The sequence below is a fragment of the Dromiciops gliroides genome, chromosome 2 (genome assembly GCF_019393635.1).
Source record: "Dromiciops gliroides isolate mDroGli1 chromosome 2, mDroGli1.pri, whole genome shotgun sequence".
In the NCBI taxonomy this organism is placed as follows: domain Eukaryota; kingdom Metazoa; phylum Chordata; class Mammalia; order Microbiotheria; family Microbiotheriidae; genus Dromiciops; species Dromiciops gliroides.
The window spans coordinates 693,374,136-693,446,224 of NC_057862.1; the positions used below are offsets into that span (position 1 = coordinate 693,374,136).

Below are 72,089 nucleotides of genomic sequence, written 5' to 3' on the forward strand. Positions count from 1 at the left end.
CTATTTCACTGCTAGAAAATGTTACTGTGCCCACAGTCGGGACAAGGTACTGACTTGTAGCTACCTAATCCTAGGGTATAACATGAGACAGGATGAGGGAGGGACAGTTTTTATGAGAAGTTTTATTAGCCCGCATATTTGTCATGCTCGAAAATCCTGCTCTCCATGGCATATAAAGATTTGGTGATAAGTCAAACTGATTGCATTCCAGGGACCACAATGATGGTGCCTATGGAGAGGGAACAAATGCCTTCTTCCTAGCTAGCCTTTCTAGAGCATCTCCTATGGGGGGGGCATGATTGGCAATGAACTTGGCAATGGAGGAGATAGAGAGATGAACGAGTCATTGGTTCCTGCTCTCAGGTTGCTGATAGCCTCATAAAGCAGACAAAACAGGGGCTCAAAACCACAGAGAAAGTGCAAAGGCAAAGGTCACTTCTTTCCTAGGGCAGGACAGGGACCTATGTTTGTCTGACTCTGAGGCTTGTCTCCATCCCCAAAACCACAATAATGGCATTAATATGAACAGTAATGGCAATAATCTTAATGCTATGATTACTAATAACAACAGTATCAGTGCCATTATTACAAATAATGGTGGTAGCAATATTAGTAGTAATAAATAATAGCTCATATTTCTGTAAGGGTTTGGAACTTGAAAAACATTTCTTTCCTCTTGCCCCTGTGAGGCAGAAAAGGCAAGAGCTGATGTCCCCATTTAACAGAGGACAAAACCCAGATCTAGAGAAAAGAAGTTACTCGCCCAAGGTCAAGTAGTTCCCAAGAGGCAGGATCAGAATGGGGTTGCAGCTGCTTGATGCCAAGTTCAGTTCTTTGGTTTTTAACTTATCTCATTAACAATGAAACCAGTTGGAAAACTGGCTGAACAAAGGCAATGTTGCAAATTGTCCTCAGCAGGTGTCTCTTCCCAGGGACAAAAAGACTCAAACCATCAAGGCACAACTCTGAGCTCATTTTTCCAGTGTGGGCTGCAGCCAAAGGCTACATCTCTCAGGGAGCTAGTATAGGAGAGAAAGCCAGGGGCCCCAAGTACATCAACTATGGAATCTTCCATTAGGGCTAGGGTATACATTTGCTGTCACCTAGCCCAGCCCTCTCACTTTACATGAGGGGAATCTGAAGCCCAGGGAGGGCAAGGTCACACAGGAAGAAAGAACAGAAGCATGATTTGAGACCCTGGGCTTTCTGGCTCCAGATCTAAAACTCACTGCCCTTTACCACCCCAGCTCCCAATAAATCCATCCCCAATCAGTTCATCCCAGGGTTGATGCCGTTTCTCAAAATTCTTCTATCTTCTTTTTTCTTATCCCCTCAAAGCCTCAATTTTCTCATTGCTAAAAAAGGGATAATAATCCCTACAGAACTTAGGCTTGTTTAGAGAAGTAAATGAGAGAGCCTGTGGCAGGCACTTGGCAAATCTTCAAGTCAGGAATCCAATAACAAGGACACTGGCTCTGCCCTCCAAAGTCCTGGGTTCAACTCCCTGCAGGATCCTGGACATGTCTCTGTGCCTCTTGTTGCTCCTCATCTCAAAATGGGAGAGCTGGACAAGATCAGGGGTTCATAACCCCTTTGTATAGGATGACTAGTGAAGCCCTTCTCAAAATCATGTTTTAAACACATACAAAATCACACAGTATTATAAGGGAAGCCAGTTGTACTGAAATAGTTATCCTATTGTAAATTCTTAAAAGTTCACAGACTCCAGGTGAAGACCTCCCTGTGACCAGCCAGGGTCCCTGAGATCCTTCCAGCTCTGGATCAATGATTCCCAATGCTGGGAAAATGTTGAAGAAGAAGAAGAAGAAGAAGAAGAAGAAGAAGAAGAAGAAGAAGAAGAAGAAGAAGAAGAAGAAGAAGAAGGAGGAGGAGGAGGAGGAGGAGGAGGAGGAGGAGGAGGAGGAGGAGGAGGAGGAGGAGGAGGAGGAGGAGGAGGAGGAGGAGGAGGAGGAGGAGAAGGAGAAGGAGAAGGAGAAGGAGGAGGAGAAGGAGAAGGAGGAGGAGGAGGAGGAGAAGGAGGAGGAGGAGGAGAAGGAGAAGGAGAAGAAGGAGGAGAAGGAGGAGAAGAAGGAGAAGAAGAAAGAAGAAGAAGAAGAAGAAAGAAGAAAGAAGAAGAAGAAGAAGAAGAAAGAAGAAGAAGAAAGAAGAAGAAGAAGAAAATGTAGTCATCAATGATCCTCAGGAAGGAGAATGAATAACATTGGCCAGAGTTCTTCTAGGAGGCACAGTTCAAAGAACAATGCCAGACAGTGCCCAAAGGAGACTAGACTAACGGGATCTGTAGGCAATGCCATCCAAGACTGGGAAACAGGAGCTTTTGTCAGTTGATAATGACCATGCATGAACAGGGTACAAAGAACTTTTGATGAAGTTATCACATGGAGAGAATTTTTTTACAAGCCCCTCTTTGTAGGGACACCAGAAAAGGTTCTGCTTCCAGGTTCAGAAGACTTGAGTTCAGATACTTCCACCATTTACTTTCTGTGTCCTCTTAGGCAAGTCACTCTCTCCATTCTAGGTCCCAGTGACCTCACCCTATGAGCTGGGGGTGGGAGGAGGAGACAAGTAAGAACTTGATCCAGCAATCTAAAAAGAATCATCTCTTAGAGTATGAATTTCAATGTTGAAAAAAATCATAAATAGATATCTGCACATGAAAGTAGTTGTACTCTTGAGTAGTCATTAATTCATAATTTAAAAAGAGGGAGTGACAGATTAATTCAGTAATGCCTTTAAATGAATGTGTAATTTATTAATTGAATATATTATTAAGCATATGCATACATTTGAAAAACAGTCATACAGCTGTGAGAGATGGTATCTATTTAGCCTACAAGAGATACCTCTTGCGCAGAAGGCTTCTGGCTCTAACTCCATGAGCCACAGCCTGGGATCCAGTTGATGAAATTATCCCTGAAATTCCTTCAAGCTCCAAAATTCTATATTCTGTATTCCAAAATCCTTCTTAACTTGACATTCCATGTTTTATGTCTTAAACATCTTCCCCAATTGAATACTGCATTTTTTTCTATTTTAAGCCACTGACTGTCAGCTCTGACCTTCTCTTTTCTATGTTCTAAGGTCCCTCCCTGCTTTGACCTTCTCTGTTAAATGCTCAAGTTCCTCCCAACCTAAAGCAGTATAATGTGAACCAGCACCAACCATATGTTCCAGACCCTGGCCCACTTTAACCTTGGGATGCCTCAGTTTAGAAGGGTAACAACACTTGCTTACATTTAACAAGCACTTAAAAAATTTCAAAGAACTAGCATTGATTTTCTCTTCCTTCCAACCTACTTGACCTCCATAACCCAGAAAAGAGAAATTAAAAAACTTATAACAAATGTGCATAACCAAGGAAAACAAATTCCTACATTGATCATGTCCAAAAATGGTGGTTTTCCGCTGCATCAAGTCCACCATCTCTCTCTTAAGAAATGGGGAATATTTTTTGTCATAGGTTCTCTGGAATCATGATAATCATTACAGTCATCAGCATTCTTGAGTCATCCAAAGTCCTTCATTTTTACAATTGTTTTTATGATCAAAATTGTCTCCTATTTCAGCTCACTTCATTTTGCATCAGTTCATATAAGTTCTTCCCAGGTTTCTCTTCCACCCTACCCTTTTTCTTTCTTACAACACACTAGTATTATATCACATTGACCTACCATAACTTATTCAACTATTTTTGAAGGCTCACATTGTACTATTTCCTCCTTACAACAGCCTTCTGAAGTCATCAAGGACACAGGAAGCCTTTGGCAAAGGCTTCAAAAATATAATTGTTATAAGCTGAATTCACATTCAGTTATCCTGACTCTAACCCCAAGAGCTTTCCATTACACACATACACACACACACACACACACACACACACACACACACACACATACACATCTACCATCTGCTTCCCCAAGGTAAGCAATAGCAAAGAAATATGAACATCTCATCCCCTACCAAGCTAAGTCATTGAAGAATCACCTGGTCAGGACTCTAGAGAGAATGAAAACCAGTGTGCTCCATAGTAGAATTCCTATTCTTGGGACATCTTGACACCTGCTCTACCTTATGCTTTCATTGAACCTCTCAGTCAGGCAAAAACTGAGCCTGTTTCCACTGACTGTTATTGTCCAGCCTGGGCTTCTCTGGCCCAAACAGCTCAACTGACCCCTGACTCTTTATCTGGTCACTTTCTTCATCCCTCCCCTTTATGGATTCTCTAGCTTCCTGGATCCTGCCTGTGCTTCTCCAAAATAGAGGAAATCTAGCCAGAACAGAGCAACCTTCATAGGAAGCAGTGTCTATTGAGGTGTCAGCTTCAAAGACTCAGGACTGGAATTCTAAGGTTCCTTTCTGTTATAGGTCCTTGGACTTCTGGGAAACTGTCATTTCTGCATGGGGATTTGGATGTTATCCATTGGGAGATGGATGCTAATGATATAATTAATGGAGTTTGAAAAGAAAATAAGCAAGGACATGGGCTTCTAGTCCCAGCTCAGCTACTGACATAGGGTTTTACCTTAGAACCCACCAAGTTTAACCCTTATTTGAACAGGAATTCTCTCTTGACTTTTCCTGTCAAGTGATCGCCCAGCCTAGACTTGAAGGACTACCAACCACCTTGTTGAGGGTGAACTCACAACCCCTTGAGACTGTACATCCCACCTTGGCACAGTTCAAATTGTTAGAAAGTTCTTCCTGGTGTAATGGGACTGACCAATAAGGACCCAGTCCTGGGAAGATGAACAAAGAGCTGGGTCCGATTCTGGAAGTTTATGATAACATAGAATGGAGGCCCGGGCTTTCTACTCCAAAGCATGAGCACCTATTGTGTGACTGATGTCTACTTACCATGTGGTAAAGAAAAGACCTTCCATTTGCTACTGAACCAGAACCCAGTGCTGTTGAAAAGGCAACAATTCCCCAAAGAGATGTCTCTCTCCCCTGTGCAGAATTATCCAAGAGCTTCTGTGGCCATTCTGGTGAGGGATGTCTGCCCCACCCAAGGTGACCTTGACTGAAAGGGATGGTGACAATGTTGCTTACATTCCCATGGTTCTTTCCTGTTCTTGGAAGCAGGAAGAAGAGGAGGATTTGAAGCAGAATGACCTTGTGAGACACAAAAATTGCTAAGAGCCAGAAGACTTGTCCAGTAGTCATAGCCTCCACAGTCCTGAGGAACAACCTTATTGACCCAGTCCAGCAGTGATTGACCATGTCCTGAAAGGGAGGAAGCAACTCATTGATTCCCTGTGCTCTCCTAGAAGTGAATGGGGGCAGGGCTAAAGCTGTGTAGCAACTTCTCTAAGGTAGAAGCCACTCTCCCCAGGTGCTGAGGAGCAGGAGGGGGGCATGAGCCCCTGAGTTATATGGAGATGATTGTACTTCTAGTCTTGCCACAGCTTCTCTGTAAATCTCCCTTTATAAAAACTAATTGATGTTAATTGCTCAATATAAAGGAGATACCAATAGGTGAAATTGATAGCAGGGTGCTAATTACTGGTATCAATTACATTGAGGAGATGTTAACTGGGGTTGGCTCTATCAGGAAGCATGCCAGAACAGGAGTTTGAGTTGATAGCATTAGAACAACCTGAGAGCCCCTAAGGATAGCTTGAGAACCATAAGGGAAGATAAAGCATAATCCTTGCTCTGAACCCCAGTATCCTGCCAGTACAGATGTGAGCCAAGAGAAAAGGGTTAGAACAATTGAAACACTAACATCCAACGTAAGTCTGTCTCTTGGCAGCTTTCCCCCATTGTTCCTGGTTCTGTCCCCTGAAGTCAGACAGATGCTCCCAAAGGACACGCCTTTAAATGGTGAAATACAACACTCATGGCCCCTCCCACATTTTCTTTTTTTAATTTTATTTTTATATTCTGAATTTAAGAAATAAAGCAAGTATTTGCACACATCGTAGAAAAAGTGATCTGCCTTTGCATTTTCTCATCTGAGCTAAATGGCTCCAGTTCCTCCAACCAATCTTCATAAGGCATGGGCTTAAGGGCCTTAGCCATCCTGGCTTCCTCCCCTGGACCCTTGTGACCATCCCAGTGCCCTCCCCCAATGGAGCCCAGAAATGAATGTGGTCTGACATGAGAGAGGACAGCAGGATGATGACTTCTACATCCTGGGCATTGGGTCTCTCTTAATGCATCCCAATTTCACAGTAGCATCTTTGCCTGAAATACCATGTTATTCTTGTTCAGTCATTTTTCAGTCATGTCTGACTCTTCATGGGTTTTCTTGGAAGAGATACTAGAGTGGTTGGCCATTTCCTTCTCCAGTTTATTTTGCGATGAGGAAACTGACAGGGTTAAATGACTTGCCCACAGTCACACAGCTGGTAAATGGCTGAGGCTGGATTTGAACTCAGGAAGATGAGTCTTCCTGACTCCAGGCCCAGTGCTCTGTGTACTACAGCGCCCCCTAGCTGCCCTTAGAGCCACAAGGGACCTGAGAATAAAAGTCATGCAATGTCCAAGTAGAAAGGGATCATTGAGATTAGTGAATGGAGTCCAAGACCTGAGTGTAGGCCAGGAGTTCAAATATCATCTCAGATACTTATCTGTGTGACCCTGAGCTGGTCATTTCACTTTCCTGGGCCTCCTTTTCCTAATGTAAAAAGTGAGAGAGTTGTACTGGATGACTTCTACACCTCTAATACCATTCATCCCTCTTCCAAATTTTCCTTTTACTGTTGAAGGCACCACTCCCTCCAAACCCCCCAGGCTCCCCCCCAGGAATCATCCTAGACCCATCGCCATCTCTTACCTCCGCCCCCCCCCACCCTCTGTTGAAGGTCTGTGTCTGTGGATGTCAAGTCTACAGTCTCTCTTGGACATGCCCCCTCCCCTCCTCCATCACTGTCCCCGATCTGCTGCAGATCCTCAACACCTCACGCTGACACGAATGCAATAGCTGCTGGGAGTGGCTGGTCTGCCAGCCTCAAATCTCACCTTGCTCCAACCCATCCTCCAATCAGGCAACAAAATGAACAAGTCACCCCACCCTACCCACTTGCTAAACTCAGTGGCTCCCTATGGCCTCCAGGAGCAAATACAAAATCTCTGCTTGGCATTCAAATCCTTCTTGACCTCTCCCCTACTGTCTAGTCTTCTCACACCTTACCCCCTGCCACATACTCTTCAGTCCACTGACCCTGCTCTGGCCTGTCTCTGTCTTTCCTCCACATCTGGAATTCTCTTCCTCCTCATGGCCCCCTCCTAGCTTCCTTCAAGTCCCAGCCAAAGTCCTACCTCCTACAGGAAGCCTTCCCTAATCTCTCTTTATTCTAGCCTTCCATCTGCCTATGATCTGTCTTTGTATAGTGCCTCACACCTCCTGGGCACTTAGCAAAAGTCTGCTGAACTGAATTCCAGAGATTGTGAGAAAGAGGCTGGGACCCTGTGAAGTTGTGAGAGGAAAAGCAATAGTGTTGATAAATATGCCCCAGGCTCGCTGGTGACTTTAGGAGGCTCATTATATTATTCTTTACTTAGGCAGTTCATGGAAGAGTGGACCGGCTGTGCCAGGACAGTTCATTTTCCTTTGTGGGTTAAACCAATGTAACTAATTAAAACTCGGAGCTTGATTAACTTCAAATGTCCATACCAAGATTGGAATCACAGACCCACAGAAGGTTAGGACTCAGAGGCCAAAGGCCATCCCCAGCCTCAAGCATGAATCTTCTCTTCTTCTATGCAATGTCTCATTGTAGGCTGTCATTTACCCCCTCCCAGAAGACCTCCAGACAAAAGAAACACAAGTCCTGACAGGTCAGCACAGCCTGTAAGCACCCTTTGGACAGCTCCCATTGTCAGGAAGAATTCCCTTACACTAAGCCGAAATCGGACTCACTATAATTACAAGATGTTGGACCTAGTCTGGCTTCCAAAGTAACCTGAGATAAGCCAAATCCTGCTTCCAAATAATGGCCCTTCAGGGATCAGAAGCCAACAATCTTGGGACCCTCACACACATAAGAGTCTCCTTCCTCCTGTGTTGCTACATCCCTCTGATTTTAGAGATGAGGAAACTGAGGCTTAACTCAAATGATCGCCAAAATCCTCTAATCCAACTGCTTAGTTGACAAATGGAGATTCTAAATCCAGGGAGGAGAAACACAGATAGTTAGAAGCAGAACCAGGATCACCCCAGAGTCTCCTGGCTACAGATTCACTGCTCAGTGTTTTACACCCACTTATTCCAGAGGTGGCCAGACTAGATGACATCCTAGGAATGCTGTTTCTAGTTCTCACAACAGCTGATTCTCTGGTTCTGCCCTCCCAGTGCCCTTGTTTGTACCACACTGTCAAGTTAAATTTGAGTCTATGGCTGTATTATGATAACAACAGCATCAATAACAATAGCATTTATTCAATGTCTTAAGATTTACAAATGGTGTCTCTTTATCGTCATAACAACCCTAGGGTGTGGGCATGCACATACCCATTTTATCAATGAGGAAACTGACAACTAGAGAGATTAAGTGGCTGGTCCAACACCTCTAGGAACTTTCTGAGACTAGATTTGAACTCATTCTCCTAATTTCGGGTCCAGTGCCCTGTCCATTGCACCACCCAGTTGCTAAGTAGGTGGTTAGGGTTCAATGCAAACATGGGACAGTGTCAAGAAGAGAACCCTGGAGATCTGAGTGCTTGCTCTTCTCAATGACTAGACCAAAGTGGGGAAATAGAGTCAGAAAGCAATCTGCCTACAAAAGTCCTGTAGATTTTAGCAAATAAACTGTAAGCTCCACATGAGTCGTCAGAGTGATGGAGGTTGCTGTAAATATTAATGCAAACTCTGGTGACATTAAGGTAGGCATAGATTCAAATAATAAGCAGATAATGGCCTCAGTATGCTCTTCCCTGTTCAAACCATTTCTGGATTATCACGTTCAGTTCTGGGTGCTACAGTTTAGGATGGAAAATAATAAGCTGGAGAATAAGCAGAGAAATTCAACCAAGATAATGAAAGGCCTTGAGTTTATGTCATGTGAGGATCAAATCTACTGAAAAAAAGTGAAATGTTTAATCCGGAAAAGAGAAGACTGGCCAGGGGCAGGGGTGGGGTGGAATATCAGGAAAAGGAAAAAAACACTTCCTACCGATTGCCCCCATCCCAGAGTAGTCTGGGAGATGGGGTGCACCCCCTCCTCAGAGGGCTGCCAGCAAAGGCTGGATGACCATGTGTTGGGGATGTTGCAGTGGGGTGGGCGCCTTTCAAGTTTGGGCTGGACTCTCACATGCTGCAATTAGTCACCAATTAGCCCCTCCCTCCCTTTAAGCAAGGGGTCACAGTGGTATGACCTTCTGAATAGGGAGCCTTGGGTCTGGATCCAAGGTCTCCTACTTACTACCTCTGTGACCTTGGGGAGCAGTTGAACTTTCTGAGCCTCTATTTCCCCTTCTACAAAAATGAGAGAATTAGACTAGATGATCTTTAAGGTCTCTTCCAATTCTAAATCTATAATCTTGAAATCTTGCCATGGAAACAAGAGAGAGATTCAGAGAGATAGAGACAGAGAGAAAGGGAAGGGAAAGAGGGAGAGAGACACAGAGACACAAATAGAGACAGAAAGAGTAGGAGGAACAGAGAGAGGGAAAGGAAGAGAGAGAAGAGAGGGAAGGAGGGAAGGAAGGAAGGAAGGAAGGAAGGAAGGAAGGAAGGAAGGAAGGAAGGAAGGAAGGAAGGAAGGAAGGAAGGAAGGAAGGAAGGAAGGAAGGGAGGAAGGGAGGGAGGAGAAAAGGGAGGGAGGGAGGGAAGGAAAGAAGGGAGGGAGGGAGGGAAGGAAGAAGGGAGGGAGGGAGGAAGGAGAAAGGGAACATAGTTTCTAATTTTTTCATTGTGATTTCATTTCTCCATGCCCCTTCCTTCCTTCCTTCCTTCCTTCCTTCCTTCCCTCCTTCCTTCCTTCCTCCTCCTCCTCCTGCTCCAGCCTCAGAGGCAGACTATCAATGAGCAGCTGTGTAGAACAAGAGCATTCTCCAAAGGACGATGCGATGAGGCTGTGCTGCGGCATAGTATATAGGAACAACAGGCTGGATTCAGAAGAGAAACTTCCCTAGGAATTTTCCTGTTCAAGAATAAAGAGGAAGCTTGAGTCAATTAAGCAGACTCCGAGAAAAATAATGGCCAGGAGGAAATGCCAGGGGAGGAACCCCATTGCGCAGCTTTGGCCATGATGACTGTAGACGACTTTCTGGGATGCAGGCTTCTAATTTCAGAGAAGTCACAGTTGGGAAGCAGGGGGAGCTGGGAGGCAGCTGCCTCCGTCTGGGTCCCACAGGTGCCTTACCTAGAATAAGGACAACTCACATTTATGCAACACTTTGAGTGAGAGGCTGCTGCACAGCTTTTCTTCACAACTACCTTGAGAAGGAGGCAGAGACGGAGAAACTGAGGCACGAGAAATTCTACTGAGGTCAGACTTGGGGAACCAGACTCAAACTTGGGGCTCTGGCCTTTCAGATCAACATGCTCTTCAGTACTCCTTAAAATGAAGTTTCACCTCCCCAAAAGCATGTATTCATAAGAAAAATGATCGTTATAGTTAGCATTTCAAGGTCTTTGAATGTGTGTGTATATATAATGCTATATTGTACCAGAAGGAAATGTATATATTTTGTATACTATACATACAGTGTAGTACCAGCTCCTTCCTGAACCTGACACCCTATCCCCCCCACCCCCACCCTGGCCTCTGTGTGATCTTCACTCTCCTCCATGTCCCATCTTCCTCCCAGGCCTCCCACACTTGCAATTTTCTTCATCTCCAAATTTCTGATTCTTTATCTTCCTTCAAGGCTGTTCAAGTGTCACCTCCTCCTGGTGGCCTTCCCTGATTACCTGCACCCAAGTTATTAGTGTATTTTAAATCCTCATTTTTTGGTTTGCATTATACTTATCTATCTATGCACATATTTCATCTGCTGATAGAACGTTGGGTCCTTGAAATGAGGGCCTGTTTCATTTGTTGTCTTTGGCAAGCAGAATGCCTTTCTCATTTAAAAAATGATTAATTAATTGATTAATTATTTAAAGGATGAATTGGCATGAACCAAAGAACAACCAATGAGAAAACTTCATTTTCCCATACAAATGGGTAATAACTGTAACAGTCTCCAGAGTTACTTGGGGAACTAAGAGTTCAATGCCTCAACCCTGGGGTCACACAGCCAGTGTAGGACTGAAACCCAGCCTCCCAGCATTCCTTAACTTCACAACGATCATCTAGCCACTCTTCCACATTTATGCCCCCTGCCCACAGTAGTCACAGCAGAAATATTTGCCGGATTGTCCCTTCTCACTTCACCATGGGCAAAGACCCTACCAGACATTAGCCAAGAAAGTTCTCTGAGGAAGCTGGACAGTTCCTAAAAATGTTCTATGCCTCAGTTTCCTCCTCTGAAACATGGAGGGGAGAGGGTAAGACTAAATCACCCCTAAGGGCCATTCTAAGGTTCTAGAATTCCAAACCTGTCATTTCAGACCTGAGGCTCCCAGAAAGCATGATACGGATTTGCAAATGAACCCAGGAGACCGGCCTGTCTTGTTACCATCTGTTGTTCTCCTATCAGATGTCAAGAAATGTTCTGTCCCATTGTGTCCTGAACTAGAACTCCAAGTTCTTAGAAACATGAAAGGGAGTGACCAAGCGTTGCAGTGGGAGTGCCCAAAGTGAATCAAGAAGGAATCCAAGTTATAGCCATTGAGAATACCTAGGGCCAATCCCAGAGAGCAAGCTTTGGGGCATTTGGCCTGGCCTGGCCTGGGTCCCAAAGAGCAGCCACTTTGTCTAAAGGTCTATTTTAGCCCACTGGCCATAGTCTCCGGGCTGAGCCCGTTTGGTGACTGTGGGTGGATCAGCTCTCCATCCGATGTCCGTTTCCTCATCAGTTAAATGGGGATTGGGATGTTGTCCTTGTCTCCCTCACTGGAGAATATGGCGGATCACAAGTTATAAAGGCCTGTTTCAATGACGAGGGCCCTTGGTCCTACTAATCTACTGAGTGGTATATTAGGTCAAATTGTATGATGTTTTAATTAAATCCTCCCCTACCTAGATGGCAGGCCTCCCCACAAGAAAACCCCCATGATTCATGGCTCCCTCACACACACACAGGCATGCAGAGAAGTCAGCTTCTGGGCCAGCAATCCAAGAGTCACAGAAGGTCTGAGTAGGAAGGAACTTCAGGAATTATCTTGTCCAACCTGGTGGCCAAACATGAATTCTCTCTACAAAACCTCGCCTCCTGGGGCACTCCTTCTGCTTCTGCACATGGCTCATAGGTAGGAAGTCATTGATGACACCGAGCCTAGAATGGCCTTTCGGCCACACCCTCCTGTACTCCTGGTTCTGCTCTCAGGGGCCAAGCAGGACAGGGCTTATAACCACCCTTCCCTAAGAAAGCTCTTCAGATACTGAAAGGCAACCATCCACCCTCCCCTTCAACCACCAGGGTTTTTGTGGTTTTGATTTTCAGACCAAATATTCTTAGTTCCATCTGTGCTGCCATGATGTGGACTCAGGGCCATGCCCTAGCCTGGCTGTCCCCCTCTGGACACTCCTTGTTTCCCAATATCTTTCCTAAGCTATAGTGCCAGAAATAAAGATGATATCCCAGCTGTGCCCTGATCAGGGCACACAAAGATTGCTGTCTCCTTGTCCTTAGAAGCTTTCCAAGATCTCATTTGTTTTCTAAGATGCCAAATCCTTTGTAGGGCCCTGGAATGGGGGCCGGAAATATTGTAAGTTCAAATGCTGCTTGAGTCCCTTACTAGCTGTGTGGTCCTGGACAAGTCATTTCACCTACCTGTGCCTCAGTTTTCTTGTCTGATATGGAGGGCTTGGCTCAGTGGCTTCCATGTTCCCTTCTAGCTTTAAGTCTATGATGTGATCAGTGACTATATGACATGATAAAACACTTGGATCTTTTCTGACAAACTGCAGAAGCTCGTCTTGATTCCTCATTTCATTTCTGTTTCACCCTTACCTCCACACCTAGAAATAAAGCCTCCCCTGGCTACAACCCGGTCTATCCCCATACCTCTTTGGAGTCCTCTGGTGCCTTTGAATATTGATTCACAATGTCAAACACTGAGTCTTACACACCACAGATGCCCAAAGAATATCTCTTGAATGAGTGAGTGAATGGAAGATGAATCCCGTTTGCATTATGGATATCTATGGACATTTCCTATAAGACAACAAATACCAACCATGCAGGCAAGGGCTATTTTTTTTTCTCAAGACAATGAGGGTTAAGTGACTTACCCAGGGTCACACAGCTAGTAAGTGTCAAGTGTCTGAGGCCGGATTTGAACTCAGATCCTCCTGAATCCAGGGCTGGTGCTTTATCCACTGTGCCACCTAGCTGCCTCTAAGGCAGGGACTATCTTATGTATAATTTTATCTTCAACAGGTCCTCCCCTCACAGTGTATATTCTTTTAAATTTTTTTTTTATATTCAGATCCATATTCTCACCCTCCCTCTATTCCTCTCCCACCCATTGAGAAGGCAAAAAATAAAATATCCATTGTACTTCTAACATCATGCAAAACATTTCCATGTTAGCCATGCCCCCTCCCCAAAAGGAAGAAAAACAAAGGAAAAGAGCAGGATTTGATTGCACGCTGAGCCCACAGTTCTCTCTTTAAAGGTGGAAACATTTTTCATCATGAGACTTTTGGTGGGCTGGTGGATCATGGCATTTATCAGAGTTCCTAAGTCTTTCACAGTCGATTATCATTACAATATGACTGTTCCTGTCTGAGTAGCTCCTTTTCTGCTCACAACACTCTGTAGAGGATTATGTAAGTCTTCCAAGTTTTTATGAAACCATTCTTCTCATCATTTCCTTCACCACAACAGTATTCCATTACATTCATAGACCCTAACATGATCAGCCATTACCTAGTGGATGGGCATCCCCTCAGTTTCCAATTCTTTAGAGTTGCCCTTTGGGCATGGCTCCAAATTGTTCTCCAGAATTGTTGGACTTGTTCATAGCCACACAAACAGTGCATTAGGAGCCCTCTTTTCCTACCCCCCTCTCCAGCATTTGTCATTTACAGTGTACACTTAATAAATATAGAAGAAAGAAAGGGAAGGAGGGAAGAAGGAAGGAGGCAGGGAGGAGTCATGGACAAATTCAGTCACTTTGGTTTAAGATGAAGCAGAAGTCAATTTGAAAAGTCCTCCCTTACCCCACTTTAAGCCATAGAGATCATTCCATATAAGAGTCAGTTGAAGAATCTGTTGAATGTCTATCCTGGAGAAATCAAGATAGGTGCCTTTAAATTGTGGTACACAAGGAGCTACATTAGGAGTTAGAGGAATGGATTCAAATACTGTCATTTCTTGTTGTTCACTCCTTTCAGTCATGTCCAACTCTTCATGACCCCATTTAGGATTTTTTTGGTAGAGATACTCGAGTGGTTTGCCATTTCCTTCTCCAGCTCATTTTACAGATGAGGAAAGTGAGGCAAAAGAGTGGAGTAACTTGTTTAGGGTCGCTCAGAGCTAGTAAGTGTATGAGGCCATTCGAACTGAGGAAGATAAGTCTTCCTGACTCCAGGATTGGTGCTTTATTGACTGCAGTCCCACCTAGCTTTCCTTTCTCACCTCTTCACTCCCATTCTCTGGATTTCAGTTTCCTTATCTGTAAAATGAGAAGGATGGATTAGAGCACTCTGACAGACCATCTAACTCTTTATTTCATGATCTACCACAATTTCCTCCATAATGCCTAACCTAGACCAAATGTGAGGAATACTCAGATCATCAATCCAAAGCCCTCAATTTACTAAAAAGGAAAGATAAGCCCAAAGGGAAAATGATGTGCCTAAGGCCATCTAGTTACTAAGTGTTAGAACCAGCATTCAACCAGACTTCTGACTCAGCCCTTAGCAGAATACTTGGCATACAGTTGGTACTTAATAAATATTTCTTGACTTGAGTTGTCTTTCCATCATGCCAAACCCGATAGCTATGGCACCAACTTGCCTTTTTCAATATGAGGGAGCTCTGGGAAACTCCCAGATGCCTTGGGAGACTTACTCTTTCATTTCAGGATGGACTCTAGAATCCCCAGGCTATGCTGAAATACCCCAGAACACTTGGCCTAATGAGTTGTTGTTGGTAGGGTGTTTCTACATGGAATAATTGCTCCATGGAAGGAAAATCAATTGACTCCTTGGTCTTGATTTCCTCACTAGTCACCTTAGTTGAATTCATCATAAAATACTCAACTTTCTGGTGACGAGCTCCTCCAAACTTAGCTATACTCATCTTCAGAAAACACAAAGTCTCTTGCTGAAAAATGCTGGAAGGTTGTTTATCTTTGTCGAACCTGCAAGAGAGATTGTGCTCAGCTTCTCTGGCATCCTCAAAACATCGAGAGAGAGGAATCGTCCACCTCCATGAGTACACTTCTGTGCACACAGATGTGCATGCTCATACACTGACATGTGCACACACATGCATGCATGCACATGCACACACACACACAGGAACATTGGATGGATGTCCTGAAGAGTATTTTAGAACTTGTAACCAAGGACCAGTGTCCTAATCCCACCTCTATGCTTTACGATCTGTATGACCTTGAATGATGGTGATGTTGGTGGTGGTGCTGTCAATGGATGGTGGCAGTGGTGGTATTGGTGATGATGATGATGTTGACATAGGAGACATTCAAATAGAAATTAAATTTTTAATAGGTTTTACATATACTGTGCCCCAGCATTTCATCTTCACTCTTTGAATTAAGTACTATGGGCATCTTAATCCTAGTCTCACAGAGAAAGAAACTGAAGCTCAGAAACATTCACGAAGCTGATTGACTGGAGTACACAGGTAGTGAATTTTGGAGATAGAATTCCAACCCAGATCTTTCCTGACCCCGAATTCAGTATGTTTCCTACCACATGACATATTCCCTTCACTGGCCTCAATTAACTCCTCCTTAAAATGAGGGTATTATTAAAGATGATCTCCGAGGTTCCCTGTGATTCTCAGTCCTGTGTGATCTTAGGATATCTTTTAATATCTCCGGGTGCAACAAACCCATAGATAAGTAATCTGTGTATGGTTGTATTCTATGCTTCTATAGTACATTCAAAACAACAATGAGCACTAAAGGTTACAAACATTGGAAGCCAATATTTGCTGCTACTGCTAAAAAACAACTGAATTCCAAGTCTGTTTCTGTGATCTTAGCCAAGTCCATTTGTCAGTCTGTACATCACTTTCTCTTTCTGGGCAACATGAACTATAATGACCAATAACTAACTAAAGTGTTATACTGAAAACAACGGAGGAAGTCCCCAGAGATTCTTAGAAGAAAGGAATTTCCTAATCACAGACTATCATTTAGGACTCATTATTTTAATTTTGTATCCTTAACACCTAGAATATTGCCTTGAACCCAGTAGGTGCTTAATCAGTGCTTGTTGAATTAGATTACTGTATTTGAATCCTTTCAACAATCCATTCATTCATTCAAAATAAGATTTTAGGATTTTATACTTGGAAAGGAATTCAGAGGAGATCAAATTTCTTCCTTGTTACACACACACACAGACACATCCATACATATCCCTTCATTCCTACTAGAGTCTGATGCCTTGCCCCTGGAAATTGCTTAATAAATGTTCTTTAAGTTGAATTGACATTATGCCCAAACCTCTGTGAGATCAAAACAAGTCTCAGACCAGGAGCTTTGATCCCAAGTAGCCTGGTTTATACCCCAGGTTAATAAGGACATTACCACAGTAGAGAGTGGATGGATGAGGACAGCCAGGAGAGAGAATGCAAGGTATTGAGACCTTGACATCATGCCCAGATTAGTTATAGGAACTCGCAGTGTTTAGCCAGAATAAGAAGAGATTCAGAGGAGAGAGATATGATAGTTGTTTGCAAGTATTTGAAGGTACTTCATGGAGAGGAGGGATAACTTTGTCCTGCTTGAGCCCAAAGGGCTAAACCAGAAATAATGAAGGGGCAGTTTGCAAAGATGCAAATTTAGTTTTTATGTCAGAAAAAAATTTCCTCATCAGAGTTGTTAAATAATGCAATGGACCATCTCTGGAGTTAGTGAGTTCCCCATCTCCCCATTGGCAGCCTTCAAGCAGAGCCAACTACCAATTGCTATATCGGGGATGTGTATAGGTTGGACTAGCCAGTCTCCAAAGCCCCTTTGTACTTTCACATTGTGTGATTATGACTGTATAGTCCTGTGAAAGAGAGAAATAACAATCAAATGAAACCAGACTGAGAAGGCAGTGTTGTGGTCCTCTTGAAAGAACTCTGGCCTCAGAGTCAGGAAGCCCCATGCTGGTCCTGGCTTTGCCAGCCCATCCGCCTTCACTGTGGAACCTGGGGGAAGGTAACTCACCACTCTCATCCTCTGACATCCCATTCTTTTCTATTTTGCCTTGTTCTGGCCTTGAGAAGATAACATAGAAACATTCTATTCTCTTCCTTTACAAAAAGAAAAAAAAGATAATATGGAAACATTCCATTTTGTTCTAGGAAAAAGAAAGATAATGCAGCAACATACTATAGGAACAGTCCAGAGTCTTAGCAGCAGCACTCATATATTCAATTTCTAATCCAAAGTGAGCCTGGAAAATGAATTCCTTACTTCATTCATGCAAATATTATTTGCTGCGCACTTGGCTTAATGAGCTCATCCTCCTGTGGGGTGCAGAGCCAGTCAGCAGCTCTGGGGGTCCACTGGAGATGGAAAGACCAAGCTCTGTGGTGTCTCCAGTTTGGCCACTCTGGCATCTGGCCTACAGCCATGCCTGTGTGGCCATTCTGTCGGGGATAGCTGAACATGATCTTCTGATCATGTAGGGAAATCAGCTTCTAGATCCAGCTCTGGTATTGTGTCACTGTAGGCAAATGGATTCACTTCTCTGAGACTCAGTTTCTTCATCTGACAAATGGGAATAATAGCAATGAGAGAAAACACAACACAACATGTATTCAGTACTTACTATGTTCCAGGAATAAATATAAACAAGGGAGACAGGATTTGACATTTTAATGGGGGAAAATAGCACACAAAGGGGAAGTCAAAAGGGTATGTGAAGTGGCGTTGGGCTGAAGGGTCTTGGATGCCTGGTTCTGCACAAGAGAAGATGAAAGCATACCTATCAGATTTCCAGGGTCAGAGTCCAAAGAGGATAACGAAAGCAGCCTGCCATGGAGATGGCTGGGAATCATAAACAACTGGACCAAGATTCAAACACAGATCCTTGAGCTCCAGCTCTGGTGGTCTTTCCATAGTATTCCCTTGTTATCCAGTCAATGCTACAAAATTGCAAGTGATTCTCATAATTGTCTCCTTGAAGAAGACCAAGCCCTAAGAAGAGAGAGAAAGACCTGAACTTACAAAAATCAAATCCTAGAAACTCAATGACCTCCTCCTCTGAAAGGAAAGATTTGGACTAAATGAACATAAATGAGTATCTATGCCTTCTGACTATCTGTTTGACCTTGGTTGAGTCATTTTGATCATCTGAGCCTCAGTTTCCCCATCCATAAAATGATATGGTTGGATGGGATGATCTCCAAGGACACTCTCAGCCTTGACACATTAGGTTCTATATTAAACCATAACTTCCATATCAATATTTTTTGTTCCAAGGTCCCTTCTTACTCTCACCTGTTCTCCAAGATTTCCTTCCAGCTCTGGCATTCTATGTTCTAAGGTCCCTTCTAGTCCTTCAGCTTTGTGATTGTGGTTCTGAGAAAAAGGTGAAGGGGAAACTCAGTCTATGGATATGAGGCAGAGAGCCAGCTCTGGGCCTAGCATTGAATATCACCTTGACAGTGAATCATGGGACCCTGCAGTCTAGCCTCAATACCCTAGCAGAAGGCTGCTGGAGCATTTTATGAATAGCACTCCTCAGAGAGACTGAATTTTCCCTTTGCTATTCAATCACCAGTGTATTATTATTTATACTGTATCAGACATCACTATCAAGATAATAAAGTTGGAAAAACAAAACCAGTCTCCCAGATCTACAAGCTTTAAAAAAAAAAAAAAAAAGGAAGCAAACAGCCAGGCAAGAAGAAATGGCATTCCATTTTATTTAAAGCAACTCATTTTCCAGAGGGTCCTCGAGGGCAGGAGACAATTCATATGTGTTACAAATCGGTGGTGTTATAACATAGCATCACTGTGGGGAGGAATTATTAAAGGATTTTTTAGAAGAGTGAAAGGGAAGGACCCTCCTATTGGGCAACAGAGTAACGCCCACTTTAGACGGAACCCCTGTGGCCAAGCCTGCACAATAAATGCCTGGGCACGACAGGCCAGACTGCTTGGCCCTACAAAGCAACACCATCTAGTCCTGTGCCTAGAGAGAGTGCTGGTTTAGCTGCAGGAGGTGAGGTAGACGCCTTTGCCATCGTTATAGATAGTTAAAAACTGGGAGGGACTAAAGAATGTGGAACATTCAATGTCTGAACTGTAAGGTATTATCTGTTTGCTTGCCTCCTCGGGGAGGGGATAAAGGAGGGAGGGAAGGAGGGATAAAATTTGGGACTCAAAACTTTCAATAAAAATGTTTATTTTTTTAAAAGAACTGCGAGGTATCGGAGAGCATCAGACAGAAAACCCACAGTTCAGAGGCAACTTAGAACAGAGAACAGAGAATGACAGCACTAGGAACGAGCTTAGAACATTGGTTATTGCTGTTGTTTTTCAGTTGTGTCTGACTCTTCATGACCTCACTTGGGTTTTCTTCACTAAGATACTGGAAGGGTTTGTTATTTCCTTCTCCAGCTCATTTTACGGATGAGGAAACTAAAGCAAACAGGTTAAGTGACTTGTCCAGGGTCACCCAGCTGGTAAGTGTCTGAAAGGACAGAGGTGCCTTCCTGACTCTAGGCCTGACACTCTACCCATGTCACACCACCTAGCTGCCCTTGGCTTAGAACATAGAACACAGACTATGCTGAGAGGGAGCTCAAGGCATAGAATGTCAGAGCTGAGTGGAACCTAGGGGTTTAAAATACAAAATACCAGAGTAAGAAAGTGTCTTATCACATAGAATAAGAAATGTCAAAGATAAGAAGGACCTTAGAATAAGAACACAGAATAGTAAACCTGAGAAAGAGATAGTCAAAGATAGACACAGAAGGAGACAGAGGGAGATCTAGGAAGAACCTTAGAACATGGAATATAAGATGTCAAAGTTGGGAGAGACATTAGGGACCATCTAGTCCCATCCCCTAATTTTTTAAATGAGGAAAATGAAACCCAGAGAAGGGAACTGACTTGACTAAGGGCACACAGCAAATTAGTGAGTAGAGTTGAGAACTGGACTGGAGTTGAGAGTTGGGAGGACAATTTGGGTTTTTAAGTAGAATCTAGGCCCCTTTCCACTAACCAAGTCAGTTTGTTTTCAAAGCTTCTACATGGGAAATTCAAAGGATAATGCCTACATGATTAGGAAAGATTCAGATTAATTAATGTTGATCATTTTCTGACCTGCAGAAATAGATTCAGGAAGATTGAAGTTGTAAGAGATTATACAGTAACTAGAAAACTGTTGAAATAAAGAAATGATAGTTGAAAAAATCAGAGAGGATTTTCACACAGTCAGAACTTGGTCACTCACAGTCTTAGAAAGTAAAGTTCTCAGTCAATAAGTGATGATTGAGGACATTAGAGGATTTTTAATAATCATGTTGGTGGGGTTGCAGCTAGATGGCACAGTGGATAAAGCACTGGCCCTAGATTTAGGAGGACCTGAGTTCAAATTTGGCCTCAGACACTTGACACACTATCTGTGTGACCCTGGGCAAGTCACTTAACCCTCATTGCCCTGCCAAAAAAAAAAAAAAACAAAGCAAACAAACAAACCAAAAAAAGAATCATGTTGGGGAGGATTGTTTCAGATCACCTAGTTCCATAATCCACTGAATAGAGGAAGAAGGTCAGGACCAGAAGAAGGTAGGAGAGCTGGGATTCAAACACAGGTGTCTTGACTTCAAGTCCAGTGTTCTCCTCTACTGTACTATATATTTAGCATGGTGCTAGGCATGGTAGGGGATCTGAAAGGAGGTCATTGCCCTGCTCTCAGAAGAATAATTGGAATAATTATAGAATAATTAGTGAGACAAGACTTATACACATGAAACAATGAATGACTTTTACAAGGTGGAATTCTCGTTAAATCCTCAAATGGATTCTACAGATTGGAAGTGTGATAGGTCAGAGATCAGAGTGATCAGCATAGGCTTGTGTTTTATCTGGAAAAATGGAATGTCATCCAACCTCCTTGTCTTAAAGATGAGGAAACTGAGGGCCCTGGAGTTTGAATGATTTATTCAAAGGCACTCAAATAATTGTGATTTCACTTTATTTCAATTAAAATTCATTACAAGCAGTTCTTAAGCACCTACTATCTGCCAAACGTTAATCTAGGGGCTGGGAATACAGACACATAAGGAAATAGATGAGGTCATGTTATTGAAAGTGAGAACAACTACTTCTGGCATCAGAGGTCCTGGCCACAAATCCTACTTCTACCACTACCTATGGGAATGTGAGTCACTTCATGTCTTTGTGCCTCCATTTGTTTCATTTATAAAGGGAGGAAACTGGGGTTAGCTAGGTGGCGCAGTGGATAAAGCACTGGCCCTGGATTCAGGAGGACCCAAGTTCAAAGCTGGCCTCAGACACTTAACACTTACTAGCTGTGTGGCCCTGGGTAAGTCACTTAACCCCCCATTGCCTCTCAAAAATAAATAAATAAACAAATATAAAAGGAGGAAACTGGATTATGTTATCTCTGACATCCCTTCCAGTTCTCAAACTGTAAACCTATGATAATAAGACAGAAACAACTGATTTGCAAGTGAAAAATGCTGAAAGCCTCAATTTGAGAACTCCCACTGAAACTCACTCTGCCCTAGGCCATTGGAATGACCTTGGAGATTTCATTCACCCCAACCCCTAATAAGCTTCAGATTCTCATATGTAAAAAGGCAACAAAATCCCTTGCTGGGCTTTGAAGAAAGAGCTTTGGAAATGGTGAAACACTGGATAGATGTTAATTGTTCTTGACTTCACAAAAGCACAAGCCCTGGTCCCACATCTTTCCTCCTTGTCAAGGCCAAACTCTTTGGCAAAGCCATCTACACTCATTGTGTCCTTTTTTCTCACCTCACACTCTTAATCTCCCGCTACCTGGATATCAGCCCAACTGTTCAAATAAAATTGTGCTCTCAAGCATTACTGGTCTCCTCACTCTTAAGTTCAATGGCCTTCTCCCAGTCCTTACCTTTCCTGGTCTCTTAGAAGCATTTGATCCTGAGGACCAATCTCTCCTCCTCTATACTTTCTTGTCTATTGGTTTTCCTCATAGTCAACTCTCCTGCTCTTTTTGTCTGATAATTTCTCTTGGTATTGGTTCATAGATTTATCATTCATTTCCTGCCCCCAAAGTGGATGTTCCTCAGCACTTTTCCCCAGACCCTCTTTTCTTCTCTCTCCCATCTTTGTAAATAGATTGACCTATCTTCTTAATGGTGAGAACTCCCAGATTTATATATCATTTCTTTCTGGATCTCTAGACTTGCATCTCCAAGTGCCAATGCCTACTAGAGCCTCCCATGTGGATGTTCCATAAGCATCTCAAACCCAACATGTTTAAAACTTAAGTAATTTTTTTCCTCTTCAAACCCCATTTTTCTTCCAACTTCCCTATGTATCTTCAAGGCACCACTTCAGAGTGATCTGGATTTTCATCCTTGGAAGCATCCTTGTTCCCCCATACTTTCTCCCTCTTCCTCCTCCCAACCAATCAGGTGTCAGACATTACTGATTCTACCTCCTCAAAATTTCTTACACCTGTTCACTTCTTTTCATTCATGACAAAACCCATCTAGTTTAGTAAAATGCCTGGCACAGAGTAAGGGCTCAACAAAAGTTTTCTTTTTTTTTAATCTGTCTCTCTATTATTGATCTATCATCTGTCACTTATCTAACTAGCTAGCTATCCTTCTATTGATCTATCAATCGATCCTTCTAATCTATGCAAAATTACTTTTCACTTAGATTACTACAAATGGATCCTTCTTGCTCTCAGTACTTTCAGTGTCTCCCCTGATGAATTCTATCTTCACAAAGATGTCAAATTAACATTCCTAATCCCAGGTACAATGGCACCACTATCCTGCTCAAGAAGATTTTTATGGCTCTCTATTGCCTTTAGGATAAAATACAAATCCCACCCTTTGTCCTTTAAAATTTTGCCCAGTTTGGTTCCAGGTTACCTTTCCAGGCAGATTATATGATTCTCCTCCTTAGTTACTCTGTGCTTGAACTGAACTAGTTTACTTGCTCCTCTCCATCCACAGCATTCCATCTCCCACCTCCACACCTTTGCATAGGCTGTTCCCCATCCCGGGTACACTCTCCTTCACCTCTATTTCTGGGAACCCCTCACCCCTTTCAAGGCTGAGCTCAACTGCAACTTCATTTCTGTTTGGGGCAGCTTTCAGTGTCACCCTATGCCCCAATTACTTTATATTTATTTGCATATATTTTGTATTTCTTTATCTGTGAATGTGTTTTATTCTACCCCCTCCCTCAAAAAAGCCTAAGTTCCATGAGGTCAGGGTGTCTCATTTGTGTTTATGAAGGGGAACCACAGTGCCTAGAGAGCTGGGCCTGGAGTCAGGAAGATCTGAGTTCAAATTTGGCCTTAGACACTAGTTCTGTAACCCTGGGCAAGTCATTTAACTGTTGCCTGCCTCAGTTTCTTCATCTGAAAATGGAGCTAATAGTAGCCCTTACCTCCTAAAGTTGTTGCAAGGATCAAATGAGACAACATTTGCACAGTGCCCGCCTGACACGTAGTAGGTGTGATATATATACTAAATATTAGCATCATGTAGATACTTAATAAATGTTTATTAGTTGATGCTTTCGATGCAACTACTCTAAGCCTCAGTTTCCCTCCTTGTAAAATAAAGATAAAAATATTTTCATTCTATGTGCACCATTCAATAAGCATTCCTCAAGAAATTGCTCTTTGTCAGATACTGTTATGAGTAGGCACACAGTTATATAACTCACAAGCAGTCAGAAAAGTGTTTTGGAAACTCCAAAGCTGTGTAGCACTGTGAGCTGTTATTCTATTAAGTGTTTGTAGAAATTGCTGTGAGCCTCAGTTTCCCCATCTATAAAACAGGGACAAAGATGTTTGCACTGCGTCAGAAGGGTATTTAGAGGTAAAGGGCCTAGTAATACTGAAGGGACCCAGAGAGCTGGTCAGAACTTTGGGTCAGAAACTCAGAGGAGAAGAGACAAGAGCTCCCCAGGAGTCTCCTCAAAGCCATGGAGTCAGGGAGGAGGAGGAGGAGGAGTCTCTAGAGGTCAGGGGGCCTGAGGACCACATCCTTGGAGGGGAATGTTATGGGCATAACTGTAATAAGGACCTATCCTGCCCTGAGCACATGCCAGGCTTCTGATCTGCTGACATCTTGAAAAGACATGTTTGTCTCATTAGAGAGAAGACATCTGGTGGGGGGAGACTTTCCTGAGACAACCCGGAGACATGGAGGAGCTGCTGCTCAGGATGCTGGGGAACATACAGGATGCTGAGCAGGGGCCAATAAACACCCTCCTGGCCTGGGAAGCAAGGCCCTATTTGCTCACTCTGGTTTTTCTAGTCTTCTAAATAACCCCTAGGCCCTGGACAAGGCTTTTCCCTCTCTGATCCTCAGGTTTTTATCTGTAAAATGTAATACATGGGGCGGCTAGGTGGCGCAGTGGATAGAGCACCAGCCCTGGAGTAAGGAGGACCTGAGTTCAAATCCAGCCTCAGACATTTAACACTTACTAGCTGTGTGACCCTGGGCAAATCACTTAACCCCAATTGCCTCACTAAAAAAAAATGTAATACAAAGCTTCTCCATGAGAGAACTCTGTGAGAGGGAGACGCAGGAGATACAGATGCTCTTACATACCCTCTATGCTATGCATGCTGGGAAACAGGTCCTTGTTGGGGAGGCCTTCCTGGTTTGCCCAGTTGTCTGCCTTCTCCCCTTAGGTTCTTCTCCTATTCTGTATTCGTGTTGTGTGCACCTAATTATGTACCTGTTGTCTCCCCCATCCCTAGGGACACTCTCTGAAGGAAGGGACTGTGTGTGTTTTTTCCCTCTTTGTATACCAGAACTTATCATGATGCCTGGCACATAGGCAGTGCTTAATAAATACTGGCTGATTGTTTTATTGATCATCTATCAGTGTAGGGCAGTTAGGTGGCCCAATGGATGGAGCCCTGGCTGTGGAGTTGGGCAGACCTGAGTTCAAATGTGACCTCAGACACTTACTAGCTGGGTGACCCTGGACAAGTCACTTAACCTCAATTGCCTCAAACATCCAGGGCCATCTCCAGTTGTCCAGATCTATATCTTGCCACTGGCCCCAGATGGCTCTGGAGGAGAGAGTGAGGCTGGGGACCTTGTACAGCCCTCCCTCATTTCAATCCAATTCACTGCAAGTCATGCCATCAACTGTTGTCAAGGTCCTCTTCATGAACGAAAGATTAACCACAACAATCCATCAGGCTAAGCATTCTATCCACTGAGCCACCGAGCTGCCGCTAGTCATTGTGTGCGTGGGGGCCGGCGGGGGGATTTGAAAATCTGAAATCTCTTCATACACAAGATGGTACTTGATCTGAGGCTAAAAGGACCCAAGAGATTCTGAGGAGCAGAGGTGAGAGGCACATGCGCGGCTCGCGCGACGGTCAGCGGTCAGCGCGGAGCGGGGGAGGTGAGAAAGAGTGAGAAGTCCGTTTGACTGGACTATAGAATCCTAATGGGGCCAAAAGGGGGCGATGGCGACAGGTGGGGAAAGGTCTGGAGCCCCCTCCCCCTCCTCCTCCCCCTCAGAAGAAAGCTCCCCTGGAGCCCCCAGACTCGAAAATTGCCCTGATGTGCTCCCGTTCTTGCCTTTCGCCTTCTATCATTTCTTAAACACCCCTCCGTACTTTGTTTGGGGGAGGGGAAGGATAATGGAATCTCTCCTCCTGACCTACCTCCCTGTGTGACCCTGCGGGCCTCCAAAGGTGTCTTCTCCCTCACCGCTGGAGCAGACGCCATCCTTGCCTACCGACTGCAGCAAGCTGATACCCCTCAGGGGGTTTGCGGTGCCCCCATTCGGGCAGCTAGCTGGTGCGGTGGATAAAGCCTTAGGCGTGGAGGCAGGAAGATCGGACTCCAATCCCATCTCAGACGACGGCTCTGCCTCAGTGTCCCCATCCCTAAAATGAGGATAATAATAACGCCTCCCATCTCCCAAGGTTGTTTGGAGGATTAGCCGAGCTAACACAGAGAAAGCGCTTTGTAAACTTTTAAGTAATACTTATATATTGTATATCGTATATTAGATATTGCATATTGTATATTATATATTGTATATGCATTTGTATGTACACACATATGGGAGCTATTTTTTACTATCGTTTGGGAGGCAGCAGTATAGTATACTAGGAGTTTGGAATTTGGAGACGGAAGTACTGGTTTCGAATCCTGGCTCTGCCACTTCCCGTTGCGATCCAACTCAAGCTCTCTGTGCCTCAGTTTCCTCATTAGTGAAACAAAGGGCTGGACGTGGTGGCCTTTGAGGTTCCTTCCAGCTCCGGTCCTCGAAACCAGCGTCCCAAGCTGCGCTTCTCTTTCGATCTTGGAGCTCGGTGACTTGGAGCTGTGGGTGATTACTGGCGAATATGAGCGCTATAAACCGGCCCGGCAGCACCTGAGCCTCATATTTCTATAGCACTTTACAGTTTCCCAATTGCTTGCACATCTATCACCCCATTTGATCACATAATCACGGAATGTCAGAGCTGGCCCGGGTCTAGGTGGCATCCAGACAGAGCCAACCCGACCAAGAAAGAAGCCTTGGACCCAGAGCTGATCAGCCCACGAGCAGCCTTTGCTTAAATATTCCAGGGAGCAGAAAGCCACCGCCTCTGGAACGCTGTCCTGGCTTACAGACAGGCTACCTATCTGGGATATTGTAGCCTTCCATCAAGGCAAAATCAGCCTCTGTTCCATTATTCCTAATTCTACCCTCCGGGGTCAAGCAGAATAAGTCTAATCCCCCCAAATGTACCTCACTTGGCCCTTGGGATCACGCAAAATCACGATGATGTTATTATGCTTCTAAGAGCCCTGTGGGGTAGGCTTATTTTTAGCCTGTTTTTGAAAGTAACAGCCAGTTTTTCCTCCCAACACAAGAATGATTACTCTCATTTTACAACAGAGGGAACTGGGGCTCAGAGACAGGGGAAATGACAAATATGACCTTAGAAAGGCACTGTGCCATGTCAGAAGAAGCAAGAGCCTATACTGGGAGGATCTGGGGTTGAGCCGCCACTCTGTTGTCTTCTGGGGGACTTGCAGTAAATCACTTCCACTCTCCAGGCCTCAGCTTCTTTATCTGTAAAATGAGGGGGGGAGATTCTCTTTTAGGGACGTTCCTCTCATTTCTGAGAGGGCCAGGAAATCCTTCCTAAATTTCAGTGGTCCTTCCATCTATCAGTTCTCTTCCCCTACACCCAGGATCGATCATCCAGGAAATTCGTTGTATGTAGAACCCAGGTACCCAGATGTTCTGTTCAATGTTCTTTCCATTACCTGGGGCTGTAGCTCTCTGCATACCATCTGGGCAAGGAAGGAAAAGCCAGGTTTTTCCATGTTGTCACTGCATCCGCTCCTGGGCTGGTACCTCCCTTATTTCTCAGGCTGGTTACTAGCCAGATGTTTACCATTTTCTACTCCTAGTTACCCATATAGTTGATGGTGTAGAGTGTGTGCAGGAGATCATAGAGCAGGTCATCCCCTCAGCCATCAATTTGAGGCCACTAGTCAATAGAGCAATGAGCTTAGTAGAGTCAAGAAGATGAGTGAATTCTGCTTCAGACATTCACAAGCTGTGTGAGCCTGAGAAAGTCCCTTAACCTTTCTTGGCCTCTGTCCTCATCTATAAAATGAGGGAGTTAGGCAGGAGACTAGATTGAACACTGGATCTGGGTGGAAGATTTTTTGTTTTTTGGTTTTTTTGGTGGGGCAATGGGGGTTAAGTGACTTGCCCAGGGTCACACAGCTAGTAAGTGTCAAGTGTCTGAGGCCAGATTTGAACTCAGGTCTTCCTGAATCCAGGGCCAGGGCTTTATCCACTGTACCACCTAGCTGCCCCCCTGGGTGGAAGATTTAAGTACAAATCCAATCTTAGACACTCACCAACTCTATGACCCTAGATAAATCACATAACCTCTCATACCTAGGAGGGATCTTAGATCATACACAGGTCATAAAACATAAGAAACAATACAACAGACGGCCAGATAGGGAAGAAGCAGCACCTGTCCAGTCCTTTCAGTATCTCTTATGACATTCCGCTCCCCTCTGTCTCAGAGACAACGTGTCCCTGACCAGGCACGTACCAAGAGTGTCATCAACTTATGGCAGTCCATGTACTCCCAATTGAACTGAGGGAAGAACATGCCCACACCAGTGTGAACCTCTTCAGAGCTCTGAGGCTGGGGAGGGGGAGGGGAAGAGCGCATTGTAGGATCTGCTCATTTCACTATTTTATCACCAAGCTCTGATAGGATTTAATTTCTATCTTAGCTCTCATTCAACATCATAAAAACCCAGAGATATGAGGCCAGAGGAGGAACAAGCTGCCCATTCTGTGTCCAGGGACAGGAGGAGGGGCCAGGACACACTGTACTAGGTGGACATGCTGTAAATGTTTGCACACAAAATTGGATCTGGGAAGGGGCAGGCATGGGGGGGAGGGGGCAGGGCGAGGGAAGGTAGTCAGCTCAGAGCCTGCAGCTGCTAAGAAAACCATTTGAACCTCAGATTTAGAGCTGGATGTGATATTAGGCACCCTCTAATGTAACAGCGAAGGAAACTAAAGCCCCACCATCACACAGATAGTAAGGGATACATCAAGGAAAGAGTGTTGCACACAGAGCTAGGAAGAAGGCTAGAGTTCAAATCCTGCCTTCAATACTTAGGAATATAAGACTGTATAGCAGTCACTGGGTGTCTCTGAACCTCAGTTTCCTCAACTGAACAAGAGCTTGGATGACCTCTTCTGTCCCTTCCATCTTGGTCTGGGATCCTCTGGCTCCAGCGACGAGTCTCTTTCCTCTCATGTCCACCCCACTGCCATTCGGAGGCCAAGACTCTAGCTAGGCCATCTGCTCACTCCTGGCTCCCTCAAGGCTAATGCCTGACCCTGTTCATTCCAGAGTGCATGTGGCAAGGGCCTGTAAGACCTTGTGGGATTCAGTTCGTGTGACCAGCCTTTCCTAAAGCTGTCCTGGAAAGAAGTGCACTGTGCTCGTGCAAGTAGCAACTAGGTAAGTCTCAGCCTCTGCCTGCCCTCCACAGTTCCCTGACCAATCAAGCTCTGAGGGAGGGAGAATCAGCCAGCATCCAGGACAAATTCACTTGCCCCACAGTCCTATGTTTATGAAATTGGTGAGAACTGAAGAGTTTGTAGGAAGGGAGCCTGAATACTATGGGTGGCTGTTTTGCAATTAAAGAAGCTTCTAAAAGGCTGGCTCCCTGCCTCCCCTCCCCCAAGCAGGCACCAACACTTCTGGTCTGTTTACATAAATAAATCTGGATATCCATATGCTCGAGGTAGGTGCGTTATCTTGTTCTCGGGCTTATAGCTTTTGAAAGGTTCACCTTTCCCTTCCTCTTCCCTCCAGAAGCCCAATTACCAGTTTATTACTAACTTTTATATAACTACCAGCAGGTCCCAGTTCTCGTCACTGATAACCCTGAATGGGACCATTGTGTTGATGGGAAGAGTAGGGAACCTAAGCCAGTCCTGGATTCAAGTCCTGCCCTCCCCTGCCCCAACCGGCCACGCTAGCCTGGTAACTTTGGGTAAGACATCGCTGTACTGAGCCTGTTTCTCATATGCAAAATGGAAATAATAAGAGCCTTGGGAAAGTGTTTTCCATACAGAGGACAATAGTTGTATTTGTTTTTCTCACTTTAACAGAACAACCTAAGGGACACTGATTGGTCAAGAGGCAGGCACTATGCCAGTCTCTGGCACCAGATGTCTTACTCTAAGCAAGTCACCTAATCTCTTGTGCCTTCTGTAGCTCCCAAGGACTTGGCTGTAAACTCACTGAGGTGCTATAATCAGCATTAGGAGAGGGCATTTCCACGATGGGAATTTCCCAAACTCTAGCTCAACAGGTCAGCCCCCTCACTTGTACCATGCCAGGGGTCCCAAAGATGGATAAGTCAAAAGCATGACTGGCATTGGAAGTCAGGGATCGGAACTACCTTTCGCCCCTTCACCAATCTGCAGACTAAGGCAGCTGTTTTCTCTCCACACATGAGATGCCCACAGAGCTGGCAGAGGGCCTGAACCCCAAGACCAAGGTTCTTTCTATCCCTTGGTCACCCGGCTCTCCAGAACAGTCAGGGGTCATGGCAATGAAGTCATGGATGTAAGAAAACTCTTCGGGACTAAGGCTGGAGGATTGTGCGTTGCCTGGAGGCAGGGACTGCTTACTTAGCTCCTTACTGGCTTAACAAATGCTTGTTATCAACGGGCTAGAAGCTGTGGGTTCAAATTCTATCTCTGAGGATCGTTTAAGTGTGTGACCATAAATTAGACCACCGAATCTCTGGGGCCTCAGTTTCCTCATCTGTCAAATGGGACCTAGCTCAGAGGGTTGTGAGGGTCAGGGGAGATAATGTCTGTAAGGAGCTTTGGAAAGTTTAAAATATTCTAGTGGCAGGTATTAATACGATTATTAGTTCTTGTAAAGTGTGACATGAAGACAAATTGTAATTATTAATGCATCCTTCGTTCAGTTCCCCATGATGAAGTAGAAAAGGCCCCGCAGAGTCAGAGGATGCATCTCAGTTCTGTCCCACTCTGCCCATGTTAACTAGGACAAGACACTTCCCCTCTCCTGACCCCAGCTTCCCTTTCAGCGGAGGTGTGAGCTCCGCTCAAAGACCTCTGAGCCCCCATGTTGGCCCCAGACTTGGGATCCAAGCCATTTCCCAGGGCAGCCACCAGGGCACAGAACTGCACAAGGTCCCAGGCCTGGGACCAAGCAGCAGAGGCGAAATGCTCCGACCCTGAAGCCAAGGCTCCGGGCTCTATGCATTGGCATGGCGCTGCGGGGAGACCTGCACCCTCAGGAGGCGGTTTGGGTAAGTATATGTGTGTCCGTACGCACCCGTGGTGGTGGGGAGGGGGGGGGGGCGGAGGCCCTGCTAAGAATCTTGTTGGAATCTATAGAAATGAGCTGAGCTGCAGCTCTGGCAGGGGGTAAGAGGGCAATGAAGGAAGGATGCTGGCTCAGGGCGAGCGAGGGAGGTGGCCCCAGAGGCGCAGGCTGCAGCAGTCCTACCTTGCTCCCCTCAGTCAGTCCGTCCGCTGGTTAAATGGGCCCAGACTAGGACAAGACTTAATGGGGCGGGGCTGACTCGAAGCGCTTTTACTCCCTAGGGTACCCGCTGGCACCATGCAGGGAAATGGGGTCTTGCTGAAGCTAGGCAGCCAAGGAAAGCCGTGGCCAGAAAGCGAGGGGAACACAAGCAAGAGAAAGCTCCTGTGGCCAGTGTGCGCCGGGACCGAAGTCCAGCCTCACGCGGCAACCGCCCACACCCGCTGAGCCTCTGTTAGGGGAGGAGGAGGCGACGCCGGCATGTGGGCGTGCGTGCGTGCAGGCGTGTCGGTGTGTGTGCATGGGAGAGCGTGCGTGTGTGTCGGTGTGTGTGCATGGGAGAGCGTGCGTGTGTGTCAGTGTGTATGCATGGGAGAGTGTGCGAGTGGAGGCATGTCAGTGTGTGTGCATGGTTGAGTGTGCGTCTGTGTCGGTGGGCTAGGGTGTGCAGGCGTGCCAGAGGTGTGTGCATGCCTGAGCGTGCGTCTGTGTCAGTGGGTGAGGGTGTGCAGGCGCGCCAGAGTGTGTGTGCATGGCTGAGCGTGCGTCTGTCAGTGGGTGAGAGTGTGCAGGCGTGCCAGTGTGTGTGCATGGCTGAGCGTCCGTCTGTGTCAGAGGGTGAGGGTGTGCAGGCGTGCCAGAGTGTGTGTGCATGGCTGAGTGTGCACGCGCCTGGCTAGGGGGAGGCAAGAGGCCGGCGAAAACCTAGCGAGCCGCTGGCAGCCCTGCCCAGCGCTGCCCGGCCGCGATTGACACCCTCCGGGGCCGCCCCCTGCTCCGGGAGGGGGGGAGGGGGGCCGCTTCAGCCAATGAGCGCCGGGTGGGGCGGGGCGCCCTCCGCGGAGCGGGGGCCTTGGGTACTTAGGCAGGCGGCCGCTGTCGGGGGGAGCCCAGAGCGGAGCGGAGCAGGCTGGGCAGGGCTGTGCTAAGGGTGGCGAGCGCAGCAGCTCCGCCCGGAGCCCGTGATCCATCGGGGGCCCCAGCCGGAGCCGGAGCCGGAGCCGGAGCCGGAGCCGGAGTCCGAGGCGAAGGCGGCAGCTGCCTGCGCTGCTGGCTGCGCGGGTTCGGGTCGGGGACCCGCGGGGTGGCCAGCTCCTCAGAGCCCCACGGACAGCGGAGCAGAGCAGAACCGAGCCGAGCCGAGCCGAGCCGAGCCCTTCCTGTGGAACTAGCGAGCGAGCGAGCAGGCGAGCGCGGCGCACGGTGCGGAGCATCCCCACAGCGCGCGGCCAGCACCCCCTGGAGCCGCCGGGGACTCGTCCGCTGCCCCCATGGGGCCAAGGAGACTTTGAAGGAGTTTGGGGCTTGCTTCGGGAGCAGGGAAGCCACCGGTACGAGAAACCACGCGGCGTTCCTTTCCTTCGGGGCTACCCCTTCCCCCTCTGCCAGTCTTCGGCTTGCCTCTCCGGACCGGGTGGCGTATTTCTGCCGGGTGCCTGCTGCGCCGGGGATGGTGGTGCCTCCCGCCCCTGCCTCCTCCTGCCTTTGTGCAGCTGCTCCTCCTCCCCCTTCTCTCCCGCTCCCCGCCAGCTTTCCCTGAGGCTGGTGAGGCAAAGAGGGGGCGAGCGGGGACCAGCTTCATCCTGTGGCTGCTGCGGCAGCTACCCGGGGACAGGTGGGGGCGGGGGGTGTGGGGAGCGCAGCTGGTTCGAGTGCATCTGGAGACGGTGGGCCAAGGAGGTTCCAATCCCGGCCCTGCCACCTACTGGCTGTGTGACCTTGGGTTGGTCATTTACACTTACTGGACCCCAATTTCCCCCCTTCAAAATGAGGAAGGGGATTGGGGGATCTCCGGGATCCCTTGCAGCGCTAAATCCTTTGATTTCACACACACACACACACACACACACACACACACACACACACACCTACACTATCCAATTCTAGTTATTAATTGAGAGAAGGGCATGTGTATCTATGACTGTGCCTTTGTGGACTCGGGGATGTTTTCGAAAGCTCACCCTGAAACATTAGAATTTGCTGTATTGAAGAAATAGGCAAGGGAAGTAGGAGGGTGTGTGTGTGTACAGTGTGTGTGTGTGTGTGTGTGTGTGTGTGTGTGTGTGTGTGTGCGTGTGTGTGTGTGTGTTTCTCACACAGAGGGACTTGGCAGGACTCCCGAGCAGTGCGCTCTGCACTGAGCTCCACTGAGAGGCGCGGGGTATCCCCGTCGTCACTGTCTTCCTCTAGGCCCTCGGGATCCAGAGACTTCTTCCCCAGGCACCCCTGCCCTCTCTGCCAGTCCCTGGACTCCTCCCTCCTAACGGCCAGCCTCCTTCGAGCCACCGCTAGCTTCCCGACCCACCCCCACCCCCCCCCCGTCCCCCTGCAGTCTGGACAAATCGGAGAGCTGCGCCCAGGAGCCCACATTCTTCCTTGGGCGCTGGACACGTCCTAGCACGGGGGCCGCCGAGGCCAGGCTAGGCAGGATGGAGACCTGGCCTCTGTGCCTCGGCTCCTCCACCCAGCCTCGCTCCTTATGGCCTCGACTCTGACTGGGCTGAGATGGGCGAGGAAGAAGGCTGGCCCCGCGGAGGCTAAGAGGAGGCCGTCCCGGAAAGTGCCTGACTGGGCTGGGTTGGTTCGCAGGGGCCCGGGGGCAGGCCGGGGAGGGCGAGGCAGCTGCAGGCCTGACCCTTGGGAGAATGTTTAGGGCCTGAACGAGCTGTGTCCCCGGGGCAACCCTAAGCAAACTTGTGCTCTCCAGGACCCTCGGAAAGAGGGATTTGTTCCCTTTCTCGCAAGCGGAAGGGCGGGCGGGCGGTTCGGGTGGGCTCCAGGTGGGCGGCCACCGCCTGTTCTCACTGCTTTTTCTCTTGCCTCCTCCTCTTTACTGCCTTTCTTCCCTGGATCTGGGACTGGCTCCTTTTGCCCCGCTCCCAGCTCCCCGGCATCGGCCTGTCCTTGATGGGAAACCAACTGGACCGGATCACCCACCTGAGCTACAGCGAGCTGCCCACGGGCGACCCATCGGGCATCGAGCAGGACGAGCTGCGGGTCGGGGTCGCCTACTTCTTCTCCGATGAGGAGGAAGACGTGGATGAGCGAGGCCAGCCGGACAAGTACGGCGTAAAGGGGCCCCCAGGCAGTGGCGGTGGCGGGGGTGGCGGCGACGGCGACGGCGACGGCGACGGCGGGGGCAGTCCGGGCCCCGGGACGCCCACCCACCACCCGCATCACCTGGTGCACCAGCTGGTGCTACACGAAGCCCAGTGTTCGGCCTTCCGAGGGCCCGAATGCATCTTCTCCAAAGGAGGCGGGGGCGCCGGCGGGGGCGCCGGGGACCTAGGGGTCTACGCCGTGACGGCCCTGCCCGCCCTCTGCCAGCCCGGAGACCTGGTGGAGCTGCTGTGGCTGCGGCCCCCAGCCGCCGCTGCAGCCGGGGAGCCCCCCGGGTCCGCGCCCCCCCCCGCCCCCGCCCCCGCCCCCGCACTGGGCGGTCTACGTGGGCGGCGGTCAGGTCATTCACCTGCACCGGGGCGAGATCCGCCAGGACAGCTTGTATGAGGCCGGCGCGGCCAACGTGGGCCGAGTGGTGAGTAACTGGTACCGCTACCGGCCTCTGGTGGCCGAGCTGGTGGTGCAGAACGCCTGCGGCCACCTGGGCCTCAAGAGCCCCGACGTGTGCTGGACCAACTCGGAGAGCTTCGCCGCCTGGTGCCGCTTCGGCAAGCGCGAGTTCAAGGCTGGCGGCGAACTGCCCGCGGGCAGCCAGCCCCCGCAGCTGCAGTACTATCTCAAGGTGCACCTGGGCGACGGCAAGGTGCACACGGCCAGGTTCCACAGTCTAGAGGACCTCATCCGCGAGAAACGGCGTCTGGACGCCAGCGGCACGCTTCGGGTCATCAAAGAGCTGGCTGCCCTGGTAGATGGCAAAGAGTAGCCCGGGACCCGCCGCTGCCTCTCCCCGGCCTCTCCCTCCCTCCCTTTCCCTTCTCCCTTTCCTCACCTATTCTCCTCCTTCCCCTTCCCTCGTTCACCTTTCCAAATCGGTGGAAAACTTCTCTATGTAACTCAAACCGACCCCTCCCTAACCTAAACAGGCCCATAGCCCCCACTTGCTGGCACTGAGTTCCCCACGCATGGCTGGGGATGGGCAATCATGGGGTCCTGTTCCTCAGACATTTAAAATCGCTGAGGTAGGAGCCATCTGGAGGAGGAGGGAGGAAGAGCTGAGGGTCTCCCGCTTGCCACTGAAGCCGCCGCCCTGGCCTTGGGGAGGGAAATCCTCTCCCCAGTGTAGGGACCGGTATCATGTGGGGAGGGTGAGATGTCAAGGCTCCAGTCGGAGGCCCCTGGCATTTGGGGGAATAAGGATGAAAAGTCCCTGAGTAAAACAGGCTGTTCCCCCACGGTTCCCTTTTCCAAGTGGAGACTGTGCTCCCTTGGCCTGGGGAACACTGCCCATACTGAGATGGGGGGGGGGGGGGGATCTGAGAGGGCCCAAGAACCTCAGATTGCCAGCCTTTCTTCTGGATCTCAGTGTCCTGGGATTTGTAGGTTTTTTTGAAAAAGAAATAAATGACAGCACTCTCCTGAGCTCCTGTGAATAATCCCACAGGAACTCACTTGAAGACCCAGATGAAGTGCAATCCAGGGTATTCTAACTTTGCCCTGGCCCTCTGGCCTCAGATCTCTTTGGCTTCTGGAGAGTGCTGGCTTCCCAGACAGCTGTCACAGCTTCCTGCATAGGTGTCATCCACCCCCAGAATTCCTGTGGGCTTCAGGTGGTTGTGGTGGTGCTCAGCTGGTGGCTGTGAACTGAGGAGGTTGCCCCACCTACCTCCCCCCAGGGCCTGAGCAGAGGCAGCCAGGTAGGCAAGATCCTGGCCCCTCCCCTGCCCCCAGGAAAGGGAGAGGGTGACCCCTCCTGGCAAACCTTATAAGAGCAGCTAGATCCCCTCCCTTTGGGCTGTTTCAATCCCTGGCCCACCTGGGTAGAAGGAAAGGGAGGCAAGTAGCAATTGCCCAGGATTGCCCAGGCAGCAGACAGGAAACCAGCATATCATAACTGGGTGACTTGGTTTGACTTTGCTAAAATGTCTGAGTCATTGGGACAATGGGCAAAGTTTACAGGAGAAAAGAAAAGAAAACACAGCCAGAACAATTTTCCAATTATGTCAACAAAGTCAATCATGTTGATGTTTTCTTGAAACATTTTAGGGACCTGCTAATAAAATTTCAAATTGAAATTTGTTCTTTTCATGGCTTGAATCCATGATGGTTTAAATAACTAGGGGCCGTAAAGAGCGAATTGGTAGCTAAGAACTTAGCTAACATTGCCTTTCACCCGATTTTGTTCTCAACTCTTCTGAGAATTGTTTTTGGAATACTGTCCTTTTATTTTTGTCTTTTGAAGGCAGCCCCAGGATAGGTGAAGTCTCTAATCAGCGAATAGATTGGACTGAATTTCTCTCAGTTCCAGAGTTGTTTTTAAATTAGCTTTTGGGAAATGGCTAATAGATTTCTCTTTCCTTCTTTTGTTTTGTTTGTCATGTGCCCCCTCTCATTCTTCTGGTAGCCTAGTTCCACTTCTTAATTTCCTCTTTTTATCACCCCCCCCCCATGAATCAAGAGTGGGGCAAAGTTTCTGCTCAGCAGCATCACTGCCCTCTCAAAGAGAAAAAGACAGATACTGAGAGATTGAGAGAGAGAGAGAAAGAGAAAGAGACCGAGACCCAGACAAAGATGGCCACAGAGAGACAGAAGGGAGAACAGCAAGTGGGCTGGGGCCAGGTCTTGTTCCAGGAATCCAGGTGGGGTGTGGGTTTGCAGCTTCCCCCCACTGTCCCTGCACCACCAGTCAGACTGGCTCTGACTCACACAGTACAAGAAACACCCCCAGCCTCTCCTGCCCTCACCAAAGAATCTGTCACCAAAATAGAGCTGGGGTGTGTTGGACCAATTGTCTCAGGCGATGACAAATCAGATTGACAGCTTTGATCTGGCCAGGAAGCAAACAGCCAGCCTGTTGGCCTGGGCTCTTTGACCCCAGAAGGCATTTGATAGATGTTTGAATTGCAAATTTCAAGGGGGGAATAAACTGAGGGATGCTGAGGATGGGAAAGTCTTCATTCTGGATGTTCATTTTTGTTCATCTTTTTTTCCTCTATCAGTTTCCCTCCTGCGTTTATCTCTTGTCTAATCCTAATTCTCAGGATTAAAAAATCAGAACATCTTGATAGATGTTCTTTGTTGTCCTGGTGTTTACCATTTCCGTGGGTGAGGTCATTTCTAAAACTGTGGAAAGTGCATATCCCTTAAAGAAAAAAAAGAGGGGAAAACCCCCCCAAAACCCCAACAACAACATTCATAATGACTAACTTCATTTTTGCCATCTGCTGCCCCCAAAGATTCATTGTGTCTTAGCCACTGCCAGACCCTTTTTCTAGTACTAGGATGGCTTGTGCTAAGGCCTCACTCCTCTTACTGGACATTTGTTTCACCCTTGCTGATATTTGATATCTGTGTCTTGGCTCCCTACTTTATTAAATACCATCTAACATATTTGTCCCTAAGGCTGCCTCCTTCTTAGTTTCCTCATCTTTGACTTTTACCCTCTTCCCTACACTCAGAGGACAGGGGTCCATGGGAGCCCCAACTCATGAAAGAGTCAACCTCTCTTTGGCTATTGACATGGGGTTTTGTTTCTGCTAAGGGCCTGATCTCTTGACCCAATGATTTCCAATGGAGGAGCCCAGACTGGGGTATGGGGAGTGGGGGAATTCTCCATGGTTTCAGATTTGCTGATAGTAGGTTGGTAATAAAGATGTTGGTTTGTCAGTTAATGCAGTGTTTGTTACCCCCCCCCCCACCCGGGGCCTTGGATGGCACTCTGGGGGCCCAAGGGAATGGCTGTAAAGGGGCTGCTGCTCAGCTGTCCAGGCAGACAGCTCCCGGTGAATGAGAATGTTGTTTGAACATGCATTGCCTTATTCCATGACCTTTAAATTAATCAGTGATGCTGAAATGGTTTCCATTACATTGTGTTAAGAAGAAAACATGATATTTACAAATTAGGATTCTGGTCAGATTGTCTAATAATTGTCATTCAAGGGAAAGAGCCCTGACTTTGGGTTCAGAGGACCTAGGTTCAAATGTGACTAATTTCCTTTCCTACCTTTGTGATCTTGGGCAAGTCATTTATGTTGTCCGGCCTCAGTCTCCCCATCTGTAAGATGACAAAATTGGGATTAGAGGACCTCAAAGTTCCTTTTCATCTAGTAATCTCTGATCCTATGATCTGTGTTCATTTCATTGTGTAATCATGGACAGGACCCTAACTTCCTGGCCTCAGGTGTTTTTATCTAACAGGTAGTTGAACTAGGAGTCCTCTGAGATCCCTCTGATTTCTTAATCATGTCTTCCCATAGTGGTAAAACCTCTTAAGGATGAGAGAGCTGCCCTAAATATGGACCCCTGGAGAGCTGTTGAAAAACCCTCCTTTCTATGCTTAGGTAAGGAGGCAACTTGTGTGATTAGAGTTGCATATGCCATCATGCTCAATTAATCTAGTGCATTTGTTAAGCTGCTTTTAAAAAAATATTTCCTATTTAAAACTACTTTTTTGCTCTAAGGAATGGGTCCATAGGGAGGGAGAGGGGAGGAATGCATCTAGAGATAAATGTTGTTCTAAAACAAAAATACCAAGTAAATAAATAAATAAAGGAAGGAAACCCAAGACTTTCAGTCAGAACAGGCCTAGGTTAAACTTCCAGTTCCCATGATTTTCATCTTTAATTATGAGAAAGGAAGTTCAAATTTCTGAACCAGTTTCCTTGTTCATAAAAGTAGGACCAAGAATATGTGTATATCTCCCAGGACTCTTGTGAGAAACATGCCTTGAGCCCTCCAGTGCTATAGAAAAAGAGTTTCTAACTGGACTCTCCCACAAAAAGAAAGTGTTAGAGTTGATCATTGTTAACAAGTGGATGGCTGCATCATATGACCATTCATTCAGAAACAAGTACGGTGTGATTATGATTATACAAAGGGCAGGACCATGTTGAGTAAAGTTGGGGTGGGGTGGGGTGGGAATATTAAAAATTGCAGTTTTATTCTGTAACCTTCAGAACAGTTCATGTTCTGTGGCAATTTTCAAGTTAAAAGAAAAACCAGTATATTTCACAAGTACTCTAGGAGGTAGACAGTGCACAGATATTATGTCCATTTTACAAATAAAAAAACTGAGACTCGGAGGGTTGATGTCAGAAGGGGCAGAGCTATGGTGCAAATCCAAGTGCTCTGGCTTTGGAATCCAACACTCACCACTATTGCACCCTGAATAAAAAGAGGATCAAAGAAATAATTAGTTGTCACGGTGGTTGGGGGTGGATAGGATGTCTAAGGATATCAATGGGATTCCAGAAGTAGGGCATGAAGTTGTAACAGAACTTAAGTCAAAAGGGATTCCTGAGAACTAGGCTTCCTTGGGGAACGTCACTCTCAATAACTTCTGGAGGTTGAGGTTGGCGAGCCTTCAAAGTGTCTCCTTCACCATCCTCAGCTGAACCCTGCTTTAATTCACTCCATCCTTGATGAATGGAAAGAAGGAACAATTTCAGGTCCTCTGTTGAATGATAGGGTTTTCCTCCCAAGGAGTTTTCCCCAGAGAAGTTTTGAGAAACCAAGATCAATAGACCAGGATACCAGACTGACTAGTCCAAGATAGTAGAAATCTGTGAAAAGGGGCTGCCCTTTGTTCTTAAAGACACCTGAAGGATGGAAAGGAATTCCATCTGGGACTTCTTTCTCCTTCCCATATGTCTTTGTTTAAATGATGAGGACTGTGAAATGAGGGGTTTAGTCTTGAATATCACCTGGCAAGGACAGCTAGGTCATACAGTGGATAGAGCACTGGCCCTAGAGTCAGGAAGAACCAAGTTCAAAATCTAGCTTCAGACACTTAACACTATTAACTGCCCGACCCTGGGCAAGTCACTTAGCAGCAATTTGCTCTAACATCTGGCCTATCTCTGGTCATCCTAATATCTATGTTGCCTCCAGATGGTTCTGGAGGAGAGAGTGAGGCTGATGACCTTCCACAGCCCTGCCTCACTTAAATCCAATCCAGTCCAAGTCACTTGCCTCCCAATGTCATCGTCCTCTTGGAGAATGAAGAGAAAAGACAACAGTAACCTCACAGAATTAAGGCACCAAATGGAATTGGGGGACCACAGAGACTGTAATATTTTGTCCTTTCATGTTGGAAAGGAAGAAACTGAGGTCCCAGGACAGGAAGTGCCTGTCTCACAGTGTAGCTGAGGCATAAGTGGTAAGATTGTGATTTGAATCCAACCCTTCTGACTCCAAGTCCAGTATGCTTTCCACTGTGCCATCCTTTCTCCTCTTCTGTCTTGGCTTTTTATAGGGAAGGAAAAAAACACATATTTTTCTCATTTATTTTAAGTACAGAGTTGCATGCTCCTTTTTATACTACAATTTTATTTATTGATGACTCTAGCCTTCATCCTTGGTAGAAATGATGAGGTCAAGATCAGTCCTGACCCTAGATGTTTATGGAACAAGATCAACAAGCAATCCCTACAATCCCTAGTCATTACAGTGACTAGTTAATGGCCGGGGTACTGTCCATAGCCTAATGCAAGCCAAGTAATGACAACCCAACCAATGGGGGAAGACCTACCTCTTAGAAGTAAATGTCCTGTAATAATCCTAGTAAACCAGTTCAGGGTAGATTTTCCTCAGACCCTATGTGTGGATTGGTACCTGCTGCTGATTGTTTCATGTTCTTGTTGAGTATCAAGGAAGCTAATTCTAAGAGTACAGAAGCAGAGCAGGAAAGGACCTTGGAAAGCTGCCGCTTGAACATCTCCCTACATTAGTGACTGAGGAGGAAACTGAGAGGGCAAGTGACTTTCCCAGGGTCTCACAAGCTAGGAAGTTGCAAAACCTGGACAGAGCAGAGGTGAGGACCTCCTTTTGCTATTTCACTCTATTCATGTCCAACCCATCAAGCAGCTTCTAAATACCTGCCATGTTCTAGGCACTAGGGATACAGAGATCAAATGAAGCTCAGTTCCTGCCCTCGAGGGTCTTAACATTCCTCTGAGAGGATACAAAATGGAGACAAATTGGGTTTATTCATGATCATTTGAAGGAGAAGAGTGTGCCAGCTATCAGAGGTTTTCCTAAAGGCATCTCAGAGGATATGGTACGGGAGCTAAGCCTAGCAGGGAGTTAGTGACTCCAAGAGAGGGAGCTGAGAAAGGCAAGGTGTTTCAGCATGGGGGAGGGAGGTGGAGTGAAAGGTGGGTTAAGCACAATAATAGGCCATTGTGGCCCTAAGGATGAGGGAATGGAGGAGTAATGCGCCACCACCCCCTGGGGGTCTACAAAGGGAGACTGGCCAGGATGAGGAGTTTCTATTTTAGACTAGGGGCAGTGGAGAATATGGAGGCAAAGAGACTAGTGGGAGGCCTTGGCAGTAGAAGCAGGGGGGGTGGGGCTGAGAAGAGCAGAGATCTAAGAGATGTCTTAGAGGCAGAAATGCTAAGACTGGGGTGGGGGGGCTGTCTGCTTTTGGGGGGTATGTGTGGAGGAGGGGAAGAGCACAGGCTGCAAGGTCCAAGAGGAACAGGGGGTTGGGGGCGGGGAGCTGGGAAAGAATATTTAATTTGGGACATTTGGAGTTTTAGATGAGGCCAAGACTTGAAAATATGGCTGAAATCAAGGTGAACCTCTCAAGTGAGGGAAGCCACAATGCTTTTCTTTTTTTTAATGTTAAAAAAGGAGTCCTCCCACTTGAAAATCTTGGCAAGAGCTGGCCAAAAATGTGCAACAATCCTGTATTTGTCTTTCTGAGATGATCGTCCCAGTAACGCCAAAATCTGTGTTTTCTTTCAAGGGATCAGATTTTATTTTCCTTGATCACATGGTCCCTGTCCAAAAACCTTGGGTTTAGGACCTCCCTTAAGAACTCGTTACACGAGACAGGACCAGGTTTCTGTTCACAGTCACAATCAGCATTTGGAAAGGTGAAAGACAGGTGACCCAGGATGAAAAGGAAGCCTGAATGGCTGTGGATATCTTTGGAGAAAACCATCTAAGGGTCATTGTGGATAATGAGCTATTTTTGAAACCATCAGGGTAGTGCTTACTTTACAAAGAAGGCCATGGCATATAGTTCATAGCTAGAGTCAGGAAGACCAGAGTTCAAGTCCTATCTGTGACACCTACTGTCCGTGGGACCCTCAGCAAATCACCTGACTTCTCTGTGCTCTAAGAAAAGGTGTCAAACTCCAATAGAAATGGATTTGTGATGAACATTGACTTAGAAGACAACAACTTGGCATTATGTAGGTTCTTCCATATTTTAAATTTATTAAATATTTCCCAATGATATCTTAATCTGGTTTGGGCTACTCTCAGGGGTTCCTCAGGCTGCTGCAAACCTGACAACCCTGCCTTAGAGAGGTTCCTAATCTAGAAACCCTCTAAGGCAGGGGTTCTTAACCTTTGTTTTGTGTCCTAGACCCCTCTGGCAGTCCCATGGAGGCTCCAGACCCCTTCCCCAAGACTGTTTTTAAAAGCAAAAAATAAGATACGTAAGATTAAAAAGGAAACAAATATCAAAATATAGTTTACAAATATGCCTATTTTTAAAATAAAATATTTTTATAAAATAAATATATATTTGAAGAGGCCCACATCGTTGAGTTTAAGAAGCCCCACTAGGACTCTAAGTTATAGAAAAGGTGTTGGTCGAATGACTGCCTTACTTAAGTCTTTACATGAACATGACACATCGGTCAGAATATAAAATTATAGTCTTGGAGCTAGAGGAGAGTCTTAGAAGCCAGCTAGTCCATCCCCTGATTTGGCAGAGGCCCAGAGGATGAGGCCCACAGAATATCCCAAGAACCCCATGGGCGTAAGTGGTGGAGGTGGGATTTGAACCTTAGCCCTCTGATTCTAAGGTAAGTCAAGTCCCTTTAAGTCCAGCCCAGTTCTCCTAAGCCTTAGCTCCTGGTTCTCACAGTTAATGAGTTGGACACGGGATTGACATAACCCATCCCACTGGGTTCTGGGTATCCCTTTACTAGAAGGTTGTTCTGGACGCTGCCACTGTCAGAGGGACAGGAGGAGGGTTCAGTGGGGGGGGGTGTGGAATAAACATTAGCAAATGGCTGAAGGTGAGAACTCCACATTTACAGCATATTTGATGGGCCTAAAGAAAAATCTGTCGCTAGCATGGTGACCTCTGATTCCTGACCCTTGCTGACAATGGGAGCCCAGCAAAGGGGACCTTAGCAGCAACTCTGAAGCCTGGACCTTGGAGGTGAGTTAGGGTTAGAATCAGACATCACTGAGTGACCCTGGGCACGTCTCTTTGCATCACTTTCTTCAGCCACTTTTTAGTCATGTCTGGCTCTTCCTGAGACCATTTGGGGTTTTCTTGGCAAAGACACTGAAGTGGTTGGCCATTTTCTTCTCTAGCTCATTTACATATGAGGAAATGGAGGCAATCAGGGCTAAGTGACTTGCCCAGGGTCATACAGCTAGTGAGTGTCTGAGGCTGGACTCAAACTTAGGAACTCTACCTGACAACTGGCTGCCCTGCTTAGCCTCAGTTTACTCATTTGTAAAATGAGGATAATCACACTACCTCCCGGGAGACCAGAAGAGATAGCTAAGTCAAATACCTTGTAGGCTCTGAAATACCACATACATAAATGTTACTACCATTATAGCTCTTTGCCTTTCTCCTTTATTCTTCTTTACTCCTCATGTTGTGGGTAAGGAAACAAGCTCAGGTGGGGGAAGGGCCTTGTTCATGGTCACACGGCAGCCAGCAAGAGAGGCAGCACTTGAACCCAGGTCCACCTACCCTCAATCTGGCACTTTTCTCACTGTCCCAGGATTCCTCTTTTGAGTTCAGAATTTGCAGAGGAAGTAAGGGTTAGGTTTTTCCTAACAGTAAAGGTTGTCCCTCACTGAACTCCATTCCTGCAGGAAGCTGAGTAGGTGAGGACACCAATAGCAGCCCACTGTGGGTACCGTCTTTCACGGGCGTCATCTCAGGTGAGCTTACCAACAGCTGCCCAGGGAGAGGAGGCCAAGAGGCAGGGCTGCCCTGCCTTCCTTTATTTCTCCAATTAGAGGAAACTGAGGCACGGAGAGACAGATGCTTTGCCCTGGTCTTGTAGCTCCTAAGGTCAGGAGCGGAGTTGGAATCCAGGTCTTGCTGTTTCCCGATGCAGCTCTCTGCCACTTCCCCTGCTACTTATTTCCTGTGAGATGCTCATGCCTTTGAATGGATGTTCCTTGAGGCTGGGGACTTTTTTGTTTAATCTTTGGCTCTGTAAGCCTGGTACCTAGCACAGAGGTGGTTTGGAAATTGATCCGTTGAAATAACTTTCAATCAATGAAATGTAAAGTGGCTACTTTTCATAGTTTGTTCTCTCTTTCCATGTTTGTTTGTTTTTGCCCTTTATCCCCCTTGACTGGCACATAGTAGGCATTTAATAAATGTGTGTTGGTTTTAACAGTCTACAAGAGTTGTTTGAGAGCAGGGGATGAAGGGATTCTTACGCCCATCTCCGTATCCCTAGCACTCAGCCATGGTTTTGCACACAAGAAATCCTTTCATAAACAAGCATTTACCGTGTACCTCTGTTTGCCAAGCACTGTGTCAAGATGCTTAACAAGTCTACATAAATGTTGGCTGGATAAGTGGAATTAAATTCTTATGTAATATTTGGAATGGATAAAATCCCTGCCCTTCCCCCCTCCCCACTTTTTTTCCAATTTCAAATATATTCAATCAGTAGGTTCTTCCAGAATTCCTACTTTGAGCAAATATCCATGATGGGCATGGAATTAGGAAGGAAGACTTGGGTTCAAATCTTGCCTTTGACACTTATTAGCAGCGGAACCCTGAGTTAGTCTCTTAGAGTCTCAGTTTCCCCCCTCATCTGTAAAATGAAGGGGTTGGCCTAGATGATCATTAAGACCCCTTCTCCAAGTCCATCTATGATCTATGATACTGTAACTCCAGTGAAATGACAGGAATGTAGTCTGGGCCCCCAGGAGCTTACTCCTGGAGAAGGGGAATAAGGTCTACAAATATAACGTGGCTTAGATCCCAGGGTGGCCCACTAGAAACAATACTGGCTTTGGAACCAGGGTCCTTGACATCACTATGGCTTTGGATACTTGCATGGCCTTGTATGTCCCGAGGTTAGTCATGAACTCTTCCCAGCCAAGGTTCCTGTATAGCGAGGGGGTGGGACCCTGGGCCTCCGAGGCATCTTCCAAAACTACACCTGGGATCCTATGAGGAGTTCACAAGGGGGATCAGTGAGGGAAGTACCTGTCATCTGGGAGATTCAAGGTGGGCTTCCTTGAATAGGTCACCCCTGCCCAGAACCCTGAAGGATAGAATTGATGTCAACAGGCCTGGGGGTTGGGGGTGGGGGGAGTTAAATCACTGTGAGCTACATTCAGTATCTAAGTACAAAATAAAATATATTAAACTAAGACTATGGCATGAAATTCCACAACTGCTGATTAAGCACCTACTATGTGCAAGACAAGGGACAGTATGGTATAGCAGATAGAGAACTGACTGCAGATTGAGAAAAACAGATTCAAACTGATTGTGTCACATAGTAGATACGAGACCAGAGCTCTGGACCTGATGTCGGGAAGTCCTAAATTCAAATTCAGGCTCAGAATCTTCCTAGTTTTTGATCCTGGGCATGTTGCTGAATCACTGTCTGCCTCAGTTTCCCCATTTATAAAATGGGAATAATAGCATCTCTCTCCCAGGGTGCTTGTGAGGATCAAATTAGCTCTTTATAAAGTGCTTAATACAGTGCCTGGCACATAGTAGGTGCTTAATAACTGCTTGTTCCTTCCTGTCACCCTTTAACCTCTCTGTTGCACAAAATCCCTTGAAACAATTTGCATTGCTGGAAAGAGTTTCTCCCCATGGATAAAATCCTGTCTGGATCCCTCCTTTTCCTTCCTGCCCTGTACTCAATTTAATAATAAATAAAACAGATACTGAAGAGGTAGCAGAGCTTGGCTCCTGCCCAGGGTACTGGACTTGGCATCAGGACACTTGGGTTTGAATCCCACCTGAGACCCCTATTAACTGACTGTGTGACCTTGGGCAACTGAGTTTCCTTTCTAGGCCTCTGTCCAATAGAACCAAACAGCAGCAGCCTGGCTGGGTGAGGAGAGAGGTTCATCAAAGCCCCAGGCTGGAGAAATGAGTGCCGGGTGTCAGAAGGTGGTCTTCTTGGAGTGGGTGCTTCCATCCCAACAGATGCCCCCAGCTTGGCCCTGATGAAGCTAAGGCCTATTGAGAACAGGAAGCAGGACCTTAACTTTCTGGGCAACCCCACTTCCCCGACAGCAAAGTCATCTCCTGATGAAGGTGCCTGCATATCGTTGAAGTCCTCCTCAGCAAGAGAGGGGAGCAGGCAAGGGTGAGGACAGTGTGACATCACAGGCTTGGATTCAGAGGACAGTGATCACTCCTGGCTCTATCACCAGGTCTCTAAAGGCCTTGGGTCACAGAATTGAGAGCTGGAATCTAACCCCTGGGGCCGGTTCGTCTGCCCCACCCCATTTTACAGATGAGGAAATTGAGGCCCAGAGAGAGGAGGTGACAAGGTCACACAGGGTAGAACGTGGCAGAGCCAGGATTGGAAGCTGATTCTCTGACTCTAAATCTGGAGTTCTGTTCACTGGCTCCACTGGAGTGAGCTTCTCCTCCCTGTGTGCCGCTGATGCCCAGCTGTGTAGAAGGAAGGGCCTGGACCAGGTGATTTCTGAGGCTGCTTCCTGCTCTGAGTCATGTTAACCCACAAACTAACTGTCGAGCCCTGGGACCTTGGGCAAATGTCATCATCTCTATAGAATGAAGGTGAAGGTACCTGCTGTCCTCACCTTCCAAGTTTGTTGGCAAGAAAATAGAGGAATGGAAATGCTTTATTAAGCACTGACCCTGTCCTAGGCACTGTGTCTAATGTTAGCAGATAAAGGTACAAAAAGGAAGACACTTCCTGCCTTCAAGAAGCCTACACTCAAGGAATGGGTGATAACAGACAGAGTTACCATTGGGGGATAAGGGTGGTGGCAGGAGACTAAGCTTCCAAGGCCATGACCTCTGGTGTAGAGGGAGCAGCAGCCAAGCTGATGAAAAAAAAATGGCAGGGGGGAGGTTCTGATAAATTCCTGAGGCTTGCTGAATGGAGGGTCCCGTGATCTTGCAGCTATCAGGAAAGGCAGTGTAGTAGAATGGATTGAGCCTCCTGCTTCTGATACTTAGCAGCCCAGAGACTTCATCTTTCTGAGCCTCGGTTTCCTCCTCTATGAAATGGAGTTAACAGCAAGTCTAGAATCTACCTCCATCCATTGGCACTTATAATATGCCAGGGCTGTTGTGAAGATCCATTGAGATGAGGTCTGTGAAGCACTTCCCAATCATTTCACCAAGCAATGAATTCTGTTTGTCATTATTGATCCTTCTCTATATCTATCAAGAAGCATTTACTGTAGCTGTGTGACCTTGGGAAAGTCACTTCACCCCAATCGTCTCACCAAAAATAAAAGAAAGAAGGAAAGAAGGAAAGAAGGAAAGAAGGAAAGAAGGAAAGAAAGAAAGAAGGAAGGAAGGAAGGAAGGAAGGAAGGAAGGAAGGAAGGAAGGAAGGAAGGAAGGAAGGAAGGAAGGAAAGAAGAAAGAAGGAAAGAAAGAAAGAAAGAAGAAAGAAGGAAAGAAAGAGAAGAAGAAGAAGAAGAAGAAGAAGAAGAAGAAGAAGAAGAAGAAGAAGAAGAAGAAGCATTTACTGAATGCTTATTGTGGGCCAGGTTCTAGAGAGCAAAGGACAAAACTGAAATAGGCTGCACCTTCAAGAAGTTTAAATTCTGTCCGGAAAGTCATGCATGATTGCACATTAAGAGGCCATATTATCTCACCATCTCATTCTACAGATTAAAACACCTGAGGCCCAAGGACACATAGATAGCAAGTAGCCAAGCTGGCATGCACAGATATAAGCCACTACTGCATAGAGGCAAAAGACATAAAAGGCAGTAGCAGAAGGGAGGCTCTGTAGATGGTGGGGGAAGGAGGGGAATTCCAATGGGTTCCATAGAGGAGGTGACCAAGATCACACCCTCCACTGTTAAGGGGCGAGGATCAGCCCCAAAGTGCTTCCATGCCTATGCCCAGATTACTGACTCCCATCCAGCCGCGGGCAAGAGCCCTAAGAGATATGGTCAGCTGGTTTGTTTGGCTAAGTGCACTCTGATCCAAGATCAGAGGTTAGCATTTCAGGAAGGGTTTACAGAGTAGCAAGACAACTTGTCTCCATGTGAAGCCATCACCCAATATGCCCCGATTCTCTAAATTCTCCTTCATGTAAATCTGAAAAAAAATTCCAGATTATTGGGGGGGAGAGTGGCAGTAGCATCTGGGGCAGGAGGAAAGGAGCTTGACTTAAGCTTTGAAGGAAGCTAAGGATTCAGATGGAAGCAGGAAAGGAGACCTGTGTAGGGATAGAAGAGACTCCATGCAAAGGCATGGAGGCTAGAGATGAAATGTCCTGTGAAAAACAGGAGGAAGGCAAGAGGGGCACCTATAGGCATGTGTATATGCCCATACATATGTGTCTACACATAGGCACAAATATCAACTTCTCTCAATAACCTACGAGATAGGAAGCAGGTGTGCCACTTCATTCCAACAAGATGAAGAAGCTCCTTCTACCAATGGACCTTCTCTATAACCTGGAGTCTGAGAGAACTGCACAGGGCACCAAGTAGCTGATGCAGTGGCCCAAGGTCACATGGCTTTCAAAGGAGGCACTCAAACCCAGGTCTCTGTCCCTCACATCAGCTTTCTATGTCCTACACCATACTCTCTGGTACATACATATATGCATATATGTCTGTGTGCTTGCACTTATTTGATTATAACAGCATGTAGGAGTATGTATGTGGAGATAGATGACAGAGAGAAGGATGATAGATGATGATAGAGAGATAGATGGTAGATCAATAGAAGACAGATAGACACATTGATAGATAATAGTCAGATGTTTGATAAACAGATAGATGGTAAGAGACAGACAGATACATAGGTAGATAGATGGCAAATACACACATAGATAATAGATTTCAACAAGGTTAAAGTTTGTAAGAGACAAAACCAGAGACATTTACTTGGAAAACTTTTCAGATGTAAAGGAAATATTACACACCTTGAAAGAGTCTGAGTCTTGAATCTCCAAATTGAATACCAGGAGGCCAGCAAGTCAGGGCACAGAATGCATTCATGCCTTTGTTCCTGGTCACCCATCTTGGTCAGATCACAAAATGACTCTGGGAAGTATAACCAGAGAAAGAAAAGACACTGAGATCCAGGAGTTCTAGAGTTGGGAGTTGCCATGCCATATCTGTTACTTCCTTACTTGCGTACTTTCTAAAGGTACCTACTCCTGCCCACCCCTACCCCACAAGGATTCTGTATATATTGGGCGTAGAATGTGTGCACACTGGAGTGTTCAAGGGAAGTATTTTATAACTGCTGCACTTGTTATGCCTTTCCTAATGACCTGAGCCTGCTGGCTGATTGTTAAGAGGAAGTACCTCACTGGGGGCTTTTGAGCTAACATTTAGACAAAATGAAAGGTCTAGTTCTCAGAGACATTGGTCTAAAAAGCACAGGGGAAGAACTTCTTTCATCAGACCTCCCCAAGGCAGTACTGCACGTGCTACTAATATGTATACATACATGGCATATACAAACATACACACATATATTCTCCCATCTTACAGATAAGGAGGTTGAGTCATCAAGAGAGGTGTTTATATCATTTATGCCAAGGACACACAGTAAGTGACAGAGCCAGGACTTCAAACTGGGCCAAAATCCCTTCTTCTAGCCTCCATCTAGACCACAGGTTGTCTGAATTATCTCATCATTTTCCAGCTGTCTTCACTGAAAAGCAGTAAGACTCTGACCCCATTCACAAGCTTCCATGAAAGTCTTCCTAAGTCTTTGCATAAACATCTTTCTTGTATGGATAGAATACTTTTTTTAATCCCCTAAGAGTTGGTACACAGCTATTGGCCCAAGGCCCCCTCTCCTTCTCCCAACCTTAGCACTAGGCACTAAATACTAATGAAGTCCTTGATTATGTACAATAGTATCTGGGAGAATTAAGTATATATATATATAGATGTCTATGCACTTTTTTTAATATATTGAAACAATCCCTTTGCCTTTCCTTGTAAGATGCTATGTTTAAATAATTCGTATTTTTAAAAAATTTCCAAAGCAACCAGATTGGCAACAGTCCTCACAGAGAACCTCGAAGACCTACAAGATTATCTCTGACATCTAAGAATAGGCATCAACAGTAACATGGTATTGAGTGGAATAATTTTTCAGAGAATAAGGCAGTACAGACAATGGGGAGAGGAAGAGCACCCGATAGCTTCAGTCAAAAACCCCAGGCCCAGTCAGTCAATAAACATTTATCAAGCACCTACTATGTGCCAGGCACTTGGGATGCACAGAAAGGCAAAGGCAGACGCTGCTTTTGAGGAGCTCACGGTCTCATGGGGGAGGCAGGAAGCAGACAGATGATCACAAACAAGCTCGCTACAGGGTGAATAGGGAATGCTCCACAGAGAGAAAGCATAGAGTGAAGACGGTGGGGAAGCTTCCCGTAGAAGGTGGAGTAAACCAGGAAGAATGTCCCAAACACCAAGAGGGAGGAGGGCACTGAGAAGAGGAGAATGATGTACAGCGCCCGAGGTGCAGAGAGGCCAAGGCAGGTGAGGACTGAGATGAGGCTTTGGGATCTGGCCATGGCTAAGGAAGTGAGAAGAGGGGAAGTGGAGGAGCCTGTTGTGGGCCTTCCTCAGGACTTTAGCCACAAAATGGAGGGAGGGAGAATGACAAGAGACTGATCAAATGAGGAAATACTGCAGTGTTGAAGGGGTGGCTGATGGGAAGCGCCAGGGCATGACCACCCCCGTGTGTAGATGAGGGGGCTTGGTTGTACAGAGTTGCTGGCCTGAATCTCCTCCATTACACTGTGGGCTCCTTCAGAGGATGGACTATCTTTTGCCTTTGCCGTCCCAGTGCACTGCACAGTGCCTGCTGTGACCCCCGGAAGTGTATTAATCATTGACAAAGGGGTTCAGGTTGGTTATCAACATGCCCAGGGGAGTGGCCGCAGGGGGAAGTCCTTTCAGAAAATTAAGTGGCTCAGGTAAGGGGCCATGGAGGGACCTGATGAGAAAGAAGACTTTTCTCTCCTTTCCCTTAGTCAGGTCAGGCCAGCATAGGCAGCAAGAGCAGGATGGAAAGACCCTTTGCAGGAAAGAGGAAACTGAGCTAGCATCATCACTGAATGCAATGGCATCTCTCTGTCGCCTTCTAACCCTTACTGTCTGTGTGACCCCGGAAGGTCAGTCAGTGCCTCTCAGAGCCCCAGGCACCTCTGGCAAACTGTCAAGTACAGAGAAGGTGCTGACCTGCAGGGACTCTCCTCACAAGAAGGCCCCTTTACCCATGTGCTCAGAAGGCTAGTTCTCAGGGCCATGGGTCCGAAGGGCCTCCCCAAGGCAGTGCCAAATCCTTTAAACTCCTCTCGAAATGACCATTCCTGCTCTTTCCTGAGAGGATCACCTAAAAGAATCCACGCTCCTGGAGGACAGGCAGGGCTGGGTCGTTCCTCTCTTTGTATCCCGAGAGCCTGGCACAGCAGGTGAGACATGGGACACACCTCACAAGTTCTCACAGATTGATTGGGCTTTTATTGAATAATTATTAAGCCTAAGAAAATGTGAGGTCATTAAACAATAGGTTAATTTGCAAGCTTTTATTAAGTGCTTGTTCTATGCCAGCCTCTGAACTAGGCCCTGGGTGGACAAAGGAGAAAAGTGAGCCCATCCCTGTCCTCTGGAAGCTTCTGTTCTATCAAGGGAGACAGCTGTCGCTGCCAGGAGGAAAAGGCTTTATAAAGATGAATGCAATAGCAGCTGGAGGTACCTAATAAATGCCTGATGAATGGAGGGAATAAAATAGAAAATCAAAGTAGGAGTCTGAGGCAGGAAATAGAGTCATGATTGGACTGGGAGGTAGACAGAGACATTCCTGTCAGTGAGCACCTGGGAGCTAATGATGGAAGGACCCCAGAGGATGCTGAGTCCATCCCCTTCATCTGACAGATGAGGGTGTGAGGCCCAGCCTCTTGTCCAAGGCCACTTCCATGGGATGTGGAAGAGCCAGGATGTGATGCCAGGACCTCTGACTGCCAATATCATGCTCACTCCACAGTACATGTTCCATTGCCTGGCATCCTCTAGGACCTAGATATTATCCACAGAGGACCATTCGATGCGCGGTACTTTGGAACACAAATATTTAGGCTCAAGCTGGGGAAGGTGGCTTGGAAATGCTCTTGAGGGAGGCCATCAAATCTTGGAATCCAAAATTGGAGTGGGATCTCTGAATCACAGAATCATGGGATCTCCAAGGTGGAATGGAAAGGATCCTGATGTCCAACCTATATGTGAATGAGAATCTCAACTAAGACATTTCCAGTCAGGTGATCATACAACCTCTTCCTGAAACCCTTCGGTGATGGGGACTTCACTCAGATCCGTCCACTTTGCTGTACCTCTAGTTAGTAGCACATTGTTAATTTTTTTTCCTTGATCTGAAGCCTGAAGTCATCTCATGACATTCACCCATTACTAGTGGTTCCTTTCCCTGAACCTCCTTGAATTGAAGACCAATCAGCCCACAGACATAGCAGCAAGGAACACAGAAGAGAAAAGTCCGGCTGACATTCAATGTGAAGTCTGAAAATCTTGTGTTCATTCTGGCAAGGACCTGTATAAAAACAAACACCAGCCCTATGTACAGGCAAGTTCTTTTGGACCCTTGACATCACTGTGTCATTCATCATAGTAAGCCACGAGCCAGACCTATTTATCCTTACTGCACTACTAGGTGATTCATAGAATTCATAGAAGCCCCAAGTATCTGAATCTCCAAAGAAGGAATGAACACTTGACAAAATACCTGGTACTTACTAATTTTATTTGTCCTCCATTTTCGAAGAAGATCAGTGACATCAAGAGTGGTCTTGACTTGAATTGGACTTAATTGAGGCAAAGTTGCACAAAGTCCTCAACCTCACTCTCTCTTCCAGAGTCATTGAAGTCCGATGGTAGGACTATAGTGGGGATGACTAGGGATGGTCTGGAATGTAGTGGGTGACCCTCATTTCTTTGATGTCTGACCAAGCTCCAACAGCACCCACTTTAACTGTTGGAACAAATTGTTCTCAGCCCCCCATTTAACCGGGGGAAGTCTTCCCATGCTTGGGGTAGACACCCCCCTAACTCGCCAATGGGTTTAAGCCTGGTGGTTACCGTCAAGCTGCCTTAGCCGCTCTGCCATGACAGTTTTACTGAGGTGTGGCTGGTGCTCATGCTCCAGCTCCACAGGTGAGAGCTCAGTACCCAGAAGACACCAACAGAGGATGAGCAGCCCCAGAAAGGGCCCAGCAAGCCCTGGCACCAGAGGTGCTGCTCCTCCTGAACACCCCATACACCTCTAACACTTAATAAATGCTTGTTGACAAGACCTTCCTGGCTGTCTAGTCAAATGCACACCTGAAATCAATGCTCCCCTTACATAAGTCCTGAGAAACAGATGCATAGCCCCTTTATGAGGACCTGCCCCCACCCCAATGATAGGACCCCAAAACAGCCCCTTCCCTTTCTGGAAAGCTTTAATTGTTTGTGAAGCTCTCCCAGACATCAAGTCTAAATCTCTGCCTTTTGCAACTTCTACCCACTATTCCTGTTTCCTTCCTCTTGGGCCCAGTGGAAGAAGTCAGGCCTTCAAATCCTTGACCACAATCATCATTCCCCTTCCCTTCTCTAGGCCAAACAACTCATCCTCATTCATCATGAACTTGGGGTATTCTGCCTGCCTGTCTTTTTTGGAATCCCCCTAGCTTGTTCATGTCCTTCCTAAAGTGTGGCATCAAGAGCTGAAGATGATATTCTGACGTGGTCTAAGCAACACCGAGCAAGCATCACCCTCCCCCTCTTCCCCCATTCCTGATAGCTCCCTGCGGCTTCTCCTAATGCAGCCCAAAGAAGGGCATGTTTTGAAGATGCCACAACACACCCTTGACTCACATTGAGTTTCCTGTCTTTTTAAACCCTGAGATCTTTTTTCTGAGGACCTTCAGTCTAGCTACACAAGTCATCTCAAGCACTTGTGAAATTGACTGTTTGAACCCAAATTTAAGACTTTATTAGTTCCTTTAGGTCAGGGTCTCAAATGTAAGGCACACAGGCTGCATGCAGCCTATAATGTGCCTGAGTACAGCCTGAACCAGGCTAAAATGTAATTGGAAAATATTGCACAAAATAAATAAAAATACAATAAAACATTGATTATATTACATTTTTAAACTAAGTCAATAAGTCAGCCTGCAGGGATCCTTATGTACAGATCAGTGGCCTCCAAAAGGACTGTTCCAGGCTCTCAAACTCTTGGGGAGCCTGATTCTGTCATCCAGTGTGATTGATTCCCTTTGCTTCCCTGATTCATATCATCTTCAGGTCTGGTAAGCATTGATGAAAATGTCAAATGACATAGGACCAAGTCCAGATCCCTGGAGGACTCTATTATAGACCTCCTTCCAAGATGATATAAGGCCACGAATTACTAGGGCCTCCTACTCCAGTCCCTACCTGCAGTAAGATTCTCTGTGGCAGCCTCTTCATCAAGTGAGTGCCCACCATCTGCTTGAACACTTGGCAATGATGGAGAGCTCACTCTCTCCTGTGGGGGTCCGTTCCATTATTGATGAGCTTGGATGATTACAAATGACTTCCTTCCATCAGGCTAAGATCTACCTCTCTGGATCTCACTCCCAGCGGTCTTGCTGATCCAGACTGATCACTCTTCCCGAGGACAGCCTTAAGGGACTTGATGAAATACATATGAAGTGTCAACCATGTGCAACCAGCATGCTGGGTCTGGACATACAAAGATGAAGCATGGCACGGTCCCGAACTCATGTCTGTCCCTAGTCTTCTCTTCTTCAGACCAAATATTCCCATTTTCTTCAACTCATCTTCTGGTAGTGTGATCTCCAGTCCAGTCACCAGCCCAAACACTCTCCATGGGGCATGCTCCATCTAAGTGGCGTACCTCCTTCAAAGTGCTCAGAATTAGACACAAGAATCCAGCTCTGGCTTGATGGAGGGAACCTATACAAGAAAGGCAAGATTACAAGGTTTTCATCTAATTTGCCATTATAGATGACCTGCAAGTCCCCAACTTTATGTACCCCATCTCCAAGGGTTGATGGGCTTGTCAGATGGTTTTCTCAGGATCAGAAAAGACCTGTTTGTAAATGTTAATCAGCTTTGCTAGCTACAGAAAAGCAACCATGAGACATTTCTTGAGTCAATATTTACCTTAGCCAGTTTCAGAAAGAGATTTCATGAGTCAACTCTGGGCTGTTGCATTTGAAAGCAAGGAGAGAATCCTTGAGAAGGCAAAGTGTTTTTGAGATCAAATAGATGAAATAAATCTGGATTCAGCCTACCATCTCTGTGCTTCCCTGGGTCATCATCTCACCATTCTCCATGTATTATGCATTAGTGTCCAACCAGACCATCAGTGAGGGACTTGGTGCAAAGCAGTCGGAGATGCCATTGAACTCCAGTGTAGAGGCAGGTCTCTGACTCTGAGTAGCTACTTGTTACTTTGAGCAAGCACTGGTGCCCTCCTAGTCTTAGTTTTGTCATCTTTAAGATGGGAGTAATGGCACTGTACTTATATTTTCTTCCAGGGAGATCCTAAATACTCTCTCAGGGAATGTGTCCCAATGCCAAGAACTCTAGACATTGGGTAGGTACATGGCTTAGTTTCTGACATTCACTAAGAGAATTTTGAATCAGTTGGTACAGACCTTGGAGAGCATCATCTACCTTTGAGGGGTCCGTCAGATCTATGTCCTTCTCTCCCCTCACAAGACTCCCAGCAACTCCTGCCTCAAATATTGAATTAGTCTCCTAAGTGGCTTCCCTATTGCTGGTCTCTCCCCACTCCAATCCATCTTCTGAAAAGCTGCCTGAATGAGATTCGGTCCAAATAACATTCTACCTAGAAGTCTAAGGTTGGTGGGTATCTTGAGCTCCTAGTTGTATTGTGCTAAGCTGGTATTAATTAGCTGAGACTCCAGAAAAAGGGGCTACCACATGGCCTAAGGAGGGTTGGACCAACCCAGGTGGTAAAAAGAGTAGAGATGGTTAAGGCTCTCAGACACTCAGAGTGGAACTGGGCCCATGAGTCGCACCTGTGCTTCTAGCCTGAATGAAATAGGAAAAGCAATTCCTTAAAATAATTTTTCCAAACGGGGAGGAACTGGGAAGGACTTCAGAAGGCTGTCAGTCCCATCCCCCATCATTTTACACATGAAGAAACTGAGGCCTACAGAGTTCAATAAGCATTGGAGGGAGTGTTTGAAGTTAGGTTCCTCAATTCCAGAACCAGTGATCTTTCCACTGGCCCATACTGCCTTCCTTCCTTCTTTCCCCTTTTTCCCCATCTTCCCTAGCTGCTCAGGCAGCTGGGTGGCACTGCAGTGGATGGGGTGCTAGGCTTGCAGTCATGGGGACTCATCTTCCAGACACTTACTAATTGTGTGACCCTGGTTAAGTCACTTCACTCTGTTTGCCTCAGTTTCCTCATCTGTAAAATGAGCTGGGGAAGGAAATGGCAACCCCCTCCAGCATCTTTGCCAAGAAAACCCCAAATGGGTTCACAGAGAGTCAGACACAACTGAAAAATGACTGAACAACAGCTCTCTGCCTTGGCCACATAGCTTGACAGAGGGAGATTATTCTTTTCAATGTCATAAACCATCGGATACTTGGAGCATTGGGGCACAGGTACCCCCTGATGCAGTGATATTCCTCTTAGCCCCACCTCGTCTCCGGGGCAATGACTCCTGGGGGATGGGTCAGATCAATAAGACAGCACTTCCTAAAATTAGAGTTATCCAAGCCAATCATATGTGATAATCTTTGTAAAGGAATACTCAGCACAGTGCCTGACTCTTATGTAAATGTTTCTTCCCTTGTCCTTGCCCTCCCCCAGCAAAGGGGCGTGCTCCCCCTCCCTGGAGGGCTTCAAGCAGAGGCCAGTTGACCATTCACCAGTCATTCTCGTACAGGCACAGCATGTGCTTGATGGCCTACAAGATCTTTTCCAACTCTGAGGTGCAGTTTCCTTGAAGTCAATATTTCCTTTTGATGTTAAGATTCTAAGCAATCTCTCTTTGCCTTTTTCTCAGGCTGACCGAGATTCTTTGCAAAGGCACAACTTTATCCAATGCTCTAAAAAATAGAAATGCTAGAAAGAGAAATCAGTTATTTCTTTGACCTTGGGAGATAGATGATACAGGCTATTGGCCATGGTCTTGGAGTCTGCCCAAAGCCAAAGGCACACAGTGTTTGCTGGCAAGCTGCAGGGAATGCTTTCAAAGAGAAACAATTAAAAGGGTGAATCTTTATTGTTTTAAATCTTTTAAAAAATGTCCATTAATTAGAGACTGAGTGTGGCGCTTTGAACCTAGCAATTAATTGTTTTCCACTCCCCAGTAATGGCAATGAGCAATGGCGTTTCCTAGTCATCAGTTGTTGAGCCCAGGGGGTCAAGGTGCTAAGAACAAAAGAGAGGTAAAGAGAGAGTAGAAAGAGGAGAGGATCTCTGCCTGGGGGGTTAGTGGTGGAGACTATTAATCATGCATAAGGAACTGAGGCATTGTCTTTTTCCTCTCCGCTGAGCTGAGCTGTTGTGAAATTTTAAAAGGTCTGCATTGGTTTCCCTATCCCTGCCCACCCCCCACTCCAGTTTTAGTCTTCTTATTCTAGTCCCACCTTGGGGCAGTGGGACAGGCTGGCAGACTGGGCTGGATGGAGGCTGAGGGTAAGGAATCGATTCTATCTTCTATGATATCTTCATGATGTGTGTCTAGGTCCTTGACAATATAGTGCTTTATAGTCTGTGAAGCCAATCCACATACATTTTTAAAAGCATGGTGGAGTGGGGAGGCCATGAGGCGAGCTAGGGGATCCAGAAACTTCTGTTCAAGGAGAACACAAGGTCTCTGAAGACAGGGAAGATTTCTTTGCCCGTCTGTTGATGTATCTCCTCCCCGCCCCCCACACACACACCAGAGAAAGAGCTGGTCAGAGTGAGTAAAGATCCAGACTTAGGTTAGGAAGCCCTGGGTTCTAGTGTCTGCCTCCTTGCCCACACGGGCCCTGGTGACCAGGGCAAGTATTTTACCTCTCAATGCCCTGGGCAATTCTCTAAGACCCTGAATTAAAGAGGTGTTGGGGATCAAATTGGTGAAGGAAACAAAAACTGATAGTTCCTTCAAATCAGTGAAATCCCAGATGTGGAAAACACCTTCCTTACCCTTCCTAAACAAACCAACCAACCAACCAACCCGGCACCAAATTTGGGGCCTTTCCCATTGCTGTCACTCGATCAATGTTTTGGAGTTGAAGTGAAGCCCAGCTCTGCCACTGACTGGCAGAATTGCCTCGGTTAAGTCACTGCCCCTCTTTGGCCAGCATTTTCCTCCAATATCAGTTCTGGGGATGGGAGGAGATGATCATCAAGGACCCTCCAAACACTGGGATTCTACCCTTGTATCAGAGTGTTTCTACACCTGCAGCTGGAAAGATCAGGATTCCAAAACATCCGAGCTGACGGGAACCAGGACTTGGAGCACAGGTTATCAGAACTGGGAAGAACCATTTTGTTGTTGCTGTTCAGTCATTTTCAGTCCTGTCTGACCCTTTGTGACACTAGGGGGGGGGGGTGTCTTGGCTGAGACACTGGAGTGTTTGCCATTTCCTTTCCCAGCTCATTTTACAGATGAGGAAACTGAGGCAAACAGGGTGAAGTGACTTACCCAGGGTCACAGAACTAATAAGTTTCTGAGGCTGGATTTGAACTTGGGAAGATGAGTCTTCCTGATTGCAGGCCCAGCATTCTGTGCGCTATGGCGCCACCTAGTGGCCCCGGGAGGGGAACCACACAACTAGAATGTCAGAGCTGGCCGTATACCTTGAGAGTCAGGGCGATGAAGTAGAAAGCGTTCTGGTTAGGAGAGCCCCGGGTTCACATACTACCTCTGACCCTCCCTAGTTGTGTGAGAAAGGGCAAATATACTACTTAACCTGAATTAGTACTTCATCTAATTATTTTAGCTGGCATCTATATAGTTTTCTCTAAGGTTTGCGAAGTACTTAGTGTATGTTATCTCATTTGATCCTCACCTCGGAGGTGGACACTATTACGACCCCCATTTTATAGATGAGGAAACTGAAGCGGATGGAAGTTTAGTGCCTTTGCCTGGGTCCACCCGGCTAGTAAATATCTGAGGCAGGATTTGCACTCAGTTCCAACGTCCCATTGTGTCTTCTGCTGCCTGTTGGTGATAATGCCCCTAACTCATGTTGACACTTTAAAAGGACTATAGAAACAGCATTAGTTATTATTAAAAGAAGAGGCCGAGGGTCTACTGGTGGCAGAGACCAAACTTGAACTCAGGGTCTCCGACGCTTGGTCCAGTGTTCGTATTATTTCAGGTTCTTTTTCACCGACTCCATTTTAGGTTTCCTCAGTGGAGATCGGGCCATGGGGTTACCCAGGGCGATCTGGCAGAATTTTCTGAACCAACTAGTGTCAGCCAGTGAGCAAGCCTGATGAAAGTGGAGACCCCTTTTGGAGGTCGGCCAGCCCATTTGAACTCCTCCAGCTAACAGTCGTTGCTCTGCACTCTGCTGCGCCCTCTCACCCACAAAGCCGGGACAAGAGCAGTCAGAAGTCTTTCACAACCTTGGCCACAATGCAGCCTCGGTTACGGTCCACCCAACCACCCTGACCATTTGATCATGTCTGCCCACGACTCTGCAGAATTCGTTTTGATCTCGACAGAGAATTAGCAGCAGCCAAAGGAGAGGCATGAATGAGGACCAGCGGGCTCTGCCCAGCACTTTGCCAAGTCTAGCCCCAAAGCCGACTGTACTGTATTCAGAAGCAACAGCAGAGAGTGAGTAGATCAAATGACAAAGATGGTGACTCACCAAACCCATCTGTTCCCAAACGAGAAGGAAGGAGCTTCTCCCTGGTGATTGGAAGGATGCAGTGAGCTCTCAAAGGAGCTACCAAGAGGTTGTGAAAAGAGCCAAATTAACCTTCAGTACCAGAGGACTGATCACAGCACAATAATCTCATAAAATTGTAAAGAGGACTCCAGTCAGACGCTCTGCATTCAAATGCCTTGGACTTTGCTGGGCGACCTTGGCCAAGCCTTCAAAGCCAGGTCCTCTCTTCCATGACCTTCCCGACAAGGCTCCATGTTTGCAGCTCCTCGTTGTGTAACTCCGCCCCCCCTCCCTTTGGAGTGTGATCTTCTCTAGGACAGGGACTAGCTTTCTTTTTGCTTTTATTTGTATCTCTAGTGCTTACTTGGCACATAGTACACAATATATGTCTATTTCTTTCCTTTCCCTTTCTGGGCCACATCTTCCTCATCTGTAAATTAAGGAGGTTCAACAAAGTGGCCTCAAAGGATGTTCTCTCTGTAAATTTAGGATACTATGATAATAATAATAACAATTATTATGAAAATTACCAGATAGAGAATAAGAATTGTTATATATTATTATTGTGGCTGTTATTATTAGGGGCAGCTATGCGGAACCAATACATACAGTGTTGGAGTTAAAGTTAGGAAGATCTGAGTTCAAATTCTGCCTCAGACATATGAGCTTCAAGACCCTAGGCAAGGCACTTGTCAGTCTTATTGATCCTCTGTCAGCCTCAGTTTCCTTGTCTATAATATGGGAACAATAATAGCACCCAACCTCTCAGGCTGTTGTGAGGAGTGAAATAATATCTATCAAGTGTTTTGCAAAGGTTAAAGGGATAGATTTATATAGATATGGAGATGGAGATGGAGATAGAGATAAAGATAGAGATATATAGATATATGGTTTTGCAAACCTTAGAGGTGTGGGGAGCAATTTTTAATTGGGGAGTCTTAACTAAGCGGCTCGCCGCAATATTGGGGCAAGGAAGGAGACCAGCAGCATCCCTCAAAACAGAACAGGATTTATTTTAACAAGAACGAACTTAAAAAACAAACACAAACAAGATCAGTAGGATCAAGGGAAAGGAAATAAAATGGGGAAAGGGAAATTATACAACCTGAAAAAATACCACCAACCAGGAATCAGCTGAGAATACACAGCCCCACTTCTGTCACCTTCCAGCTTCCAGCTAGAATGGCGACTTCTCCCCATTCCCCGAAACCCCGCACAGCCCCCAACCAATTGTCTGGCCGCTCTGACAGTCACACAACTGCCCTCACTAGGCTTCCAATCATTATAATTTTGCCAGACCCATGTAGGCATCAGCAAGTGGTGATGACATGAGGTGCCAGCACCATGACAATGGCTGCAACCAGTGGGTGGAGCACCAGGATGTTTGCGGAGCCCTAGGCCAGTGGGCACTGAGGTATAAAAACCTCAAATAAAAATTAATTCTTTACATAGGGACATAGATATAGATCTATCCCTTTAAGTTTTGCAAACATATATGTATACACATAGACACAAATATATACATTTATGTGTTTTATGCATGTATACATGTGTATGTTATAAATATGCATTGTGTTTATGTATATAATATATACATGTGCATATATGCTAACAATAATAATAAATAAGAGATATCATTTAATCCATAGGCATGTATTATATGTGAAGCATGATGCTAGCTGGTAGGGATACAGATATAAAGAATCAAACACTTCTCTACCCAGTGATCTCATATTCTAATAGGAAGGAAGCAAGCACATCTACAGACAAAATGTAAAGAAAAAAAAATACAAATGCCAAGAAGTTCATTACAAGGAAGTTGGGGAAGAGCAGGTATTATTATATATAACTAAGTTTACACAACATTTCTTGTATATGAACTTATTAGGCTATGAACTAGAGAGACTGTAAGGTCTTCTCCAGCTCTAAATTTGATCCTGTTGGGGTAGGGGGAGGCACTGGAGAACAACCCTCTTAAGAATATATGAATTTCAGGGGCAGCTAGGTGACACAGTGGATAAAGCACCATCCCTGGATTCAAGAGTACCTGAGTTCAAATGCAGCCTCAGATACTTGACTAGTTGTGTGACCCTGGGCAAGTCACTTAACCCTTACTGCCCCACAAAAAAATTAAAAATTAAAAAAAGAATATATGAGTTTCTGGCTTGCATTTCAGAAACTGAATAGTGCTTCCCATGATATCAAGCTGATCCCTAATGGAAACCCCAGCTTTTGAGAACCTACATTCATCTCTTGATAGTGAATGGCCTGGGAATCCTGGAAACTTGAATTAAAGTTACAGGTGACTTGGGACAGCTAGTTGGTGCAGTGGATAGAACACTGGCTCTGGATTCAAGAGGACCTGAGTTCAAATCTGACCTCAGACACTTGAAACTTACTAACTATGTGACCTTGGGCAAGTCACTTAACCTCAATAGCCTCACCTCCCCCCAAAAAGAAAGAAAGGAAGGAAGGAAGGAAGGAAGGAAGGAAGGAAGGAAGGAAGGAAGGAAGGAAGGAAGGAAGGAAGGAAGGAAGGAAGGAAGGGAGGGAGGGAGGGAGGGAAGGGAGGAAGGAAGGAAGGAAGGAAGGAAGGAAGGAAGGAAGGAAGGAAGGAAGGAAGGAAGGAAGGAAGGAAGGAAGGAAGGAAGAAAAAGAAGTTACAGGTGACTCTAAGGCCACTGGAGACATACATGGAGCCAGATAACAGCAAAAGGAAATGGGCCAGTCAGGAAACAAGGGAGTAGGACAACAGAAATACCTGCCTGGGGCTACACTGGGATCCCCCTAATTGGGAGAGACCTGGGAGGAGGTCTCACAGGAGAAGGTGCTTTGGAGCATTGATGAGAGAGTAAAGAAGAATCATAGATTGAGAAGGTGGGCTAGAGTGGTGACTTGCTGTCTTGGAAGGACACACACACACACACACACACACACACAGAGAGAGTTGTAAGTGCTTCCTCTGCCCTCCCAATGACTTTGGATTTACTTTCTAATCATTTCTATAAATGGGGTCATCATCCCATGAATTTTAAGCTTCTTGAGGGCACCTCCCTGGGTAGGTGCTTCCTAAGTTCTTGCAGAATGTCATCTATTCTTTGTAGAGACTTCTGCCTTTCTTGGAAGATTTCCATTCAGAATTCCTGCTCTTGCAGTCTAGCCCCCTTCACACTGCAGGATGAGCCCTCCGGGATAGCTCTTGTTACACTGTCATGCCAAATTAGAATGCACATAGAGTTACCCGAGGGTTCTGAATGACCTCGTTGTTATTTTTTTAATCAGTATAAATTGATCATTTGTAATGTAACTGTCCTTTATAATTTATTTATCACTGTAAACTCTTTTGGCACCGCTTCTCATCCAAGAAGCTGGAATCCCAAGGCTATCAGAAAGAACTCACAGTAAAAATGGGGCTGGAAGGAGGCAACAGAATAAAGGGAACCTGGAATCTGGGGTCAGAAGAGCCTATTCAAGTCCAAGTTCTGGTAGTTATTGGCTAATAGGGGAATCACTTCAAATCTAAAAGGTTCAATTTGCTTATTTGAAAATTTTTGAAAATTACAAAAATGAATTAAATTCATGATGAAGTACTTTGAAAGAAATAGAAGTTTTCAAGTTTTAACCAATAGGTATGTATTTGTGGCAAGTACTGTGCTAGGCGGTGGACAGCTAAAGATAAAAAGGAAGTGCAGACCCTGTCCTCAAAGAGCTCACATTCATTCTCATAAGTAAACCCAATATTTAAACAGATAAACAAATGCAAAGTATTGGAGGAGGGTGAAATCAGCCATGAGTTGACAGACCCCAGCTGACTCATGACCTGAACTTTGACAGAAGCTGAGGATTCTAGGAGGGGTAAATGAGGAAGAAACGTGTGCCAGGCCTGTGCCAAGGATGGAGGACCTGGAGAAAGGGGAAAGGGAGTAGTATTTCTTAAGTGCCTACTAAGTGCCAAGCACCATGCTAAGTGCTTTATGAATAACCCATTTGATCCTCACAGCTACCCTAGGAGGTTGCTGCTATTATGATGATCATTTTGCACATGAGGAAACTGAAGCAAACAGAGACTAAGTGACTTACCCAGGGTCACATAGCTAGTAAGTGTCTGGATTTGAGCTCAGGCCTTCCTAGCTGCAGGCCTACTGCTCTAGCCACTATACCACACAGCTGCCTAAGTTACATGTACATATGTTTTCACATATATATATATATATAATCATATATAGAGAAATGTTATACACAGAGAATATGTATATATACACAGACATATATGTGTACAAGCTATAGCCAGAATAAATGAGTGAAAGGCAACCTTAGAGAGAATGGATCAAGCACCCAGGAAACAACAAAAGTCATGGGCAGTAGGGGAAGGAAACTAAGGGCACTGAGAGGTAGGAGATTAGAGGGGGCATTCCAGTCATGGGGGACAGCCAGCCTATTCAAAGGCACAAGCATACATGGAGTGTTGAGCTTGAAAAATAGCAAGGAAACCAAATGATTTCCCAGTATTACTCACTTCATGGTGTTAATGATAACAGTGATTACTCCCATAACCTCCTTGGAAGGAGGAAGATGCTCATTTTACTGAATGACAAAATTGCAGAACCTCCAGTGAGCATCCAAACAGCAATCCTCTCTGCTCAGATGCTGGTGATCCAGCCTCTGCTTGGAGCCTTCCAGTGACAGGGAGCTCATCCCCTTCCCAGGCAGCCCATCTCACTTGGGGAGAGCTCTTACAGCTGGGAAGTATTTGCTCTTTTCCATGACATCAAACCTAAATCTTTCCCTTCGCAACTTATGCCCACTGCTCTTTGATATGCTTTTGGGGGTCAATGAGAACAAATCCATCCCCTTCCATGTGACAGCCCTTTAAATATAATTCCCAGATTTCATACCCACTCCCTGGTCTTCTTATCTCCAGATTAAAATTCCGTAGTTCCTTCAGTTATTTCTTCTCTGGTATTATCATAATGCCTTTTCACCCTCTTGGCTACCCTCTTCTGGACACTCACCAGCTTATCAATATCCTCCCTAAACTGTGGCATCCAGAATTGAGCACAGTATTCCTATAAGAAGTGGTCTTGTCAAGACAAGAGGCAGTGGGGATGTCGATGTCACCTTTCTGCCCCCAGACACTCTGGATCTTTCAATTCAGCCCAAAGTTTCTTTAGGATTTTTTACTGCTTTGCAACAGTATTGAAGTCCAACATTGGTGCTGCAGTTCCATGATGGAACCCCGAGTCAGGAAGACAGTCTGCAAACCTGCCTCTGAAATAGATCAGCTCTGTGACTCTGGGCAAACCACATATCCCAACAGTCACCACACAACCACAACCACCACAACACCCAGCATTTCTAGAGGGTCTACCATCAGCCATGCACTGTGCTAAGAGCTTTCCAAATAGCTTCCTTCTTGATCATCACAACATCCCAGGGAGGTAGGTGCCATTATCATCTCCATTTGGCCAACCAGGAAACAGGCAGAGAGGATGAATGACTTGCCCAAGGTCACACAGCTAATAAGGATTGGAGTCCAAATTTGAATTCAAATCTTTCAGATTCCAAGTCCAATATTCTACTGTTGTTCTTCAGTAGTTTTCAGTCATGTCCAACTCTGATGATTAAATTAAAGAACTTTTTAAAGGCTATGTTTGAGCAGAAAAAAAGGAGAGGATATCTCTGAGGAAAGAGTTGTTCAGTCATTTTACTTGTGTCTGATTCTTTGTGATCCCATTTGGGGTTTTCTTGGCAATGATGCTGGAGTGGTTTGCCACTTCCTTCTACAGCTCATTTCACAGATGAGGAAACAGACAAACACGATTGAGTGACTTGCCTAGGGTCACACAGCTAGTAAGATCTGAGGCCAGATTTGAACTCATGAAAATGAGTCTTTCTGACTCCAGACACAGTATTCTATGCACTGTGCTAACCAGCTGCCCAACTTTTGTTGCTGTTCAGGGTGTCAGACTCTTTGTGACCTCATTTGGGGTTTTCTTGACAAAGATACTGGAGTGGTTTGTTATTTCATTATCCAGCTCATTTTACAGGTGAGAAAACTGAGGCAAACAGGTTTAAATGACTAGCCCAGGGTTACACAGCTGGTAAGTGTCTGAGGCTGCATTTGAACTCAGGTCCTCCTAACTCCAGGCCCAGCATTCTAACCAACTTAATGAGTCTATGCATCAGAAAGGATGGGCTTGGTGGTCTCTGAGGTCCCTCCCAGCTCTGAATTAATGATCCTTTGAAATGAAATTTGAGAAAGGATAAATAGAAAGTCCAGCATGTGGGTTAGGAAAAAAATCAGCTTCAGAAATTCAAGAGGAGGGAGCAACAGGTAGATTAGATAGTACAATTCACCTCAAAAAATAACCAGGGTGGGGCAGCTAGGCAGCACAGTGGATAGAGCACCGGCCCTGGAGTCAGGAGTACCTGAGTTCAAATCCGGCCTCAGACACTTAACACTTACTAGCTGTGTGACCCTGGGCAAGTCACTTAACTCCAATTGTCTCACTAAAAATAAAAAAAAAATAAATAAAAACAAAACAGCCAGGGGCACAAGGGGATTGAAAGTTCCAGAAGACTCCACAGTGTGGTTCTGTATTGGGAGCCCTGTGCCGTCTTTAACTTCCTAGATAGATCTTAGGAGCTGTGTGAGGCTCAGAGAATTCACAGGACCCATCCAGGGTCACGCAGCTCCTAAGTGTCTGAGGTCAGATCTCAAAGGTTTCACGCCCTCTTGAAGTCTCTCTTCAAAGTTCTTTTCAACTTTCCCTTAAGGTACTTGTTGACTATCGGTCTCGTGCCGGTATTTAGCGAGTTTACCACCCACTTTGGGCTACATTCCAAAGCAACCCGACTCGAGAAGACCCGGTCCCAGCGTGCTGGGAGCCGCTACCGACCTCACACCGTCTGCAGGCTGTGCCTCGATCAGATGGACTTGAGCCCCCACCAGGAGTGGCACCGGGTTGTGGGTCTTCCGTACGCCATATGGCCCGTGCCCGCATTTAACAGATGCGGCTTTCTTACTTTTAACAGCGGGGCGGGCATTTGGTGCTGGGCTCTTCTTCCCTGTTCACCCGCTGTTAGTGAGAGAATCCTGGTTAGTTTCTTTTCCTCCGCTAATATGCTTAAATTCAGTGGGTCGCCACGTCTGATCTGAGGTCGCAACCTCTCAATGGTCAAGCTAGATCTGAAGCCAGATCTCCCCACTACAGGTGGATAGCATGCCTGTTGGCCATTGCGTTTGACCCAGCATTATGCTCTGTCAGGATCTCTTTGGGTCCTGACTCATCATCAGATGTGGCAGCTCTCTCTCCCAGCTCTGCATCATCTGCAGGTGTAACTAGCAGACCATTGGTGCCTTTATCCAAACAATGAATAAAAATGAGAAATAGTAGAGGACCATGCCCAGATCCCTGAGTCAAGAACTTGGAGACCTCCTTCCAAGTTAACATTGTAAGAAGATCGTAGATTTAAAGCCAGAAAGGCCTCCCAAGGTCATCTAGTTTAACTCCCTTATTTGACAGAGGAGGAAACTGAGGCCCAGAGATGTTAAGTGACTTGTTCAAGGGCTCAGTGGCAGGGTGAGGATTCAGCTAGAGACAAACAAGATGTCAAAAGTTCCTAGTGAACCTTTAAGCCCTGTCTAAATGCCAACTGGGATTATTAAATTCACACCTGGCGATTCCAAGATCAGCACTCCTTGCATTATACCATGCTGGTCACTAATGGAAACATCGATGCCTGTACCCTGGGTTTTGTGGCTTGGTCTTGCCTTATTCCATCTAATTATATACTATCACCATGTCCATACCTCTCCAGCTTTTTCATAACTATAGTGTCATGGGGTAATCATGGTCTCTTGCCCATGTTCTCTGGGTGGAAGATGCTCATGGCCCGTGCATTGAGCTGAGGTGATCTCCTCCCTGGGCTAACGGAGCTAAGCAGGCTAGCTCAGTGCCTAAGGACTCAGCCCTTTGGGATGATGACACAATCCTGTTATTGACCATTGAGCCAGGAAGAGCTTCTTAGTCAGGACACTTGAAAAGGAATTTCTGTTCTTGCTGTCACCCTCCTCCTCCTCTCTTTGGGATGTGTGGCAGGGAGTTTAAGCTGCTTATAGACATGCTATCCTGAGGAGCTTGTGTCTGAACCTTGGGGCCCTGGTGAACCCTGATGCTGAGCAGACAGAAGGATCCAAAGATGCATGTCTACATTCTGGGAGTCAGTTTCATGAGTTTGGAAAGCAGGGAGCTCTAGCTTTCAGCTGTTAGTAAATAGGTGCAGGAGGTTGGTTTATGCGACTGATCCTCCTGAGTAAAGAGGACCCTGAAGAAGTCATTAGCCCAAGCCCTGGCCTGTTTGCCAGAAGACATCAACCTCAGCACTGACAGCACAGGGATATGTTGGAACCAGTTCATTTGGGCTTGCCCAAGCCAATTGTTAAATGTTCGATGTGAGATTTTACACCTCAGAAATCAGCAACCAGGGATTTGATTTATTACTGTGCTGATTCTCAAGAATTAAAAATAATGGATAAAATATTAATAATGCAAATTAACTTAAACATGGGTCATATGTTCATATTTTTTGTCAGAGAGCCGGTTGTTAAATATTAAGCAGTAACTCTGAATATTGATGAGGGGGTGCAGAAAGGACTATTCAACTAAATGTTCCATCTTGTAATGGTTTAAGTATCTACCTTCTGGGAGGCTGTAGGAAGAGTTATGTGCTATTGCTTCCTCTTTATGACTTTGTCAATGTATGCTTGCCCATCTTTTGTGGTTCAAGGGATTCTTTTATCTGAAGGAAATAAAAAGTTGCCAGATAAACTTAATCTATATTCTACAGTGATCACCTTTACTCACCCTTTGAGGGAGAAGCTAGACATGAGCAGAAACCAATGTCCAAGTGATTTTCCCCTGTGGCTCTGGGATGGAGGCAAAAAGAACTAGAGACACTGAAGGAGAACTGAATCTGTCTCTCTGTGTGTGTCTCTCTCTGTCTCTGCTTCTTTCTGTCTGTCTCTGTCTCTGTCTGTCTCTGCTTCTGTCTCTGTTTCTGTCTCTCTTTTTCTGTCTCTGCTTCTGTCTCTCTGTCTCTGTTTCTCTGTCTCTGCCACTCTCTCTGTGTGTCTCTCTGCTCTGTCTCTCTCTCCCTTTCTCCCCACCCAGGCTATGTATGTGCATAAGCCCAGAGATAGGAGGCTGTTAGCAAGCAAGGCTGAGTGCCCGAAGTCCTCCTGGGTCTAATGCTCATTAGTTGTTACAGTAGCATTAGAGATTTTGTCCAACACCCTCCTAAAGTCTAGGCAAGTTGTACCAACAGTGTTCTAATCCGTTGGTTGAGTGACCCTCTCAAAGACCAATATCAACAACACAGTTGGTCTGGGAAGGCCTGCTTCTTGATGAAGCCCGGATGCCTCTGGGATCACCTTCTCCTTTCCTACATGTTGACTAACCATCCCTTTAATAATATGATCCATAAAGAGAAATTAGCTCTGGGCATGGGTGTTCAAAACACAAGAAACCCCTTAGGGAAAATGAAGGGGTGAGGGGGAAGTCATGTGCTGTTGTTGTTCAGTCATTTCTCTTTGGGTCTGACTCTCAGTGACCCCATTTGAGGTTTCCTTGGCAAAGATCCAGGAGTGGCTGGCCATTTCCTTCTCCAGCTCAGATTTACAGATGAGGAAACTGAGGCAAACTGGGTGGAGTGACTTGCCCTCAGTCACACAGCTAGTGAGTGTCAGAAGCCAGATTTGAACTCAAGAAGAGGGATCATCCTGACTCTAGGCCTGGTGTTCTATCTACTTCCCACCTACATACCCTAGTCATACCTAGATCTTTTGATTGACATGCAACAAGAGAAAATTATTCCAACATAGAGGTGGAGTTTTTGGCAAGTGCTGATCTCATGAACTGCCTTCTTATCTAGGTCAGCACAAAAACCATTTTTTAAAGAAACAAATTAAAGAAAGGAAAAGACAATACTGAAGAAATTCAGTGGCGTACATGTTTTCTAGAATTATTTTCAGAGATCATAGTCAAGATAGGTAGGTGGTAGCTTGTAATTTCTCTTCCCTTTTAAGAAAATCATGACACTATTAAACGTTCTTTACTCCTAGGGCACCTGTCCTTATATCCAAGATCATTCAGAGGTCAATGACAGTGACTCAAAAGTTACACTTACCCAGTGACGTGCTGATAGATGTTTAACAATAGGCTCTCAAAAAAAATTTTGTGCATGGCACATTTTAATATGGATTACTAACATTACTTTCTTAAGTCTAGACGAGCATGGGGCCTAGAGCCAGGAGGACCTGAGTTCAAATCCAGCCTCAAACACTTACCAGCCTATGACACTGTGCAAATGACAACTTTGTTTGCCTCAGTTTCCTGATCTGTAAAGGGGAGGGGGTAATAACAGCACCAATCTCCCAGGGATTTTGTGAGGACCAAAGGAGATAATAATTATAATTGCCTGGCTCATAGTAAGTGCTATATCAATGTTAACTAAATGTTTTAGACAATCATCAAAACTAACAAACAAAATAAGTCCCAATTTATAACACTTGTCAATTTCTTAGCTGGAAATATTCACAGTGACAATTTCACAGTTGGCTCTTGAGCACACCTCTGCCTCAGACTCTTTTTTTGGTAGAAAATGAGCTTCTGCAACAGCTAGAGACGGGCTGATGCAGAGAAGGCACCGTGGCCACCCGGACGCTGGACTCCAACTACTTGGCTCTGAGCTCTCCTCCATTTTGATCTGGCCTTTCCAGCCTTCTTTTTGGCAGACAAAGCAGAAGTCAAATGAATTGAATAGTTCTGCCTTCTGTTTATCCATTATCCTGGTCCCATTGTGCCCCAGCAGTGGTCTGGGCCAGAACTTTCATTGGGCCTCCTTCCCTGCACCTCTGCCATGTTGCTAAAGCAACCCTAGCAAAACCTTTGTTTTTGTCCTTGTGGTCCTGTCTTTCCAGTCCAGTGTCAGCTCGTTCTTGACTCAGGTAGCCCTGAGACCTCTCCTTGCGTGTCTTCTCATGCTCCATTCTTTGGTTTGTTCCCATCTACTCCAAATTTTTTCTACAATCAAAATTGGTTTGTATTTTTATCTCCCGCATCCTGCAGGTGCGGGGCATACTTAGTATGGGCTTAATTTCTTGATGGATTGCTGAGTTTCCTGTTCCTCAGATGATTTCTTCAGACAACTCCTCCTTATTCTTTTGAAGGATTTTTTTTTGTGACTTTGGAATTACAATTTTTAAGAGCTACCTATCCCTCCTGGGTTGACTTTTCTAGTTACATTTTAGTCCATGGATCCTATTTACCCTTGCTTAGAACCTTTCACAGAA

The 72,089-nt window shown here is 46.1% G+C and overlaps 1 protein-coding gene across 1 annotated transcript; it reads left to right on the forward strand.

Moving 5' to 3' along the window:
• Window positions 1–32,713: 32,713 nt before the first annotated feature.
• LRATD1 (LRAT domain containing 1) lies at window positions 32,714–38,303 on the forward strand. The gene is given in 3 exon segments (XM_043988757.1): window positions 32,714–32,851; window positions 34,404–34,922; window positions 34,924–38,303. Coding segments are annotated over 2 exon segments (975 nt in total). The 5' UTR covers window positions 32,714–32,851; window positions 34,404–34,427; the 3' UTR covers window positions 35,404–38,303.
• The last annotated feature ends 33,786 nt before the right edge of the window (window positions 38,304–72,089 follow it).